This window comes from Acipenser ruthenus, chromosome 57, assembly GCF_902713425.1.
Source record: "Acipenser ruthenus chromosome 57, fAciRut3.2 maternal haplotype, whole genome shotgun sequence".
Lineage (NCBI taxonomy): Eukaryota > Metazoa > Chordata > Actinopteri > Acipenseriformes > Acipenseridae > Acipenser > Acipenser ruthenus.
This window is the reverse complement of record NC_081245.1, coordinates 1,211,324-1,283,412: the sequence shown is the minus strand read 5'-3', so window position 1 is coordinate 1,283,412 and position 72,089 is coordinate 1,211,324. Positions and strand designations below refer to the sequence as shown.

The 72,089-nt window shown below is 41.6% G+C and overlaps 3 protein-coding genes across 3 annotated transcripts; 2 read left to right on the top strand and 1 right to left on the bottom strand.

Annotated features, from left to right (window-relative positions):
- The first annotated feature begins 8,941 nt into the window (after positions 1-8,941).
- LOC131724821 (uncharacterized) lies at positions 8,942-27,265 on the top strand. Its single transcript, XM_059017650.1, has 4 exons — positions 8,942-9,116; positions 18,750-18,947; positions 23,107-23,240; positions 24,235-27,265. Exons 1-4 carry the CDS (start codon positions 8,957-8,959, stop codon positions 24,436-24,438), a joined length of 696 nt encoding a protein of 231 aa, XP_058873633.1. The 5' UTR covers positions 8,942-8,956; the 3' UTR covers positions 24,439-27,265.
- A 9,535-nt stretch (positions 27,266-36,800) lies between these two features.
- Positions 36,801-50,025, bottom strand: LOC117971178 (gastrula zinc finger protein XlCGF28.1-like). The gene is made up of 4 exons (XM_059017631.1): positions 49,698-50,025; positions 42,411-42,608; positions 39,956-40,276; positions 36,801-39,260 (listed from the first exon to the last, which is right to left on the bottom strand). The coding sequence occupies exons 2-4, from the start codon at positions 42,568-42,570 to the stop codon at positions 38,563-38,565; spliced, it is 1,179 nt and encodes a 392-aa protein (XP_058873614.1). The 5' UTR covers positions 42,571-42,608; positions 49,698-50,025; the 3' UTR covers positions 36,801-38,562.
- Positions 50,026-50,039: 14 nt separating this feature from the next.
- Positions 50,040-63,696, top strand: LOC131724805 (zinc finger protein 583-like). Its single transcript, XM_059017626.1, has 3 exons — positions 50,040-50,932; positions 57,828-58,148; positions 59,453-63,696. The coding sequence occupies exons 1-3, from the start codon at positions 50,605-50,607 to the stop codon at positions 60,043-60,045; spliced, it is 1,242 nt and encodes a 413-aa protein (XP_058873609.1). The 5' UTR covers positions 50,040-50,604; the 3' UTR covers positions 60,046-63,696.
- The last annotated feature ends 8,393 nt before the right edge of the window (positions 63,697-72,089 follow it).

The following is a 72,089-nucleotide window of genomic DNA, read 5'->3' as shown; positions in this document are numbered from 1 at the left end:
TGGTCAGGGCTCTGGACTCTTGACCGGAGGGTCGTGTGGTCAGTCCCAGGTGGGGGACACTGCTGCTGATGTGATATCTTGTAACAACTGTAAGTTGCCCTGGATAAGGGTGTCTGCTAAGAAATAAATAATAATATTCCAGATTTGAAGTGTGTCCAAATTATTACAAGTTAATTCTGTGAGCTGAAAATGAAGCTGGGGTCAAACAGCCTCAATGTGTAGCTCTAAAACTGAAAATGTTCAGGGTGTATACTTCATAAGTTGTGAGAAAGGTATCTTCAAAAGTATAAAAGATAACTCTGTTAGTTAATCGTTTAAAATAATAGGCAATCTAGACAAACAAAAATAATTGCAAGGAGTGTTATTTTTTTTTAATTAATTTAATATCGCCACTAGTAGTAGGCGTGCCTGGTTGGAACCATCGCGAATTACTGGCTGCAGAAACACTCTAAGAACATAAGAACATAAGAAAGTTTACAAACGAGAGGAGGCCATTCAGACCATCTTGGTCGTTAGTAGCTTATTGATCCCAGAATCTCATCAAACAGCTTCTTGAAGGACCTGAGTGGGTCAGCTTCAACAACGTTACTCCAAACTCTAAACCCAGCTTGCGGGACTGATTGGCTGGCCTCCCTGACTCGAAACGAGGGCGGTATCGCGCAGTGAAGGGGAAGTTATGAAACTGATACCGTGACCGGCTCCTATAGCGCCATGTTTTACTTTATTATGATTACACTATGGTGGATCCGAAATGGCGCCAGTTTCGAGTCGCTCCGCTCTGTAATGCGCCTTCTCCATAGTTTTGTTATTATTTAAATCCTGCTGCTGTGAGCGGAGTCATTGTATTTTCGTAACGGTTTGGACTGTGTTTTTTTTAAATAAGATTTAAAGTGACATTTTAGATATGAAACAGAATGTTGAGAAACAACAACTTACGCCGAATAAAGAGAGCGATAAAGAGGTAAGAAAAAGAGACATTCACCTAGTAATTGACTGCTGTAAATTCAACACGAGAAAGTGTATATTTCCTTTTTTATTATTATTATTGTTAAACTACAACACAAACAAACAAACTATGAACGATTTTTATTTTAGTATTGACATTTCCACACCAGTTATTCAGTACGTTAACATGAGATAAAGTTTTAAGAAAATTAATGGATTCAGAAAACTGAATCAGAAAATCAGTGTTTCTGTGAAAACGTAGACAGAGTGTGAGTGTATGTGTGTGTGTGTGTATATATATTGTAGCGTTTTCGCGCAGTGCGCAGGATAGACAAACACAACACGCCGTTTTCAAGTTCAACGCTTTATTTATGAACTTCTTTAAGAGCCCACTGCTACAGCCACTTGCTCAGCACCGACCACAATGAGTGTGCAACGCCCCGTTTTATAGCTAAGCCCCGCCCCTTTATGTTAATCGGGTGCCAGAGCGAACAGCTAACCCATTGGTCCCCAGCCGCACACCAGGACCAATGGGCACACACAACAAACAGCCTATGACAGGGGCAGCTCGCACAGCCAGAGACAGAGCGAACCCGCAGCTACAGGTAATACAGACGGGGGAAAGGAACACAATACAGCGGCATTAACAGACAATAGAAACAAGAGGGAATACAGTACACAAACACAATACACGGATCGTTACACTACCCCCACCTTAGCCTTTTTGCCCCCAAAAAGTTCACAAGGCTCCATGCAGCATATGACTGGGCTCGGCAACCTCCACCCCTGAAACACAGACCCCCTCCCCGCATGTCCGGTTTTCCTTCCAGGGCCTTTGGTGGGTGAGCCGACGGGTCGTGCTGTGCGGAAGGCAATCTGTTCTCTGCTGAGCTGCGTGACTCTCGGTACCCCAATCAGGAGCTCGCTCTCATGCCACAGGTGTTCTCCCTCAGGCGCCAGCGGTTCTCTTTGCTCCTGTCCCTTGGTCGCGCCCTTTGCAGGAGCCCTTAAAAGGACTGGCGCTTTCAGTGGTAGCTCTCTTAAGGCAGGTAGCAGTAGTGCTTTCTCACGCGGCGGCGGCCCGGGCTCTCCCTCATGCGGCGGCGGCCCTGGCTCTCCCTCATGCGGCGGCGGCGGCCCTGGCTCTCCCTCACGCTGCGGCGGCGGTCCTGGCTCTCCCTCATGCGGCGGCGGCGGCCCTGGCTCTCCCTCACGCTGCGGCGGCGGTCCTGGCTCTCCCTCACGCGGCGGCGGCGGTCCTGGCTCTCTCTCACGCGGCGGCGGCGGCCCTGGCTCTCCCTCACGCGGCGGCGGCGGTCCTGGCTCTCCCTCACGCGGCGGCGGCGGTCCTGGCTCTCTCTCACGCGGCGGCGGCGGCCCTGGCTCTCCCTCACGCGGCGGCGGCGGCCCTGGCTCTCCCTCATGCGGCGGCGGCGGCCCTGGCTCTCCCTCACGCGGCGGCGGCGGTCCTGGCTCTCCCTCACGCGGCGGCGGCGGTCCTGGCTCTCTCTCACGCGGCGGCGGCGGCCCTGGCTCTCCCTCACGCGGCGGTCCTGGCTCTCTCTCACGCGGCGGCGGCGGTCCTGGCTCTCCCTCACGCGGCGGTCCTGGCTCTCTCTCACGCGGCGGCGGCGGCCCTGGCTCTCCCTCACGCGGCGGCGGCGGCCCTGGCTCTCTCTCACGCGGCGGCGGCGGCGGCCCTGGCTCTCTCTCACGCTGCGGCGGCGGCCCTGGCTCTCTCTCACGCGGCGGCGGCCCTGGCTCTCCCTCACGCGGCGGCGGCCCTGGCTCTCTCTCACGCGGCGGCGGCGGCGGCCCTGGCTCTCCCTCACGCGGCGGTGGCGGCCCTGGCTCTCTCTCACGCGGCGGCGGCGGCCCTGGCTCTCCCTCACGCGGCGGCGGCGGCCCTGGCTCTCTCTCACGCGGCGGCGGCGGCCCTGGCTCTCCCTCACGCTGCGGCGGCGGCCCTGGCTCTCTCTCACGCGGCGGCGGCGGCCCTGGCTCTCTCTCACGCGGCGGCGGCGGCCCTGGCTCTCTCTCACGCGGCGGCGGCGGCCCTGGCTCTCTCACGCGGCGGCGGCGGCCCTGGCTCTCTCTCACGCGGCGGCGGCGGCCCTGGCTCTCTCTCACGCGGCGGCGGCGGCCCTGGCTCTCTCTCACGCGGCGGCGGCGGCCCTGGCTCTCTCTCACGCGGCGGCGGCGGCCCTGGCTCTCCCTCACGCGGCGGCGGCGGCCCTGGCTCTCTCTCTCACGCGGCGGCGGCGGCCCTGGCTCTCTCTCACGCGGCGGCGGCGGCCCTGGCTCTCTCTCACGCGGCGGCGGCGGCCCTGGCTCTCTCTCACGCGGCGGCGGCAGCCCTGGCTCTCTCTCACGCGGCGGCGGCGGCGGCCCTGGCTCTCTCTCACGCGGCGGCGGCGGCGGCGGCCCTGGCTCTCTCTCACGCGGCGGCGGCGGCGGCGGCCCTGGCTCTCTCTCACGCGGCGGCGGCGGCAGCGGTGCTCTCTCGGGCGGCGGCGGCAGCGGTAGGCCCCCCATCTCCCACGCGGGAGATGATCTAGACTCCTTCGCTAGCCTCCTCGAACGACCACCCCTCCTCAGCTTTTGTTTTCGGGCAGGCAGTAGGTCCCCTTCCTCCTGGAAGGGGCAGCACGTCACCTGGTGCCCGAACTCCCCGCAGGCAAGGCACCAGCCTCGCTCCTCCAAGTCACCGAGGAGATCCTCCAGTCCGCCGTCCCACCGGTTCTGTGACGGCTTGGAGTCGTACCACAGCCATTGGTCCATCTTTGTCTTCTCCTGGTCCTGCTCAACGCTGGATTACTCGTTGTATTGATCCCGCTTCTGACACCAGTGTAGCGTTTCCGCGCAGTGCGCAGGATAGACAAACACAACACGCCGTTTTCAAGTTCAACGCTTTATTTATGAACTTCTTTAAGAGCCCACTGCTACAGCCACTTGCTCAGCACCGACCACAATGAGCGTGCAACGCCCCGTTTTATAGCTAAGCCCCGCCCCTTTATGTTAATCGGGTGCCAGAGCGAACAGCTAACCCATTGGTCCCCAGCCGCACACCAGGACCAATGGGCACACACAACAAACAGCCTATGACAGGGGCAGTTCGCACAGCCAGAGACAGAGCGAACCCGCAGCTACAGGTAATACAGACGGGGGGAAAGGAACACAATACAGGGGCTTTAACAGACAATAGAAACAAGAGGGAATACAGTACGCAAACATAATACACGGATCGTTACAATATATATATATATATATATATATATATATATATATATATATATATATATATATATGTGTATGTGTGTGTATATATATATATATATATATATATATATATATATATATATATATATATATAATGTACACACACACACACTAGTTAGCTTCATATTTACTTCCTGAGTAGGAATTGTTTTTTGTCTGACTGCAAGACTTGCGGTGTGTTGGGTATTTCTGGCTGGGTGTTTATGTATTGGACACCCTTAATGGATATAGTTCTTTGCAACACATTTTTAATCTCGCCAGTTCTTTTCAAAAATGATATGAGACAATCTCTTCTCTTTGTTTAAAAAAAATGCATGTTTTAATAATATTACAGTGCTCTTTTAAGATTTTACACAATGGGAATCCACATAGACTAAAGGTGGTGTCCTGGAATGTATAGGGGTTTAATCACCCTGTTAAACAACACAAATGGCCTGCTTAAAAATATTAAACTGATGTGGCATTATTACAAGACACTCACTTGTTAGCATCTGAGATGGAGAAACTCAAGAGGTGCTGGGTAGGCATGTTTTCTATTCAGCGTGTAACTCAAAATCCAAGGGAGTTGCTGTTTTAATAAAAAAATAATAATAAATGAAACTTGTATTGACAAATTACAGGATTTGGAAGGAAGTGTTCTCGCAATTAAAATTAATTTAGATAATCAGTTATTTGTTATATCAAGTATATATGCCCCTAATTATAACCAGCAAGATGTCTACAGATCTGTAATTCAGAAACTAAATTCATGGAGAGATTGCCCATGGATAGTTGGAGGAGACTTTATTGCTACCATGGATGGCATTATTGACCATGTATCTAAATATATACGTGGATTTAAGGGACTGTCGTTGGCTTCGAATAATTATTACTGAATGTGGATGAGTCGTATATATGGTGATTCACACCCCACTGAAAGAGGCTATTCTTTGTTTCACAGCTATAATATATATAATATAATTTTTTGAATGTATTGTTAGGAATATGCTAGATATTTCTATTGGTACTATTCAAGTTTTAGATCATGCTCCTATCTCACTCCTGTTGGATTTCAATATGTCCATCAAAAAAACAAGTACGTGGAGGTTTAATAACTCATTAAATTAGAGATACCAAATTTAAAGACTACAGTCAGCTAATATTTTAATGTAAATTGTAATGTTAAGACAAATCCAAGTGTTGTATGGGATTCCTTATATCAGAGGGAGAATAATCTCTCATCTCATACTTAAGCAAAAAAATTAAAATAACCAAATTCAAATCCTTGAAAAAGGTAGTTCGCACAGTGTATTTTGGATACTTGATAATCAGGATTTTAAAGGGGACAGTACTCGGAGATGGTTCTTCCCAATGCTGCATATGTCATTTAATTGGGATACAATATTTTCAAACAGAGGTCGCTTTTCAGAGTAAGACAGGTTCACGTAGAACATTGTAGTGAGTACGTGATTGTTCTGTGAGTTTGTGACGGATGCGAGTGGTGTATTGAATAAATAAACAGTCCCGAAACAGGATTTCTCCCAAAACGACTGTATTTATTAAAATAAACCTCCCCTTTACCAGCGATGGTATTTGGGGGGAACACAGCTGGCTGACACACAAAACAAAAATACAAAACCCAAACAGAAAATGTCCACAATGAAATCCCGAGTGTCCTGTGCATGAGAGTGCCTTGTAATCCACACAGGGTGTGCTGATGTTGAAGGGAAGGTAGTGCTCTGTGATCTGGAACTGGCTCCGTGGCTGCAGTCCCGCGCTCCTACTCCACCTCTGAAAAACACAACAACCAACACGTAATCCAAACACAGAGCTCCGGCCGGTGGCTCAGTTTCTCAGCGCAAGAGGAGGCACTGACGTAGCTGCTTCCCCTTTGTACCCAGCAAACTCCTCCCTGCAGTCAACGCGTCGCCATGGTTTCTCCAATAGAGGGCTGCCCCGCAGCTGACTGCAATGGAATCGTCCTGAGCACTTGCAGCTACGTGCACCTCCTTATGGTCACCTTCCGGTTTCCACCTACCACCGAGGTGATAGATCTAGGAGGCAGCTTACCTTCCCCCTTACACAGCGCCCTTTCTAATCGGGAGGAAGATTTACAGCATCGATCCTTTCTCTCTCTATCACAGAGTTGCATAAACCATATTGAACTCTTGAAGGAGCTGCTGGAGTCTCCTGTGGTTTCTCAGGCTGCTGTTGCAAAGAAAGTTGGCAATGTCGTAGGTGTCTCGCTTTGTGATAAGATACGATTTAATTATTTTTTTTTATGTAGAAATGTGATTAATTTTGTTTAGAAATAATTAAAAAAATGGACACGTATTTTAAATTATATAGTTTATATGTAATCATAATATGATGTGATTTAATTATTTTCATTTAGAAACAGAAAAGTGACTATGGTCGTCTCAAATGCCTCTCGTTTAACTGGGACAGCCGCTTATTCTGAATATTTTTACTTCTCCCGAGGTGTCTAGAAAAAGCTGGCGCCAACTGTTTTAAAAAAACTGAAACTATCTTCAACAAATTACACTTCTCTTCTTTAATAAAGAATTTAAATGCTTTTACAAGAAACTTTACTCTTCAGATAACCTTCATGATAAAATGCGGATTGATTTATTTTTAAATAAAGCCAGATTTACAGAATTCACAGAAGTCCAAGCAAGTCGTCTTGAAAGTCTGTTTCTTTGTCAGAAGGGTTGACGGCTATTGATAAACTCCTGTGCAATAAAACTCCTAAAGCAGATGGAATTTCAGCATAATATTATAAACTTAACAAGGAAATATTGGCTACCCATTTAGTCAGTGTTTTTCAATATGCTTTTGATAACCAACAATTACCAGAGTTTGAACTTCTCTCGCATCGCATCACTTCAATTCATAAGGAAGGAAAGGACCCCCTATTCTGTTTTAATTATTGTCCAATAGCACTTATCCAAACAGATTGGAAACTATTAGTCTGCATTCTAGCTGATCGTTTGTCCAGTGTAATGGAAGGGATCTTTTATCCAGACCAGACCGCAGTTTCAGATGCTTTTAGAGGTAAAGGGCAGCAAGCTTTAGTAATATACGTGGACGTAGACAAAGATTTTGATAGGGTGGAGTGGTCTTTCTTATCTGTAGTGTTACGTCTCATGGATTTAAAAAACAATTTTATAAATTGCATTTCCACTTTTTCAACAGTCCCACAGCTTCTGTATACACTGGTACTGTTATCAAAAATCCTTTTTTTTTTTCACATGGAATGCGTCAAGGATGTTCACTATCTACAACGGCATTTCCACATTTGTTCTATTTAAAGTGTATAAAGTTTCACTTTTCGTTTGCTTGTTCAACTACAAAAAGGCATAAGTAAACCTCATGTTATTACTTTATGAAAACATGTCTATAGCCACTGTTTACTGTGGAGAAATGGTAATGGCAAGTAGTGGTGTAGGGAAAAAAGTACAAAGAAAATAATGTGGTGTCAACTTTATGTACTGTTTATTTCGGGAATAAACAAAACAACGTTTAACTTGAACTGCTGTTTAGCATCTGTTTGTTTGTAGTTAATTCACTGGGGTAAAGTAAGGCCTACACAACGTATTGTGGTGAACCTCGGTTCCTGCAAGCAGGGGCTTCTCACAGGCAGAGGTTGGGTGTGTGTGGCGTGAATGGGCACCCTGAGCCCGGGTTGCATAATGGAGCATGTGAGAGCGACTGGGAGACTGTGTGTCAGATCGGCTGCTGTAGTGGTAAAAAATGATCTCAACAATGTTATTGCCAACAAAATTAGAAGCACTGATAGGACTACCGAACGCATTCATTTCCATGCATTCTGATTTTTGTTTTTAATTTGTCACAGATACCTTGTCACCAGCGAGTCCTTCACAACCGTAGCGTACAGCTATAGGATGGGTATCTTATGGCATGCACTTTATAGAAGCCACACCTGGACATTTAACAAAAACTTGTAGTCAAAACGGTGTGTTTATTTTAACATACCAATAGTGCTTACTTTCCAATTCTAATATTTTCCCATAATTATTATTTTTTTTTTATTTGGTCATCGCCAATGATTTTCACCCCTGTTTCTGCCCCAATCTGGAATGCCTAATTATTATTTTTATCCCAGATCACCGCTGCAACTCCCACGCCGACTCGGGAAATGGCGGCAGACACAAAAGATGGCTTGGCAGGACATGTTTTGGTGTCCTCCAAAACAAGACGTTCCCCCTTGCCTGTGATATTTGACTCACAAGTCTGAATACAAGAATAGTAGCGAAACGTCAGATGTAAAAAACTGCAGTAAATTAACGCTATGGTGTGAATAGCTCTTTACAGTAATATCCACAGCACAGCGCTGTGGTGCTATAGAAACAGAGGCAGGCAGTGTAGAGTTAGGAGGACTATTTCACCCGGAATATTTAACATAACTCCTCATACATTTTAACCATTTGTCTGATATTAAAGGTTTACCCAATGTAACAAACATTTTCATAGTAGATTACTATGGTGTGAGTTAGGTCAGCCTGTTGCAGTGAATCTATATTACAAAGGTGCAGTAAATATCAGGATAATTAAAAATGATGCTTGATATGTGAAGTTTAATAAAATGGGATTCATACATAATACAATTTTCTAAAGTGTGAGTTCGGCAGCACGTTATCTGCAGTGTGAAGTTACAAACTTTCTGGCTAAAAGTCTTGTCGTCTTTTCTTCAGTCGGAATGGATCGGCCTCACTCAAAGGAAGATTCTGAGATGGAAGCAGCTCACATCAGCCCAGAGCTTCCTATTCGATGGGTTGTTTCTGCAGACAGAACTGTTGAGATCAAGGAGGAAGTGACTGAGCTGGGGTGTGACCAGAACAATGAGCGGATCCTGCAGGAGGAAACACCACCTTCTAGCATCACTGAGAGAGGTGAGTGAAACTGGAATGCTGAAAATATGGGAATACAGTACATTAGAGTAAGTAGCGGGGTTCCGAAAAATATAGCATTATACTACCCCATGTGTTGCTACAACAGTTTAAATAATCTGCCTGTAATTTCTTTTTTCATTGTTAACAACTTTTTACACTTCAATTTTAAAATCTGTTTCAAAGCTATTTGCAAAATGGCCACTCGAGTGCACTGGGGTTTGATATCTGTCCTCTAACTCGCTGGAGGAAGAGTGATTTTAAAGGAAACGTGCTCTGGCTTTTCTGTTCCATACCAAATCATGGATTGTGTTTGCTGTGTTAACTGTTTCATAATGTGGGCAATAATCCTGACACGATCAGTGCACTTTGAAAAGAGCTTTGAAACACACTTTAAAGTAATAAGTGTAAGTCAGGATGTTAACAATGAAAAAAAAAATACAGGTACATTATTTAAGAACATAAGAACATAAGAAAGTTTCCAAACGAGAGGAGGCCATTCAGCCCATCTTGCTCGTTTGGTTGTTAGTAGCTTATTGATCCCAGAATCTCATCAAGCAGCTTCTTGAAGGATCCCAGGGTGTCAGCTTCAACAACAATTCTCTGTGTAAAAAAGTGCCTCCTATCTTCTGTTCTGAATGTCCCTTTATCTAATTTCCATTTATGACCCCTGGTCCTTGTTTCATTTTCAGGTCAAAAAAGTCCCCTGGGTTGACATTGTCTATACCTTTTAGGATTTTGAATGTTTGAATCAGATCGCCGCGTAGTCTTCTTTGTTCAAGACTGAATAGATTCAATTCTTTTAGCCTGTCTGCATACGACATGCCTTTTAAACCCGGGATAATTCTGGTTGCTCTTCTTTGCACTCTTTCTAGAGCAGCAATATCCTTTTTGTAACGAGGTGACCAGAACTGAACACAATATTCTAGGTGAGGTCTTTCAAATGCATTGTAAAGTTTTAACATTACTTCCCTTGATTTAAATTCAACACCTCACAATATATCCGAGCATCCTGTTGGCCTTTTTTATAGCTTCCCCACATTGTCTAGATGAAGACATTTCTGAGTCAACATAAACTCCTGGGTCTTTTTCATAGATTCCTTCTTCAATTTCAGTATTTCCCATATGATATTTATAATGCACATTTTTATTGCCTGCATGCAATACCATGTGTCTGCCCAGTTCTGAATGTTGTCTAGATCATTTTGAATGACCTTTGCTGCTGCAACAGTGTTTGCCACTCCTCCTATTTTTGTGTCATCTGCAAATTTAACAAGTTTGCTTACTATACGAGAATCTAAATCATTAATGTAGATTAGGAATAGCAGAGGACCTAATACTGATCCCTGTGGTACACCACTGGTTACCTCGCTCCATTTTGAGGTTTCTCCTCTAATCAGTACTTTTTCTACATGTTAACCACTCCCTAATCCATGTGCATGCATTTCCTTGAATCCCTACTGCGTCCAGTTTGAGAACACTATGTAACACAATTTTTGTTCCTGGGTAGTAAGTGTTATTTCCTAATTGCTTATGCCTCAAAAGTATAGAAAATGGCTATTATTCCCCACAAACTTTGCTTTTGTGACCAGGACAGTGATATTTTGAAATGTACCTATTTCCAATGAGAAAACGGGTGAATTTGTGTCTTTTCGTTCACATAAAGTCAGAAAAAAACAACATATGAATCCAAATTAACATGTATTTATACTAAAGTAATACAAAAATGACTACAAAAGATTTAGAAGTGAGTAGTCTTTTTGGTTGGGGTAGTATGGGTTTCTCTCCTCAGCTCCACCTCTGAAATTGTCATCTGGATCTACAACGTCTTCCTCACTCTCTGACTTGCTGCTCTCTTCTAAAGACGGCTGCTCTCTCTCCGGAGGAGTGGGTACGGGGAGCTTATGGCAGTGTGGCACCGGGGCGATGGATGAAGGAAGGTCCGGATACGTGATAGCAGGTGAATTCCTGCCAGTCCGACGTTTGGAAGGGTCCATGTGACAAAGACGGCTGCAGGGAGGAACTCAGACCAGAGAGAGAAACACACAGACAGACGGTGATGATGAGAGAAACTGAGTGCGATGGTTGCACTCAGCGTTTAATAACAAATAAATAAAAAGGTTTAACAAACAGAACACAAAACAGGACACGGCACTTGAGCCAAAATAAACAGACAAACAAAACGAACTACACAGACAAACACGGTGAGCTTCTTTTACTATTATTTTACTTTATAATACCCTCCGTCTCCTAACCCGTTCTCCACTCACCGAACACCAACCCCCAGTGAGTGAAAACATGCAGCTTTTATGCAGTTGTACCGAGATTCGATTGCTAGTCAATCATTCAATTGGAATCTCGGTACAACTGCACGTGAATTAATTAAAGTGCAATTCCCCGTGCTCACATATTACTTTTTACTTGCACGTGATGTGATGTGCCATCCCCGTGCCTAAATACAAATATACAATTTACACACACGTGAAACACAGACCGCTTATATCCCGTGTACCAATGCCTATACACCAACATTTACACACAACACGTAACATACATACACAGGGGGGGGCACTTTGCCACATATACCCCCCCTTGTGCAACGCACACATGGCCTCAATGGCCACCTCCCCCCTCAGTCCCAAAGTCCCGGAAGAGGGGGAAGCAAGTTGTTTCTGGGGGTGGCCATGGTGGAATGTCTGGCACCCCCCAATTGTTCGTGGCTGGCAGCTCCCTCTTCCGGGGCTTCAGCCACACTATCTGCTGCCGCGAAAGTGCAGCTGGGGGAGCTGGTCTCCTGACCTCCCCCTCTTTCTTTATGGCCGGCAGCTCCCCTTCATGGAGCTCCGGCCACAGTGTAGCGACCCGAGGCAAAGCAGAGGCCCCGGCGACCCCAGGCGAAGCAGGACCCTCGATGACCTCAGGCGACGGCAGCAGCAGCGGACCCTCGGGAGGTGGAGGCAGAGGCAGCTCCTGCTCCTCTCCCTCGGGTGGTGGTGGTGGTGGAGGCAGAGGCAGCTCCTGCTCCTCTCCCTCGGGTGGTGGAGGCAGAGGCAGCTCCTGCTCCTCTCCCTCGGGTGGTGGTGGTGGAGGCAGAGGCAGCTCCTGCTCCTCTCCCTCGGGTGGTGGTGGAGGCAGAGGCAGCTCCTGCTCCTCTCCCTCGGGTGGTGGTGGTGGAGGCAGAGGCAGCTCCTGCTCCTCTCCCTCGGGTGGTGGTGGTGGAGGCAGAGGCAGCTGCTGCTCCTCTCCCTCAGGTGGTGGAGGCAGAGGCAGCTCCTGCTCCTCTCCCTCGGGTGGTGGAGGCAGAGGCAGCTCCTGCTCCTCTCCCTCGGGTGGTGGAGGCAGAGGCAGCTCCTGCTCCTCTCCCTCGGGTGGTGGTGGAGGCAGAGGCAGCTCCTGCTCCTCTCCCTCAGGTGGTGGAGGCAGAGGCAGCTCCTGCTCCTCTCCCTCGGGTGGTGGTGATGGCGCTGCCGGCTCCTCCGACAGCGGGGGTAGGGCTGGTGGCGCTGCCGGCTCCTCCGACAGCGGGGGTAGAGCTGGTGGCGGGCGTCTCCGCTGGGCTCCCTTCAGCAGCAAAAACAGCGGCTGCTGTGGAGCCTGAGCTTCACGCCCTCGTCCCTCCCAAAAAAAAATAGGGGTTTGGGCCTTCAGCTCCTCCCCTCCGGACACAGGACGCACCGGCTCCTCCCCTCCGGGCCGTGGGCGCACCGACTCCTCCCTCTCGGGCCGTGGACGCACTGACTCCTCCCTCTCGGGCCGTGGACGCACCGACTCCTCCCTCTCGGGCCGTGGACGCACCGACTCCTCCCTCTCGGGCCGTGGACGCACCGACTCCTCCCTCTCGGGCCGTGGACGCTCGGGCTCCTCCCACTCGGGCCGTGGACGCTCGGGCTCCTCCCACTCGGGCTGTGGACGCTCGGGCTCCTCCCACTCGGGCTGTGGACGTTCGGGCTCCTCCCACTCGGGCTGTGGACGTTCGGGCTCCTCCCACTCGGGCTGTGGACGTTCGGGCTCCTCCCACTCGGGCTGTGGACGTTCGGGCTCCTCCCACTCGGGCTGTGGACGTTCGGGCTCCTCCCGCTCAGGCATAGGACGTGGCAGCAAGGGCTCCTCTTCTTCATCCTGCATGGGGCATAGGGCCAACGTGTGCCCATATGCCCCACAGCCAGGGCACCACTCCCCCCATCCCAGTCTTTGGGCCATTGCCTGTAGGGTCCTGTGGACGGAGCAGGGTATGGTGGTGTGGCTAGTTTGGCCACAGTCGAAACACCACAGCCCTGCTTCCACCTTTCTCCCTTTGCCCTCCTGTGCTCTTCTCCAGCCTCTTCTCCCCATTTCTTCTCCTTTTGGTTTTTTTTTTTTTTTCCCCCAAAAAAAAACTGCGGTTCCCGCTCTGGCCTGAGCCCTGGAGGCGCTGTTATCCCACTTCTGACACCACGTGTGACAAAGACGGCTGCAGGGAGGAACTCAGACCAGAGAGAGAAACACACAGACAGACGGTGATGATGAGAGAAACTGAGTGCGATGGTTGCACTCAGCGTTTAATAACAAATAAATAAAAAGGTTTAACAAACAGAACACAAAACAGGACACGGCACTTGAGCCAAAATAAACAGACAAACAAAACGAACTACACAGACAAACACGGTGAGCTTCTTTTACTATTATTTTACTTTATAATACCCTCCGTCTCCTAACCCGTTCTCCACTCACCGAACACCAACCCCCAGTGAGTGAAAACATGCAGCTTTTATGCAGTTGTACCGAGATTCGATTGCTAGTCAATCATTCAATTGGAATCTCGGTACAACTGCACGTGAATTAATTAAAGTGCAATTCCCCGTGCTCACATATTACTTTTTACTTGCACGTGATGTGATGTGCCATCCCCGTGCCTAAATACAAATATACAATTTACACACACGTGAAACACAGACCGCTTATATCCCGTGTACCAATGCCTATACACCAACATTAACACACAACACGTAACATAACATACACAGGGGGGGGCACTTTGCCACAGTCCACCATGCAGAAGTAGCAGTTGCTTGAGTGGTCAGTGGGTTCCCGCCAAATTCTTGGGATAGCGAACTTCATGGCTCTCTTTTCCCCTCTGTGCCATCCTACAAAAATACATTTATTTCACCCATGACTAATGTGTAAGAGATTCTCGCAACATTTTTCATATATGATATATTTTTTCAATAACATTGAAAATTGTAAAACAGTTTAAAATTAAAAACTTTTACAATTTTAAAAATTAACAAATTTTATAACATAAAATTCCGAGCAACAATTGTCCATCTTACCTTCCAGAGTTTTTTTGCAGTGCTCGCAGGTGAAATGAGGTGCCCAGGGTCTGTCTTGATCCCCGACAGGCATGCCGAAATATGCCTTGTAGGCCTCACACATCTTAGCAGATGCTTCCACGGAGTACTTTTTCGCTCTTGTCTTGATAAATTGGCCGCAGACATAGCAAAATGCGTCTGCCGGATGCTTGCAGCCTCTTGATGCCATCTCAGAAAAATGCAGATATGTATCCACTTAGGCAGCTGGAACTAAACTGAACTGGTGGGCTTAAGGCCCCTGTATTTATACTACTATTTATATTACTGGAAAGTTTGAGAAAGTTCTAGAAGTTTACTCAGCACTGAATCTATCTGGAATGTTCTGGAAAATAGGTAAATTTCAAAATATCACTGTCCTGGTCACAAAATCAGTTTGTGGGGAATAATAGCCATTTTTTATACTTTTGAGGCATAAGCAATTAGGAAATAACACTTACTACCCAGGAACCAAAAAAAAAAAAAAGTTACACAGTGGAATTAATCTTTTATGCAGGACTTTGTTAAAAGCGTTCTGGAAATCTAAATAAACCATGTCGTATGCTTTGCAATTATCCATTCACACGATCTCCCTTTCCTAAAACCATGCTATCTCCCAGGATATTGTTACCATATAGGTAATTTTCCATTTTGGATCTTATTATAGTTTCCATAAGTTTACATATAATAGAAGTCAGGCTTATTGGTCTGTAGTTACCTGGTTCGGTTTTGTCTCCCTTTTTGTGGATCGGTATTACGTTTGCAATTTTCCAGTCTGTCGGTACAACCGCTGTGTCAAGAGACTGTTGCATGATCTTGGTTAGCGGTTTGTAAATAACTTCTCATTTCTTTGAGTACTATTGGGAGGATCTCATCCGGCCCAGGGGATTTGTTTATTTTAAGAGCTACTTGTCCCATTAACACTTCTGCCTCTGTTATGCTAAAGTTATTTAAAATTGGATAGGAACAGGTCGACATGTGGGGCAGGTTGTCCGTGACCTCCTTTGTAAAAACCTGTGAAAAGTAATCATTTAATATATTTGCTATTTTTTTTCTTTATCTGTGATTTTGCCATTTGTGTCTCTTAGACATTTAACCTCCTCTTTGAATGTTCTCTTGCTGTTATAATATTGGAAAAACATTTTGGAATTGGTTTTAGCCCCCTTAGCAATATTGATTTCTATCTCTCTCTTGGCCTTTCTAACTTCCTTTTGACTTGTGTTTGCAGTTCCAAGTACTCTTTCTGTGTACTTTGTTTTTGGTCCTTTTTAAATACTTTGTAAAGTGCCTTTTTTCGCTGAATATTTTTTAATTGATCTATTAAACCATTTTGGCCATTTTGTTTCAGATTTAGATTGGTCTACTTTTGGGATGTAATTGTTTTGTGCCTCTAGTACTACATTTTAAAAAAAACAGCCATCCTTTTTCTGTGGATGTTTTCTCTATTTTACTCTAATCTACTTCTATTAGTTTCTGTTTCATACCTTCATAGTTTGCTTTTCTAAAATTGTAAACCGTAGCTTTAGTCATTACTTTTGGGGGTTTAAAAAAACACTTTAAATGAGATCATGTTGTGGTCTGAGTTTGCCAATGGCTCTCTGACCTCTGTTTTAGTTATTCTGTCTTCGTTATTTGAAAAGACTAAATCAAGGCATGCCCCCCCTCTAGTCGGTACCTTGACAAATTGCTTTAGGAAGCAGTCATTTGTCATTTCCATCATTTAAATTTCGTCCATCGTGCTCCCCACCGGGTTCTCCCATTTTATACGGGGGAAGTTGAAATTCCCCATTAGTATGGCTTCTCCTTTTCTACACGCATTTCGAATGTCATTGTATAACAGATTATTTTGCTCAGCGTCTGAATTTGGCAGTCTATAGCATGCTCCTATTATTATGCCCTTTGAATTTTTGTCCATTATTCTGACCCATATTGATTCGGCGTTGTTTTCTTTGTCCAGATTTAACTCCTGGGCTTCAAGACTATTTCTTATGTAAAGCGCTACCCCTCTGCCTCTTCTGTCCTGCCTGTCTTTCCTATATAGTGTGTACCCACTAATATTATACTCGTCTCCATCACTCTCAGACAACCAATTTTCTGTAACACCTATCACATCGTAGTTACTTGTTAGTGCAGTAGCTACATTTTGTTTCTGAGACTTCTAGCATTAAGATAAATACATTTAATAGTGGTCTTACCTGAGTTGTTGTCCTTGTTTTGATGTGGTCTCCCTTCTGTTTTTTTGTTTTCTTAAATGCTTCTGGACCTCCTCAAGGATCCTTTCTCCGAGTAGATTGGTTCCCTTTCTGTTTAAGTGCAGTCCGTCCGTAAAATGCTAAATGAAACTTAATAGTACATTTCATACAGATATTGTGATGATTTTTTTTTACGTTTTTTAATTGCTATGACATTAAATGCAAAGGGTTAGATAATAAAAAATAGTGTGATTTACAAACTCCATGAACTTAAACTCAGATTTCTTTGCTTTGGATTTGACTTAAATTGAAGTAAAAAAAAGTTCATAAGTTAATGGAGGACTTCTGTTATTTACCATTTCTTGATGATTTGCCGTCAGTCGACTAAAATGTTTAATTGGAATTGACAGTCTCCATGTTGTTTTTGGTGAATCTCCCCAGCTTTCTAGCCTGGTGAGTCTGGTGGCTCATTGGTGAGTTTAACAACAGTTTGTTGAGTGTCACCTGTTGATTTTAACAGTTCAGTGACCACAGAGTGTTGCCAGGTGAGCAACTGATTTTGTTTTATACCCCATTTTAACTTCACAAAACACACATGTAGGTTTTCAAACCACCATTGAGCCCGCCAGTGTTTCCATCGCACACAGATGTACTGTACCAGCTGCACAGTGCAAAAATGAGGAGAGGATTGGATTTGTTGCTTCAAGCTGCACCACTAAAGTTAATTTTAGTGTATTTATTTGTAATGAATGTTCTAAACCATAACAATTTTTTAACAGTTTTTTTCTAAGGAGTTTTTAAATAATCTCAGACACTCCACTAGAAATATGTCTAGCTAACTGTGGAAGGGGTGGGTATTCAATGACACGGGAGACAGAAATTATAGTGGAAACACCACACAGGTGCTCAGATTTATTTTCACTCCTGTGAGTTGCACTAATTGACTTGAGACCGTAGAGGGCGCTGTTGTCCATGGTCTGGCTACCAACTATGGTATCCAGAACCAACGGGAATACCACGGCAGGGTAATCCGTACAGTTCAGGGCACTCGCAGGTGCTCAAAAATAATGAAAAAACGAAAAAGGCAAAAAGAAACAGGGAAAATAAAACACAGTAATGAAAACTACAAAATAAATGTGCTGCACTTCGCAGCGTGATTTTCCCCCAGTCGCCGCTATTCGTACGACCCGGGTCTCCATCCTACTCTAGGCCATTCCTCAGCTCACTCTTTAACAGTGTCAGGGGCTGGTCAAGGATTCCCCACTTTCTCTCTCTGGCTTTAAATTATTGTCTTTAATTTTCTGTCCGGAAGGTTTTTTCCCTCCCGTACTTCTTTGATCAAACGAGACCGCTTGCTCGTCGTTCCGGTCTAAAGGGGCAGATCTGAGGAAACAGCAGAGTATTTATTAATTTATAGGATCAGCAATCCCACTAAAGCCAGCCTCCCAGCCACTCGGAGAGGGGGAAAGCGCACACACCCTCTTCCCCACCCCTCAGTGTCACCGCCATGACTGGCAGGCAGATCCCACGGGACTGCCGCCCCCCTTCCTGCAGCATTGTGCATGTGTCAGACGGCCAGTCCAGATCTCTCCCTGTTACACTAACCCTTACAGGTGTCCATGTTTATATTTAAGTAGCCTCAATCCCCTCTCATTAAACAGTGTACCACTACATTCTATACTTGTCATGAAAATCCGCATAGCAGACAGACATTATGTTTTGATTGTTCTTTGGAACTGGTGCCTCAGGTGCTTTGAATTTGTCTGCTAGCTCTTTCAGTAGAGTCAAAATTCCACAACAAAAATTAGATGGGTGGGTTTTGTTATTTTTTTAAAGGTAATTTTGTGTAGCTTAGGTTCAAATGATTGAATGTCAATAAATATCACTGGGGTGTAGAACATAGAAAGTTTACAAACGAGAGGAGGCCATTCAGCCCATCTTGCTCGTTTTGGTTGTTAGTAGCTTATTGATCCCAGAATCTCATCAAGCAGCTTCTTGAAGGATCCCAGGTGTGATTTGAGGACAGCAAAAGTAAATTGAAGAACTCCGGTCTCGTCCCACAATCCTTTTCGCAATCCTCAAAGCACACGTAATGTACACTCCATTGTTCTCTGTTACAGAGCTGACATGTGTTAAAGATGGAGAGGTCCCTCGACTGGAATGTGTTCCTATTAAAGAGGAATTCATAGAACAGGAATGTGTCCCCATCGCAGAGGAAGTTCCTGCTGAAAATAATGTCTGTACACTTGAGGAGAAAAACAAGTTGGGATCCAGCCTGTGTGATGATTGTCCACCTGAATATGAACTGGGATTTAGAGGTAATTATACAAAGCAAGAAACATTGAGCTGACTATTAATCTTTTAGAAACTGGTTAGTAAACTCTAGAAGTTTGCTTAACACTAGAATCGCCAACATTTCTGACTAGTTACAACCTCCGCAGCGGTTCATTTGGCGTCTATTTTAAAACAGCTTCGATATGAAAAACAAACAATCAGATACAACTTAATATTTTTATTTATGAACATCCTATATAACATTTGCACAGCAAAAACACTGTATATACATTGAAAATTAAACTTTTTTTTTTCAAAAAGAGCACATATACATAAATATAAAAAACATTAAAAATGTTACATTACATATAAAATAAACATTACAAAATAAACTACTGTGTAAACAGGTGTAAAACTGTATGCAGATACAAAATTATAACTAACTAGTTATAAAAATAGCGTAAAATAAAAAGTACTGTAAAATAAAAAATAACAAGCGACATGAGTGCGCTTTGAGGGAAACGCAGTTCAAAGGCACACCTATTACAGCTGATTAGTACAATCCACATATAAAACACACTTTTCAGCTTTACCAGTGCATGTACCACAGACTGCCTGTTCACAACGGGCGCAGGCATCCAGTGTTTTGTTTCTGTTGCATTTAGCAACCTGGCCTTGTCTTTTCTTCCATGTGCCAGTGGGTGCAGCTCTGGCTGAAGGTTGAGGGGCGTTTGCATTTCTCTGATCAAAATGTTTCTGTCGTAGCTCCAGGGCTAGCTGCAGAATGAAGTCCATCTGGGAGATTGTGTTCCCGGTGCACTCCTTATACAAAACAAAAGCCAGGTCCAAAACATTATAAAAAAAACAGCCACAGGCCACCTGCGAGTACCACCTTTGACAGAATACTGCCGTGTCATTTGATCCAGTATATCCACACCGTACTTCATTGCGTTGTAAAATGCAACAGTCTCTGGCTTTTGTTTAGCATCAGTCCCAATTGATCTGTGCAGAGAGCTTAGAATAATAATATATGATTGATGTGTAGAATAACTTTCATCAGTGTTTCAAGCACTCAACCGGATTATAATATGTTCTTTCATAATGACTTTGTATTACAAAGGCCAGACTAAATTGTCGGCTATATTTTGATTTCAATGTGCGGTTAAAGCTGCTCTGGTGTTTTATAACATATTCATGTTTATGATTCTGCAGCAAACCATGTGTGTTTAATATTTAGAACACTTAAGAACGGACATGTGCGAGAAATTCACAAACGTAGAGAAATTTTAATTAATTGCTAAAACGCTTCAAAACACTGTCATGGCGGTTCTAGTGTTAAAGGCGCATTAACACTGGGCTGATATTCCGTTTCCCGGTACGGGATGTTTTGAGTTCGGAGCGGTTGCCCTTCAATGTGAACGCTCTAAACATTCCTGGGAATGTTACATCTTAGAACGGTACATCTTTGCAAAAGCACAGGTGTAGCTCCATTTAGACTGGTGGCACGAAAGGAATAGACAGGTATTTTATAGTAAAATAAGTAGAGTAAAATATATGCAGACCACCAGAGAAAGCTACCATGCTGTATAGCCTATTGCAGTGGTTTTCAAACTTTTTAGGCCCCGTACCCCTTTCCAAAAAATCTAGTCTACCACGTACCCCCATCTGAGAGAGGGTCATAATATACTTATGAAAACAGAAAATTATATTTTCTAAATTACTAGGCTTAAGCACTTGTTGATATTAACTGAAAATATATATTTTTTAAATGCTTACCTACCAATATGATGGACGTGCCTGCTTTTTTATCAGATTTCAGTAAAACTACATCCTGATTAGTAAACAATGCAGCCCATACACAAGGGTATGTTATTCTGTATTTTAAAATGAACGAATAGGACTTCAAGTTACAAGAAAATCTAAGAGGATCATCAAAAAATAAAATAAACAAGCTTCGATTTGCTGTCTCCGAAGCAAATCGAAGCTTTTTTTTTATGTAACTCGAGTGTTATCGTTTAACACTTGAGCTGGACATTTGAAATGCTATGTGTGTCTTGTGCAGTATCGAATCCAGCCAGAATAAGCACATTGTTTTGAAGTGAATATTTCCAAAAGCTAAATTTGATGAAAGTAGAAAGGTGACATTTATATCATGCAATCAAAAATGACTTTTAGCAAAATGCTTCCATGTTAGTGTTTAGTGCATGTGAATCAGCTGCCAGACAGCTTGTTGATGGGCACTCGCTGTATGATATGAACACACGCAATAGGTCTGGAGGAGTAGGGAATCCAATTCCAGACACTTCCCAATCCCAGGAGATAGGGATTGATGATTATTTATTTATTTATTTATTTATTTATTTATTTATTTATTTATTTATAAATCCTTTTTAATACGCGTACCCCAGTTTGAAAACCTACAGGGGGATGTTGTGGAGTTCCGAAGAATCGAAGCTCTTAAAATTTGGGCAGATACCCATATACAAATGCTGCTTGACAATACCCATAAAAACACCTAAGTGTTCAAAGTGTTTTCCAGTCGACTGAAAGAACGGGGCTTTAACCACACTGCTGAACAATGCAGAGCAAAATTTTAAAAACCACGCTGTTCCTACATTAAAACCAGGGACATACTGCGAAGGAGTGGGGAGTCACCAGAAATTAGTTCAAAATGTCCTTATTATGACCAACTTGATATTATTACAAAACACCACAGAAGGGCAGCACACAAAATCAGGACTTTCTCCATGGCTGTAGAACTTCCCAGCATTCACTTCAAGGAGATCATGTGATTTTCTTGTGTTCTCAGTGCTATTGCAGATGTGTAATGTGAAAGGCAAGTGTTCTCGGTACACTTGAAAAGATGGAAGTGTACTCGGTACATTTCCAAGTGTACTCCGCACACATCCAGTGTGAAAGAGAAACAATTGGAGGACGTTTCCCCTGAAAAGCGCTAAGTTCAGTTGGTATTTTTGGTAATTCCACCTCAATTTAATCAAGGGAGGCTGCCCAGCCACTGTCAATGGCCTGGAAGTTGCAATGTAACTGTCCTTGCTACTGTGGAATCTACTAGATGTGCACCCACTGTCATGCCTGTTTTGAATGCTGTTAGGTCTTTGCCTTTCCCTGTTTCTGGTAGACTGTTTGCAGTTGTGCTGCTCCCTCAGCTTTATAGTGGTGCTGGGATCACATGTCTCATCAGTGGGTGATGCCAAATCCAGTCGGGTTGCTAAGTGTCACCAGAAGAAACATTTCAATACAGCACTTGCATGTAAACCTGATCTTATACTTTTATGCCTCAAAGTAATATTAAGTGGGGTGGAAATCAGTTAATGATATTAAATCCACATGTTAATAATCAAAGTGCTATACCTGGGCACTTGTCCCTATTATTGACACCCATCATATTCTGAACTGCGGATTTCTATGTTGCGATAATTCATTACAAAAAACTTTTTAAAACATAGTTCTGGTTAAAACGTCCTCTTTAAGCCCTGTGATTGTGTATACACAGTCACACTGAAGTGCCTTTCTGGGCCCGTGGTTGGGTAAACACAATAAAAAAAAAAAAAAATGCTTCATTCTATTGGCTTAATGGGCCATGATACTTTGCTGTACAGGTTGGAAACATATATCATTGGATAGGGGGAGGGGTTGAATTGCATTCCCTGAGGGGGGCATTTAAATTGTAAAGGCCATAGAACATTTTCAGCAGCGCGCAGAGAGAAGACATCAGAGGAACTTGTTAGAAAAGTGGAAAAACACTGTGAATCTGATGTATTTGACTTATAATTTATATAGAACATTGATTCTGTCTTGTGTTGTATTATAGATGTTTTTACAGCATTTATAAATATACGAAATGAGTGGATAAGCAGGTAATGTTTTAATTGATTCATTTATATCATTTATGTTTTTTTATGATTACTAATAATAATGAAGTGAACTATTTTATTTATTTTAAGAAAATAATTGAGAATCGTGTCCTTTATTGCTTATACAGATCCTGAGAATAAACTTTTATTATGGCATTGCAATTTTACTAGGTTTGCTTAGTTAGCATTTTGTAGTTTTATTTAACACTGTTTAATCTGTTCTTACTGTTTGTAAAATACTGCTTTGATAATAGAATATGCTGTGTATGTTTCCTGTTTATGTACTGAAATTGATGTGCACACAATAATGATAGTTTCCACTCTACAGAATTTAATTTCGAGATGGCAAGACGACTAGATGGATTGTTGACAGAAACACTGGAGTCCGATTCTGCTAAATCAGAATTTTCTGACAGTGATTCAGAAAGCACTGCAGAAAGTGAAGAAGAAGAAGTAATAGCGGTAAGATTGCATTTAGTTAATTACTTTTTATTTATTTTTTACTTCTCAAATAAGCAGAACCTAGATCTGGGAGTGGCAAGTGGGTAAAACTTTGTTAGTGTGAGAGGGGAGGGGTGCTTAGGTGTGTGTTTGGAAGAGAGGTCTGTGATCACTGTTGGAACATAAAAACACAAGAAAGTTTACAAACGAGAGGAGGCCATTCGGCCCACCTTGTTCATTTGTTTGTTAGTAGCTTATTGATCCCAGAATCTCATCAAGCAGCTTCTTGAAGGAACCCAGGGTGTCAGCTTCAACAACATTACTGGGGAGTTGGTTCCAGACCCTTACAATTCTCTGTGTAAAAAAGTGCCTCCTATTTTCTGTTCTGAATGCCCCTTTATCTAATCTCCATTTGTGACCCCTGGTCCTTGTTTCTTTTTTTTTTTTTTTTTTAGGTCAAAAAAGTCCCCTGGGTCGACATTGTCAATACCTTTTAGGATTTTGAATGCTTGAATCAGATCGCCGCATAGTCTTCTTTTTTCAAGACTGAATAGATTCAGTTCTTTTAGCCTGTCTGCATACGACATGCCTTTTAAACCCCAGGATAATTCTGGTTGCTCTTCTTTGCACTCTTTCTAGAGCAGCAATATCCTTTTTGTAACGAGGTGACCAGAACTGAACACAATATTCTAGATGAGGTCTTACTAATGCATTGTAAAGTTTTAACATTACTTCCCTTGATTTAAATTCAACACTTCTCACAATATATCCAAGCATCTTTGTTGGCCTTTTTTATAGCTTCCCCACATTGTGTAGATGAAGACATTTCTGAGTCAACATAAACTCCTAGGTCTTTTTCATAGATTCCTTCTTCAATTTCAGTATCTCCCTGTTTGTACTGGGGAGGGGTACTGATGGGCATTGTTGGCTAAGACCCTGCTAGTACTGGGTCATGTCCACACCAAATGTACTTTTATATTTTGTTTAGAACACATTTTGTTTCTATGCATTTCAGCAACCAAGAACACCCCGGACTGCTAGAGTGAACACTTTCCAGTGGAAACGTGGCGACCGAGAGCAACACGACAATCTCTTCAACTTCACTGGAAATCCAGGCCTCAGGGTTCAAATGACTGAAACAAGCCCGCTCTCTTACTTTTCACTTTTTTTCAATGGTTTCCTCATGGATTTGATCTTGAATGACAAACCGGTATGCTGAAAATGCATCCGGCCAGTCGGATGGATTTCAGAGTGTAACACTGAATGAGCTCTGGGTTTTCTTTGCCATGTTTATTATAATGGGACTTGTGCAGAAACCGACATTGAAGGACTACTGGACCACAGAATTTGTGCTTCAAACTCCAGCCTTTGGCCACCTTATGCCTTGTAAGCGATTCTTTGAAATTCTTCGATTCTTGCATTTTGTGGAGAACCGTGATCATGCCCAATATTCACATGGAGAGTTATGGAAGATTCAGTCTGTTTTGGATCACATTCACACTACATTCAAACAGGTTTACATCCCAGAAAAGAATATTAGCATTGGTGAATCACTGATGTTAAATAAAGGTAGACTGGCATCCGAGCAGTACACACCTGCCAAAAGGGTCAGGTTCGGCATAAAATTCTATGCACTCTGTGAATCTGGTGTGAAGAGAAGTGGTTATATCTGGAATTTTCTAGTGTACCAAGGCAAGGGCACCACCAAAGCAACTCACCAAGTGGTGAAGGGTCTTCTTCAAGGCTTGGAAGGCAAAGGTTACTGCCTTTGGATGGATCGGTCTTACTGCAGCCCCAACCTCTTCAGTGAATTAAAGCACCTTCAGTTTGAAATGTGTGGCACAGTTATGCCAAAAATAAAAAATATGCCTCAGGATTTACTGAAGAACAAACTAAAAAAGGGTGAAGTTGAGCCGTGGGTGAGTGATACAGAAAGAAAAATGCAAGTAGTTCGCTGGATGGACAAAAGGGAAATTTTTATGCTAACCACAATGCATAATTCTTCACTAAAGGAAACTGGTAAAAGTCACTGGCAAACTGCAGAGAAGATCAAAAAGCCTGTATGTGTTGTGGAGTACAACAAAAACATATGTGGAGTTCATACATCGGACCAGATGATGAAAACATACCAGCTCATGCGCAAAAGCAGAAAGTGGTACATCAGGTTCTTCTTCCATCTCATGGACATGTGCATTTTCAATGCTTATGTGTTGTATGACAAAATGGAAGAGCAGACCACACATTACCAGTTCAGACTGAATTTGTGCAATGAAATCCTTCAAAAATGGAAAGCAGTCGTTTCATCTAAAGAGAAAACGTCATCAACCAAAAATCCACTAACTAGACTGGAAGCTCAAAATGGTCATTATCTTATTCCAATTCCTCCAACAGAGAAAAAGACAAAGCCGTGCAGATGGTGTCGGGTGTGCAGTGCCAGGGCAAAAGCTGCTTTCCAGAAAAAAGGACAAAAAAGAAAAGAAGGTCAAAGAGGAGGAGCCAGAGACACAAGATACATGTGCGACAGGTGTAAAGTTCCCCTGTGTGTGACACCTTGCCACAAGATTTACCACACTGAACTGAATTATGCTCCGTCACAATCTCCACCAGAAACCAGCAGTGCAGAATCCATGTAGTAAAACATGTTTATCTGTAATTGTGCATGTTTTATCTGTAAAACTGCTGTATATAGTATTAACGTGGGGGGGAGTTTTCCGTCAGATTTTTTTTAGGGAACTATGAAAAATTGAGGGGCATTTCTTGCTGTTATTATATGTATTGGTGTGTGTTAAACCATTTTATTTGTACTTTTGTAATGCACCACTAGGTGGGTGTGTCATGGCAGCGTAACATCTGGTATGTTTGACAATTTTAGTATTTGTAATATACTTTTAATAATTCATTTAATTGACTAGCTTTCTTGCTGATAACTGTATTAGTTCAATACATGTAATGGTTGATAGGAATGGGTGAAAGTGCTATGCAATAGGAGTCATTTCCTTCCTTGTGTGTGGGCATCACTGTGTGTCTGTTCTCTTTTTTACCCCCCCTCTCTCTCTCCATCTGTCTCTTATCTCTCTCAAAATAAGGTAATTGTTTTGGGGAGTTGGTTTTATATACTGGGGCAAAGACCTTGGAACACTAACATCTATTGTCTGTGGATAAAATGAACATGTAGGGGAGGTACTTTTGATTGGCATTTCCTATTTTCAATAATTGTTCCCCAGGACAAAACTACTGCAGTTTAATAGGAGACACTTGGTCCTATCAAGGTAAAGTTGTTTTGGGGACTTGATTTTATAGGGTGGGACACATTTTGATGTTTGATTTTAAAGGATTCATAATATTGAAAATATGAAGACAAGATTTTGTTAGTATAATAAAAATACAAACTTTTATTCTGAGTTCCGCCATTCCGGGTTTTATCCAGCCCCCTTTGTCGCACTAAATTACACTTTTACTATTAGAACCGGGGGTAACCACTTATAATGGTACGATTTGCCATTTAATAATGCAAAGCAAATATTTATCACTGTAATGCTATTAAAACTGCATGCTCGTAATCTTAATTTTATTAAAACTATTCAATGAAAATGGACATCTAAATTCCATCTGTTTCTGAAACATGCCTGCGCAACAAGCGTGCAAGTTCAGTAATGAAAGCACTTTGATCAGTGGCGGTGGCATGGCAAATTTGCCATGACAGTGGCGCCAGACTTGATGAGATGGAAGGGGGGGCAGAACAAAAACTTGAGGGCGTTACACCCTACTTTGTGCGGGCATGCATAAAATACATTCATGTAATTCAGTGTCAGAAGTGGACCAGGGTGAACAGCAAGCATTTAAACAGCAACCTTTGTTGCAGTGTGGAGTAGTGGTTAGGGCTCTGGACTCTTGAGCAGAGGGTTGTGGATTCAATCCCCAGTGGGGGACAATGCTGTTGTACCCTTGAGCAAGGTACTTTACCTAGATTGCTCCAGTAAAAAACCCAACTGTATAAATGGGGACCTTTGAACTGTGCGGATCTGCAACTAGCATATGTAATGAAGGACAACTACTTTCACAAAAACCTGCCCACTTCTTCACGAAAGAAACCAGAATAAAAAAAAATAAAGCGTGGCCCTAGGACTGAATGTATCACTGCTGTGCACGAAGTTCTGTGCAGCTGGATGTCTTTGAGATCGGTGCAGTTTGTATTATTTGATCTCAGACAAAATCCACAGTGGAAATGGCCGTGTGATTTGCCACTAGAAACGCTAGTTTTAGTGGTCTCTTTTTTTTTTTTTATTAACTAAACAAGTAACTTTCTAATATATTAAATTTCCTTTTTAGGGGTTAGTAAATATAACTTGAATATTATTATTATTATTATTATTATTATTATTTATTATTATTATTATATTGAGGATTGTTGTTTTCCGCAGGTGTTTTCTTCCCCTTTTAAGAATTTGATTGATCCCTGCTAGCTATTTAGTAGTAAAATTGGTTTAATGTACGTGTTTTGTATGCAGAACGCAGAAACTGCATGCAAATGAGGCTGCAACATTTTAATAAGCGATTAATTTAAAAAAGAATAAATGCAATATAATCAATATTCGTAATTGCATTAACATTGATACAGACTAGTCATTTATTAAAATGTTGTGCGCTCATTTTAGCGATCTTCATTCTGCGTTTAGTGATAAAGTAAAGACTTGGACAACTTAAAAACCTATTCAGTTGTTTCACATTTAAACCCCATAAATTAAAGTTATTTTCCCCAAAAACGTAATTAAAAACAGCCACATTTTGCAGAAAAACCGCCCAGTTGGCAGCACTGCAGCTGATAGTCGTTCAAATAAAGGTTTTGGCCTGTAGAACGCTGCTTTTGAATAATGTCCATTGAGTTAAGATCTATCAATCCTAGAGAAAATGGAACATCGATAAAATATTAGACTGGATTATTAATTAGTACAGTGTGTAGTAACAGATCAGAAACAAACGCAGACACTTGTTTAAAAGTATAACTACATCAATTCAATTATTGCACAGACGAACAACACAAAATAGAATTCTAAATAGCTGTATGTGAGAAGAAATGAATTTTAAAGAGCTGGTCAAAATAGCTTTATGTGAGAAGAAATTATATTTAACGGTCAATATTGCATCACTCCTCAATTCGCACCATACGTTACAGAAGTCAGAAATGCTTTCATATAGCCTTTTTGAATTCCAAATAACTTGGATTAATATACATTTCAACAAACATTATTTAGATGAGGAATCATATGCTTAATCTGTGCGCCAATTGAAGTAATATGAAAAGTAGAGTTTATATTTAATGTTTATGCAACAAGGTTCCCATGTTGCAGGCAGAAGGGATCCGGTCTCAGTAGGTAGTTGCAGCTGGATGTCTTGAGGTGACATCAGTAGGGGAAGTTCAAACAGACGCACAATCTTGTGAGCAGGAACAGGATACAGTTGATGTGCATTCATTTGCAGATACAAGACCACGAGTACCCAATTCTGATGGATCTGGGAAGATGCACTCCCGCTCTAGGGATCACGTTACACCTGTGTTGGAAGCCTTGCATTGGCTGTTTGTTAGGCTTCGAGTGGATTTTAAAATCCTCCTGACCTACAAGGGTCTCCAAGACTTGGATGGATAAGAGAGAACATTCAAGAAGGAAGAGGTCACGTCTGGATGGAAGAGAGTCCGTGAAGTTGATGTTGTTTTTCATTGAGAGTTCTTGATAGAGATCCTACACTGCAAGCATTTTTATAACATTTGAGAATAGGTGTATCTCGGATTATTGTCATTCAATTGGCTGACTCTGCTAGTCATTCCATTGGTAAACTCTCCAATCAGGTAACGCAAGCAAATGACATCATAACTTCATCAAACAAATACCTCCCCCCTCTTCATTTGAACAAAAGATTGTAAAATCACAGAAAATACATTCAGTTAAAAATACTATTTTGTGAAATAACTTTAAGTTATTCATGTTTACTTAATAATTACATTTCTATTTCCCTTACGTATTTTCACACAGTAAAATACTGTATATCCTACAAGTCACATAATGTTTTAATTAAATTTTAATTAATTTCCAGAAAGATAAACTACTTTTAGTGATTAAGTAAGGATTGTAATACACTATTTTCTAGGTTTCTAAATTTAAGAGTTAACAAGAATATCGTTCTTATAACAGTCAACATAATTCACCATTGAATACAACCATCTCCATCATCCACTAGATGGCAGTATTACTCTATTATTTTTGACGTATGCGGAGACACGATGCTTCATATCTAGGATTTTATTGTCGATACTTAATTATGTTGACAATCTAAATCATCTTAACAAAGTTAAGGCGATTTCGCTTACCAAATGGCATTATTTTTCCTAAACGAGTTTATCCAGATCTCTTGTCAGAGATGTCTTAGAAATAAAGATTCAATAGTTATATATTAATTTAAGCAAATATAAATTGTACTTTCTACATCACAAGAGTAAGTAGTGAGGTTCCAAAAATTATAACGTTGCACGTCCCCACGTGTTGGTGCAACTATTTAAATAATGCACCTGAAGTTTTTATTTTCATTGTTAACATCCTGACAGCATTTCACACGCATAATGTGGTGATGCCCAGGGTCTGATCTTAGGTGTTAGCAGGAAGTACACAGGAACAGAAGCTGTAGATTGCAATCCAAAATGATTTTATTATTAAGCAAATAAATCAGTAAACACAAACAAAAGAAGAACTTCAAACATTATAACTATTTACAAATGAAAAATAAACCTCGTAATGCAGGACTATAGAAACAGTCTTACATAAAGCAACCAAGCTTTTCACTGTCAGGTTTCAATAGCATAACCCTCTCTCCCTCTCTCCATACTCAGTGCTCTGGCTTTTATACCTGCTCAGGTAGCCCCTGCCAAAAACTAATAGATTCAGAAATGTCCATGTTAACTCAAGCAAGCCCAAATATACAAACATTAGCACATTTTCATAAATAACAACATTTTAAATCAATTTCAAAAAGGTAGGCTTGGTGGTCCAGTGGTTAAAGAAAAGGGCTCGATGCCAGGAGGTTCCGGGTTCAAATCCCAGTTCAGCCACTGACACACTGCGTGACCCTGAGCAAGTCATTTAACTTCCTTGTACTCAGTCCTGTTGTAAATGACCACATGATGCATAGTTCACCCGCTAGTCTCTAAGTCGCTTTGGATAAACGCGTCTGCTAAATGACTTTAACTTTAAAGTCTATTTCAAAGCTCTTTTCAAAATATCCGCTCTAGTGCACGGATCACTGGTGTAGCCAGGATTTTGTTTCTCATAATCGCCCTATTAAGAACCGTGATATTTCACCTCACAATCACTTTCATCACTACTCTGCAGTTATCAAACATACAAATGAAATAACATAAAGAATAACCTACCTTGTCTGATGTTTAGATCCCCAAATCATCTCCTGTTTTTCATTGCAAACTTGTCGAGTACTTCTAGGTAAGGCTATGATTTTGGCACGGTTATTTTCAGTAGGCTACAGCACATTTCACGGGCGAGTTGCAGAAAAAAAAATTCACGGAAAGGTCACCAAATAATGTAGTTTTAGCGACATCAACATACACGAGAGCAAATAGCACACAAAAACCAGTAATATAAAGACTATTGACAACTGACACATTTAAATGTTACTTTAGAGTACAAAACTTAGTTAATACTGTACTATGCATGCTTTCACACCGGCCGTGTAGCAAAGCAGAGTGTGTGTGTGAACAACAATATATAAACATCAGCATGTCAAATAATTGTTTTTATTACCGTGTTCAAAATGACATTGTATGTTTTTTTTAAAAAAATGTTCACGTCAGTCTGAAGTATTTTGTTTAGAAATGTTTAGTTTTAGAGAAAGTGAGTTTCTTTTCAACATACTACATTGTATGAAAAAAAAGTATTAATATTTTTTGAAGATGCAAGGCCACTTTTTTACACAAAAATAAAATAAAATAAATTAACAAGCGCTGTATGTATGTGAAGATCAAACTCCTAAAACCACCCACTGGCTACGTCACTGGCACCGATAGTGTAAGGATTATTTATTGCCCACATTGTCAAACAGGTAACACAGCAATAACTATCCATGGTGTGGTACGGAACAGAAAAGCTAGTGCACAGGGTATATATTGAAAAACGGTACTGGTGCGTAAACTGGCACATGCATTAAGTACTTGAAGTACAAACATACCACTTTGACGGCATACAATTTTCTGACCTTACACGGGTCGCGTTTTGGTACGCATTCCACATTCTGACGATGTGCCACGTTCTGGCCCTACACTGATTTTTTCAATACAAAATAAAATACATACGGAATACGGTTGAATCCACTCACTCATTTGCAATGCGTGTTTGTGACTGCTAAATAAGTGACTGGATTCTTCATCCCTAGGATTTTCCACTCAACCTAACCTAGATAAATATAAATACAATATTCTGTGTTTAGACAGAGTCGGGATGCTTTAAATTGCAGTGAACGCAGTAGATAACGACATCGAGAGGAGCAACTTCTCGGACTATAATATCATTAAGGCAGGACTAAATGGCTGCGAAAATTACATTGCTAGATTTCTTTCAGGTGGAGTTAGGTCACAAGCACAGCCATGTGCGTTACATTGTCTGTTCCATAAGACTCTTCTACTCTGGCTATTTCTACTATCAACACATTGACACAATGTTAAGTCTATCTGTTACATGAGTAATAGATAGACAGCAAAGCTCTAAGTTCCTCTGAGTTTAAGTTTTCACCATCCAAGCTGACGACGAGGTAAACAGACAGCCCTTGTTTTATCCCCTGCTGTGTTGGCACTGAACTCTGCTGGAAAAAACGGGACGTGAAGGACTGCTGTGCTGTAAGTAGTTCATCTTGGGTTGTCTGTCAGGACTGTACTATAAAATAACATTTGCTTACTAAGGTGGGTGTACATTAGTTTGTATTACATGCTGGATTGAGGTTGCAGTCTCTTCGGGGGTGTCATGTACATAGACAGAGTTTCTTTTCATTTTTTTATTTATTTTTTGAGCAGGAGTAGAAAAAAATACCTTTACGTTTCTTTATTGAGAGCGGCATTTATTTGAGGGCGGCCTCTATTAAAAAGCTGATATCTGAGTGAGGCATTAATTCAAAGTAATACGGTATGTCCGGGTTTGGTCTGTGGAAAAGGTGGCAACCCGACCCTGAGTACTACTTCCTAAACATGAAAACATTACACTATACTAAATGAACAGATCAAGCTTATTATGATAGTTAGCAAAATCAGATGAAAACTTTCAATATAAGAACATAAGAAAGTTTACAAACGAGAGGAGGGCATTCAGCCCATCTTGCACGTTTGGTTGTTAGTAGCTTATTGATCCCAGAATCTCATCAAGCAGCTTCTTGAAGGATCCCAGGGTGTCAGCTTCAACAACATTACTGGGGAGTTGGTTCCAGACCCTCACAATTCTCTGTGTAAAAAAGTGCCTCCTATTTTCTGTTCTGAATGCCCCTTTATCTAATCTCCATTTGTGACCCCTGGTCCTTGTTTCTTTTTTCAGGTTGAAAAAGTCCCCTGGGTCGACATTTTATTTTCAAAACTAGAATAAATAAATCACACACAGAAACAAAGAAAAAAAGTAAACTAATAATAAATAACATAACTAAATAATAACTACAGCTAAATAATGACTCTCCATCCTTTTGCACACACGCACACAGAAACAAAAAGTAAACAAATAATAATAAAATGAATCTGCAGTGAACTCACCTGAAATGGCGGCGCCTGCGATGAATTATAATATTGCACGCCCCACCCATCCGAGCCCTAAACCAATTATATGGAGACATGGCCCGTAGTCATGGCTATGACCCACGCAAAAAAAAAAAAAAAAGATCGGTGATTGATGGCCGAGATATGACATGAAAGGTCATCGATCACATATGATCGATTTTAAATGAGTTTCTGGATTGCTCATGCAATTTCCAATAAAAAGGACACCTAACACAGCTCAAATAGTTTTTGAGTTTAAGATCGATTTAAAGTTGGAGGGTTCAAAATCAACCAACTTTGACCCCTTGACCTGATCAGGCTGAAAACGTGAATGTGCTTTTTTTGTTTTGCCATGAACCCTGAGCACTGAGTTTGGCGTAAATCAGAGATGGTAGGGTGTTAAAGCCAGTATTTTTTGAGTTATCTGTCATTTATCATGTCAACACTTAATCATAATATTGACATAATTTATTTTATAAATAATTGTATACTGTTGTCTTTGTGTTGGGAATGATTCTACCTCATCTGAGGAAGGTTACACAGAACCCATCCATTGTTCCTTCAAACACAAAGACGCCTCTTGTCCAACTCAATCAACAGCACAAATACAGAACACGAGCAAACAGACGAAATAAAGAGTGGTACAGCAGAATGTAGCAGATGTGAAATGGAAATGAGTTTTAAAATGAGCAATTAAAGTGCTGTAGCCTAACTTATCAATAATGTATTACTGTAGAGCAACAAGACAAACAGAAGCACGCATATGGAACCTGCCAGGCTTCAACATGGACTGGCAAACATTTACACCTGCAGAATCCCCATTACCCATAACTGTATATACACCATTGGGACTGTTTCTATTTGTAACTTATATCAGGGAGAAGTACAGTCGTGGACAAGTACAACGCAGTTAGAAGCAGAAAGGAGGAATTGCATCTTTAAATTAAATCTGGAGTTGCTTTAATCAGAAAACATTGCAGCTTAAAGCCTTACAGCTGCATGTATTTTTCTGATAAGCTGAAACTCGGAGCAGCTTATTCAAATTATGTGTTGTTCTGAGACACGGGGGAGGGGCGGAGCCCGCAGCACAAACACAAACAAACAAAAGACAGGCAGTGTTCCCAGCGACAGCGTGGGAGAAGTACAGTCGTGGACAAGTACAACGCAGTTAGGAGCAGTTGAAAGCAGGTTGACAGCTGTAGAAGCTAAACTAAACTTCCAAAAAAAAAAAAAAGGTCCTTCAAGCCAGTAATCTGTGACAACTGCATGATGTGGGAAATCAGAGAAAACCAAGTTTGTGTAAAGTGCCAAACGATCCAGGACTTGCTTCAGCGATTAAGCCTGCTAGAAAAGGAGCTGGAGGAAATGAGACAGCAACAGGAGCTTGAGGAGCTGACACACCCACAATTCATGGAAGTCTGCACCCCTAGCAGACTGAAAGCCACCAGGGAGATGGAAGAAAGTCGAAACAGCTGGGTTCAGGTAGGCAGAAGCAGGGAAAAAGACAAACGTCGTCAAACACAACCACGAGAAATCCAGACATCTAACAATTTTGAGCCACTTCAACATTTAGATGACCAAAACCAACATCAAGAGAATGAAAAAAACAACATCCAGGACCCTATAAACAGTGCTGGCCAGGCAGCAAAAAGGGAGGTCATGATCGTTGGAGACTCCATATTGAGAAACACAGCAAGTTCAGTTCGCAGTTTGGACCCCCTTACTACAACAGTGTGCTGCCTTCCAGGAGCCTCTGTCAAGCACATCACTGAGAATGTGGACAGGCTCCTAGAACGAACAGGAGATGACCCGGTAGTAGTCGTCCACATCGGTACAAACAACATTGGAAGAGACAGGCCAAGATCCCTGCAAAACAAATTCAGAGAGCTAGGAAGGAAATTAAAAGACAAGACCAAAACTGTGGTATTTTCTGGGATACTGCCGGCACCTTGCAAAGGACCATATGGACAGCTGGAAATACAAAATCAAAATGCATGGCTGAAATCGTGGTGCACACAGGAAGGTTTCACCTTTCTTAAACATTGGAGCACATTCTACAACAAGGACTATCTATATAGGTGGGACGGACTGCACTTAAACAGAAAGGGAACCAATCTACTCGGAGAAAGGATCCTTGAGGAGGTCCAGAAGCATTTAAACTAGAAAGGGGGGAGAAAACAAAAAAACAGAAGGGAGACTACATCAAAACAAGGACAACAATTCAGGTAAGACAACTATTAAATGTATTTATCCTAATGCTAGAAGCCTCAGAAACAAAATGTTAAAACTTGAAGCCACTGCACTAACAAGTAACTACGATGTGATAGTTGTTACAGAAACTTGGTTGCCTGAGAGTGATGGAGACGAATATAATATTAGTGGGTACACACTGTATAGGAAAGACAGGCAGGAGAGAAGAGGCGGAGGGGTAGCGCTATACATAAGAAATAGTCTTGGAGCCCAGGTGTTAAATCAGGACAAAGAAAACAAATATGGGTCAGAATAATGGACACAAATTTAAAGGGCATAATAATAGGAGCATGCTATAGACCGCCAAATTCAGACGCTGAGCAAAATAATCTGTTATACAATGGCATTCATAATGCGTGTAGAAAAGGAGAAACCATACTAATGGGGGATTTCAACTTCCCCCATATAAAATGGGAAAACCCGATGGGGGGCACGACGGACGAAATTGAAATGGTGGAAATGACAAATGACTGTTTTCTAACGCAATTTGTCAAGGCACCGACTAGAGGGGAGGCATGCCTTGACTTAGTCTTTTCAAATAGCGAAGACAGAATAACTAAAACAGAGGTCAGAGAGCCATTGGCAAACTCAGACCACAACATGGTCTCATTTGAAATATTTTTTAAAACCCCAAAAGTAATGACTAAAGCTAAGGTTTACAGTTTTAGAAAAGCAAACTATGAAGGTATGAAACAGAAACTAACAGAAGTAGATTAGAGTAAAATAGAGAAAACATCCACATTAAAAATGTAGTACTAGAGGCGCAAAACAATTACATCAAAAAAGTAGACAAATCTCAATCTAAAACAAAATGGCCAAAATGGTTTAATAGATCAATTAAGAAAAATATTCAGCGAAAAAAGGCACTTTACAGAGCGTTTAAAAGGGACCAAAAACAAAGTACACAGAAAGAGTACTTGGAACTGCAAACACAAGTCAAAAAGGAAGTTAGAAAGGCCAAGAGAGAGATAGAAATCAATATTGCTAAGGGGGCTAAAACCAATTCCAAAATGTTTTTCCAATATTATAACAGCAAGAGAACATTCAAAGAGGAGGTTAAATGTCTAAGAGACACAAATGGCAAAATCATAGATAAAGAAAAAAAATAGCAAATATATTAAATGATTACTTTTCACAGGTTTTTACAAAGGAGGTCACGGACAACATGCCCGACATGTCAACCTGTTCCTATCCAATTTTAAATAACTTTAGCATAACAGAGGCAGAAGTGTTAAAGGGACTAGGAGCTCTTAAAATAAACAAATCCCCTGGGTCGGATAAGATCCTCCCAATAGTATTCAAAGAAATGAAAGAAGTTATTTACAAACCGCTAACCAAGATCATGCAACAGTCTCTTGACATAGGGGTTGTACCGACAGACTGGAAAATAGCAAACGTAATTCCGATCCACAAAAATGGAGACAAAACCGAACCAGGTAACTACAGACCAATAAGCCTGACTTCTATTATATGTAAACTTATGGAAACTATAATAAGACCCAAAATGGAAAATTACCTATATGGTAACAATATCCTGGGAGACAGTCAGCATGGTTTTAGGAAAGGGAGATTGTGTCTAACTAACCTACTTAACTTTTTTGCGGATGCAACATTGAAAATGGATAATTGCAAAGCATACGACATGGTTTATTTAGATTTCCAGAAAGCTTTTGACAAAGTCCCGCATAAAAGATTAATTCTCAAACTGAACGCAGTAGGGATTCAAGGAAATGCATGCACATGGATTAGGGAGTGGTTAACATGTAGAAAACAGAAAGTACTTATTAGAGGAGAATCCTCAAAATGGAGCAAGGTAACCAGTGGTGTACCACAGGGATCAGTATTAGGTCCTCTGCTATTCCTAATCTACATTAATGATTTAGATTCTGGTATAGTAAGCAAACTCCTTAAATTTGCAGACGACACAAAAATAGGAGGAGTGGCAAACACTGTTGCAGCAGCAAAGGTCATTCAAAATGATCTAGACAGCATTCAGAACTGGGCAGACACATGGCAAATAAAATTTAATAGAGAACAATGTAAAGTATTGCATGTAGGCAATAAAAATGTGCATTATAAATATCATATGGGAGATGCTGAAATTGAAGAAGGGAACTATGAAAAAGACCTAGGAGTTTATGTTGACTCAGAAATGTCTTCATCTAGACAATGTGGGGAAGCTATAAAAAAGGCCAACAAGATGCTCGGATATATTGTGAGAAGTGTTGAATTGAAATCAAGGGAAGTAATGTTAAAACTTTACAATGCATTAGTAAGACCTCACCTAAAATATTGTGTTCAGTTCTGGTCACCTCGTTACAAAAAGGATATTGCTGCTCTAGAAAGAGTGCAAAGAAGAGCAACCAGAATTATCCCAGGCTTAAAAGGCATGTCGTATGCAGACAGGCTAAAAGAATTGAATATATTCAGTCTTGAACAAAGAAGATTACACGGTGATCTGATTCAAGCATTCAAATTCCTAAAAGGTATGGACAATGTCAACCTGAAAAAAGAAACAAGGACCAGGGGTCACAAATGGAGATTAGATAAAGGGGCATTCAGAACAGAAAATAGGAGGCACTTTTTTACACAGAGAATTGTGAGGGTCTGGAACCAACTCCCCAGTAATGTTGTTGAAGCTGACACCCTGGGATCCTTCAAGAAGCTGTTTGGTGAGGATCAATAAGCTACTAACAACCAAATTAGCAAAATGGGTCAAATAGCCTCCTCTCGTTTGTAAACGTTCTTATGTTCTTAATGTTCTTGAAGAGACTCAGCAATGCAAGTGAGAAAAGTGGAATCTTGCTCACACAATTACAATGTATTTCATAGACTACTAATGTGTCGTAACAAAAACAGTATGGTCAAGAAGATGATCAATGGTCCAAACAAGATGTAGTCGTTCATATTTTCAATCCGTGAGTGTACATTTTTGATCTGAAGTGATTAGGAATAACCCTATTTATCAAGCAACTTTATTATTTTCTTTTCAGTAAATATCTCTGTATTTTAGTCAGATTTATTCCTGGTTTCAATGTGTCCTCAAGTGTCTAAAATTCTGTGGATTCTCTTGTGTCCTTCAAGACCCAGTAACTGACTGAACTTCTTCCCACATTAAATGCAGGGATAGGGCTCCACTCTTGTGTAAATTTCATGGTGTTTTTTAAGGTTTGGTAAGTGACTGAAACTCTTCAGACATTCACTACATTGATAAGATTTCGCATTTTGGTGAGTCAGCTGGTGTATTTTCAAGGAATTTAAATATGTGAAACTCTTGCCACATTCAGCACAGTGATAAGGTTTCTATCCTGTGTGAATGCGCTGGTGTGATTGAAGACTTGCCAATCGCGTGAAACTCTTGCCACACTCGGTACAGTGATAAGGTTTCTCTCCTGTGTGAATGTGCTGGTGTGATTGAAGACTTGCTAATCTCGTGAAACTCTTCCCACACTCAGTGCAGTGATAAGGTTTCTCTCCTGTGTGAACCCGCTGGTGTCTTTTAAGGTCTGACAAACGAGTGAAACACTTCCCACACTCTGTGCAGTTATAAGGTTTCTCTCCTGTGTGAACACGCCGGTGGATTTTAAGCTGTGATAAATGACTGAAACTCTTCCCACACTTAGTACAGTGATGAGGTTTCTCTCCTGTGTGAATGCGCTGGTGGATTGTAAACTGTGATAAAGAACCTAATCTCTTCCCACACTCAGTGCAGTGTTGATGTTTCTCTCCTGTGTGAATTCGTTGGTGTCTTTTAAGGTCTGATAAACGACTGAATCTCTTCTCACACTCAGTGCAGGGATGTGGTTTATCTCCTGTGTGAACCCGTTGGTGTCTTTTAAGGTCTGAAAAACGACTGAATCTTTTCCCACACTCAATGCAGGGATAAGGTTTTTCTCCTGTGTGAACCCGCTGGTGGATTTTAAGCTGTGATAAATGACTGAAACTCTTCCCACAATCAGCACAGGGAAATGGGGTCCCTCCTGTGAGATTTCCTTTAGCAGCTAGAGGAAAAAAAAAAAAACAGAAGAGACCAAGGTTATTGTACAGCATTCTTACACATTCGCTCTTCTGCAGAGCTTCCCCCTATAACCATGACCAACTCCTAGAGTGAACTCTGATGAGAATCCAGTCAAACCCGCTTAATATCACTCCTGTTCATACCAGCCTCCTTTCTATCATCACATTGAATTTCCCCAGGCAGAATATAATGGGTGTCATATAGGCAGAAATTCCTGAGAATATCACTTTGATTATTAACACACTCCAGTTAATATCACTCACATTTACCAGTCACTGATTTCCACCCCACTTAATATCACTTTGAGGAATAAAAGTATAAGATCAGGTTTATATGCAAGTGCTTTATTGAAATGTTTCTTCTGGTGACACTTAGCAACCCGACTGGATAGGCATCACCCAGTGATGAGACATGTGATCCCAGCAACACTATAAAGCTGTGGGAGCAGCACAACTGCAAACAGTCTACTAGAAACAGGGAAAGACAAAAATCTAACAGCATTCAAAAGTGGTATGTTAGTGTGTACACATCTAGCAGATGCAAGCCATAGGCATAGTGGTCAGGTTAAATTGAGCTGGAATGACCAAAAATGTCAATCTTCAGCACACTTCTACAGTTTAGTAACTCATTTCTGCAAGGTTAACAGGCAGCTCAATGTTTCTTGTTTTGTATAATTACCTCTAAATCCCAGTTCATATTCAGGTGGACAATCATCACACAGGCTGGATCCCAGCTTGTTGTTCTCCTCAAGAGTATAGACATTATTTTCAGTAGGAACTTCCTCTGCGATGGGGACACATTCCTGTTCTATGAATTCCTCTTTAATAGGAACACATTCCAGTCGAGGGACCTCTTCATCTTTAACACATGTCAGCTCTGTAACCTGCTTTAGACTTGCACACCACTCCTGATCAAATGACTCCTGTAGTGTGTAAACTGCTTCTATCCTTGGCCCCTCCTGTGACCCAGATTCAGGGACAGCATGGCTCTCTTTGGCATCTGTGTGAAAGAATTGTACACGTTTTTAACTCTAAGCGTACTAGCCAGGCTCCTCTACAAAGCCTGCCCTTTGTCATTGGGTCATTCTGATGGAACAATTCACAGGGAGATGGCCTGTGTATTTATTTATTTTACATTTTAAATATTGAGTGTGCCCATTTATTTTACCCACATTTTTAGAATTATGCTCCCTCATTGCAGCAATATCCACAACAGTCTACTCCTATTTCAACTACCATGAGGTCAAAGGTGAGCCTTGTAACACCTTTACCAAGGAAAAGTGAACAATGAAAGAGGAGCAGTGAAAATCAGGAAATGCCAAACCACCCATAACTCAGCTGCATCCAGGTCAGGCTTTTAGCAGAGATACTGCGATGTGATGGGCAGGGTAGAATGAAGGGATAAGGGGAGCAGTGAAAATGGCAAGATAAGTAAGAAAATTCATTTAAAAACCTTAGCAACAACATCTTAACAAGGACAATTTCCACTAAGCAATGATAATAGAGAGGTGTGAAATCAATTTTCAATCACATTTTCACTGCTCCCCTCATCATCTGCTGTTGAATGTTGTTAATATGTTTTATTAACAGTGGTTTTAAAATTTATTTTACTACCTCATTAGCTTCTGTAAAATTTCCATTTACACTTCTCTCCGGTTACAGGGATACAGAAGAGATGCCTGTATGTTAGTATTGACTGCAGTATATCCTGAGAATTGCTCATTCGGATGTCTTGAAAATTGGTATGGGCATTCATTAGCACAAGTAAATTCAAAATGTCACAAAGTGTTTATGTTCCAAATGACATCAGTCTACCCCCTACCACTGCCGAGATATTAATGGTTGGAAATTGGAAATTGGAAATTAATGGCTGGAAACTGATTGAGCTGTCTAGCATTGATATCTACCTTTGAAAAATTGTCCTGTGCAAAATTATTTTAAACTATTAAAATAATTACTATTATTTAGTAATTATTATTTTGTATATATATATTGTCCACGGACAAACATAATGGAAGATATATACAATTACATGCGTGTGTGTGTGTTAGACGTATTCACTGCCACGGACATGCATGTCCATGTATGGACAAGTTGCCGACACCTGCAATCAGTCTAAACATACTGTATTCTTTCGAATTTAAGGACGCAGCCCAAATTTACTACCCTCAATTTGAAGAAAAAATAAAACATCAAATAAAATATGCATTTACAAAGCTACAACCTCAGTTATGCTGTTGTATCGTACAAAACGGTGTTGTTTTAGATTAACCATGGAGCTTGTTTATTGTGCTGTGTACTATAGTACTTATGATGGTGTCTCTGTCGTACACCCACCCCTCACTCACTTACAGCATCACGCATCCCGGCAACAGCAAGCACAACACAACACTCCACAACATCAGACAGCATGTAACACAGCAACCACAGCAGCACTGATCGCAAACACAACAGTCAGAACTATACCAACTAACACAACATAACATACGCATATGGAGACCTGTTTTTCTCCCAATTTGTAAACTGTGGTATGGCTTGGCATGTCGAAAAATACAGGGGTCTGATCAGCATGTCCGATCTGTCCAAGTTGCTAGTGTTTGTTAGAAACTCTGAAGTTGTAAACTATTATCTTTGAATTCCTCATGAAGCTAATGACTCTTCTTTGAAAATGGCTACCTGTATGTCATGGACGATTCAAGATCAGGCAGTAATGTTTTGGTTCATCTTTTCTTGTCAGTAAGTCACGTTGCTGCTTGTGTACTCGGGTAGTCACATCTTTTGTTGCCGATTGTAATACATGCATCACTATACTTTACTCGAATTTAAGACGCAGGCTATTTTTGAGAAGCAAAACATGGTTTTATCATGCTGAGATAAGACTTCATTTAAACTGATTAAAATAAGCAAGAGAGTATGTTCGAGGGTGTTTACATTCATTTGGTCATGTAGGCCTAAACATTAAACCCTATATTAATCTGAATGCAAATGTAAACAAACTGGAATGGCAACTGCTTTCTTAAAGTAAAATGCACAGAAGGTTAAACTATAGAGGAATGTAGTTCTTCTATAAAATGAAGCAAAAACAGAAATAATGTACTGGTTTCCTGTATTTCTAGCATTCCAGTTTCACTCACCTCTCTCAGTGATGCTAGAAGGTGGTGTTTCCTCTTGCAGGATCCGCTCATTGTTCTGGTCACACCCCAGCTCAGTCACTTCCTCCTTGATCTCAACAGTCCTGTCTGCAGAAACAACCCATCGAATAGGAAGCTCTGGGCTGATGTGAGCTGCTTCCATCTCAGAAACTTCCTTTGAGCAAGGCTGATCCGTTCTCACTGAAGAAAAGGAGACAAGACTTTGTTTGTATTTCAGACTGCATATTAAGCATTATTATTTAAATTTCCACAGAACTCGCACTTTAGAAAACAATATTATATTTTAATCCAATCATATTTAAAATCAATATAAAGCCTTATTTGAAATGTTCTTGATATCTGCTGCACCTTTGTAATATGAATTCCTCTGTGTGCTGCAACAGACTGAAGAAACTTGCAAAAGACATGCATGTGGGGCTACGATTTTACTAAACTTGTGGGGACACCGGGCCATACTCACTAAAATGAGGCCTGTCCTGGGAAAATTGAGATGGTTGGTAGCATTACCACTACCACTACCACCACTACTACTAATAAAAACTTTTGAATATTTTTGAATATTGTATTTTCTATTGTAATACTGATAAGTCGCCTTGGATGAAGGCATCAGGTAAATTAATAATAATAATAGTAACGTTTTTGTTGCCCGATACTAATATTGTAATGGTTTTGATATACTCTTTGTTTCATGTCAATCATGGGCGAGTTTATTTGGAGGGGCGTAGTCTGCTAGCCTACTTGTGTTGCTACAAGCTTGATGATTCATAATTGCTTTTAGTTTCTCAAAATGTTATTGTTATAACTGTTTTCATATCTGTTACTTAAAATAATTACAATTAAAAGATTATATACATATTCAATGGCAAAAATTGAGTTAAAAGTAACGTTAAGGTTTGATTGCAAAAGTCCAAAAGGAAATTGCATGTTAAGGTAGCCACGCAACCTTAATTCTGCACCCTTATGTGCATGTTTCCCGTTACTTGTTATGACATCAATGACATCGGCAATGACATCACTAAGCACATGACAAATTCTCCCCGAAGACTGGTCATACGGACATAACACTGGGAAATCATAGTTTATAAATAAATCATAATTTATTCTGTGCAATAGAAAGCCTGTTTTCCTTTGTGTGGTTTTTATTTTAATGTTTCAAAAGGCAATCCCAACAGGGCTCCAGACTGCAGCAACGCCACTTAAAAATATTTTCGGCGACAGCATTTTCTATGTTAGGCGCCGCTGGCTCCTAAACCAACATTGACCTTTAAAAAAAAACTTGAAAACACCAACAAGCAGAGCTGTGTGTTTTTCTTTTTTTTCACTCATTACACTCACATGTAACACATAAACACACCAACATCTTTTAAAGTGCCGTGCATGAGTGAGAGACGAGAATTTGTTGATGATGATTCTATTGCCCGGCAGCTTATAGACGATTCAGACGATGAACCGACAGAAAGTGCACCTTCACAGCAGAAAAAGCAAGTGCTTCATGAAATTCCCTGGTTACGTTAAAACATGTATTGTGAGTTTTGCACTAAAGCACGGCCAGTTGTTGCAGGGAAAACTGATTTTATTTCTGGAACTAACCATTTTAAGAGAGTCTGTGAAGAAGCACAGTGAAAGCAGAAAACACAGAAGTGCTTGGGATCCTCCAGTGAGACCCAGCCCCACCGAGCGCCGCTCTTGACTCGAGGACTCTGGGCGACCTCGGCACGCCCTCTCGCTGCGCGCGGCCCTCATGTCCCTACAGGTTGTTAGTTACTATTGTTTCTTCATTACTGCTTACAGTAAAAAATTAAATAGAAAAAGACCCTTACACTCCAGCTTGCTGTTGAGTGTCTGTGTGTGTGTGGCAGTGTGCCCCGCCCGTGTGTGTGTGGTGTGTTAATGTTGGTGTATATTGGTGCCCAGGATATAAATACGTCTGTGTAGCATGAATGATTTAAAAATATACAGTTGTATTTAAGCACGGGGATTGCACAATCCCTTCACATGCAGATAAAGTATGTAATAGTATGTGAGCACGGGGATTACACAAATTGGTTCATGTGCTGGGATTCAAGTGAATAATTAATAAGTAATTGAATCCTAGCATAACTGTATATATAGAAGCATGAAGCACTCCATCTGGTTGTGTGCTCGATGACTGGAGAACGGATGTGGAGAGGGGAGTAATTTAAATTAAAGAGAAAAGTAGAAACACTACTTCTAAAACAAGCCATCCTTCTCGTAGAACACACCTCTCAAAGAGAGAGGTTCTACTTGAGATACTTCTTGGTGCCAAAAGAGGACGACCGCCTTCGCCCCATCCTAGACCTAAGACACCTCAGCAGGTTCTTGAGGGAGAGGAGGTTTCAGATGGTCACACATCTCCACATCCTCCAGTCTGTCCGGCCGGGCGACTGATTTACAACAGTGGACCTGAAGGACGCGTATTTTCATGTTCCTATCCGTCCAGCGCACAGGAAATATCTCCACTTTGCCTTTCAGGGGAGCATCTTCGAGTTTTCTGTGCTGCCATTCGGCCTCTTCTTAGCCCCCCACACATTTTCAAAGTGCATGTATGCCATCCTAGCTTCCTTGCGGCTGCAAGGAATCAGGGTGATGAATTACCTGAATGACTGGTTGATCTGTTCCCAGTCCCAGGAAGGAGCAGTTGCCCACACAGCGATTGTGACACAGCATCTGTCGAGGCTGGGTCTCACCCTCAACGATGCCAAATTGGGTCTCTGGCTAGAATCCCTTACGATGCAAGCCTACCTGTCAGGCGACAGAGTAGCTGCCATTTGCAACTGTCTGGCCCTGTTTCAACAAGGGTCCACAGTACAGTTGGTGTTGTGCCAAAAACTACTGGGTCTGATGGGTCTGATGGGGTTACTTCACATGCGCCCACTCCAAGCATGGCTCAATGCCTTTCGGCTACACCCCGAGCGTGACAGACAACGTTGTCTGACCATGTCTCGCCAATGCTGGGAAGCACTACGCTGGTGGAGGCAAGCCTCTCACCTGAGCGTGACAACAGACGCATTCAACTTCGGTTGGGGGGTGGTCTGGGAAGGCAGAGTCCGTGGACCCTGGTCGGGTCACTGGACATCCCTGCACATGAATGCGCGAGAGCTGAAAGGGGTTCACCTCACGCTGCAACATTTCCTCCCTTTGCTCCAGGACAAACATGTCCTTGTCTACATGGACAACATGTCGGTAGTTGCGTACGTGAACCACCAGGGAAGGCTTCGCATAGTCTCTCGGCTGTTGATCTGGGCACAGAAGCACTTCCTGTCCCTCCGGGCTGTCCATCTCTCGAGAGTGGTGAACTGGGCAGCTGACCTCCTCTCGAGGGAGGTGGCCCCTAGATGGCCCAGGAGAATCAGGTTCTCAAACCTCTGACAGCTGCTGTAGGGCCAACCCTGGGAGATCCCGCTACGCATGGATCTCCTCAGTCAGACGAAAGGCACCCTCTGGCACCCAGAGCCGGCCAGACTCCAGCTGTGGGTATAGCCTCTGAACAGGATTGTCTGTCTGCCTTAGGGCTCTCAGACGCTGTCGTCAGTACATTGTAGAACGCTGGGGCTTCTTCCACAAGAGTGTTGTATGCCTACAAGTGGATGTATTTTCTAAATTGGTGCATGACCAATTTAGAATGAGGTCATGATCCCATCTATTGCCTTATAGCAATTATTTTACACTTTCTGCAAGATCTGTTAGAGGCGGGTAAATCCCCCTCTACGTTGAAAGTGTACCTAGCAGCCATATCAGCATGCCATATCCCCATTGACTCAGTATCCCCGGGTGCTCATATACTACCGACCCATTTTCTAAAGGGTGCTCTGCGGTTACGTCCCTCTAGGAAGGACGCCCTCCCAGAATGGAGTCTAGACGTGGTATTGGAGGCTCTCACTAAGGCCCCGTTTGAGCCTATACATTCCATAGAGCTGAAATATCTCTCTGTGAAGACAGCCTTTCTATTAGCAATCACCTCCGCTAAGCCGGTCAATGAGCTACAGGCATTGTGAATGCACAGTTCCTATATGCGTATTTCGGACAATAGAAACAGATTATCGTTGCGCACAAACTCTGCTTTCTTCCCTAACGCGATTACAGCTTTTCACTTGAATCAGTCAGTGGAACTACAGGCTTTCCACCCCCCTCCCTTTGCTGAGGAGACGGATCAGAGATTGAATTCCCTCTGCCCGGTTCGGGCATTGAGATGCTATATGGATAGAACGAGAGCGCTGCGTCAGTCTGACCAGCTCTTCGTCTGTCATGGAGAAAGGACCAGAGGTCAAGCCCTCTCTAAGCAGTGACTTTTCCCATTGGATTGTGGACACGGTTTCGACTACGTATACTAATGCCGGCCTACCCCAACCAGAGGTGTGGCTACGTCATGGACCCTCTTCAGAGGTGCCTTGTTGACCGATATATGTACTGCGGCTAGCTGGGCTACTCCACATACATTCACCAGATTCTACCAACTTAATGTGGTAGATCCCTCTATGCCTTCATTAGGCACAAGGGTCCTTGAGGTTGCACGCTCACACCACCAACACTAGATGGTGGTAGTGAGACGTCCCTCATGTGCTGTCCGCTCATTCTCCCTCGCAACGGCTTTGGTATATACTTTCCCAAAAGTATTGTTTTGGTGGTCATCTTCGAATTAAAAGGGAATGATAGGTTACGGATGTAACCACAGTTCCCTGAAAGAGAAGATGACCGCCATCTTGCGAAGTCGCATCACTCGCATTCGTGGGTTCAATGCAAAAGAGACCGAAGTCTCCGTGCAGTGACTATTTATTACCCCAGGAGGCGGGACCAAGGACGTCACTCCACGGAGGGGCCTATCAGCAGCTTTGATATAAAATGCTCAGTAAATACCTGACAAGCAGGCATATCCCAAAAGTATTGTTTTGGTGGTCATCTTTCAGGGAACCGTGGTTACATTCGTAACCTATCGTTTTTAGTGGCTGAGGAATTGGGTGAAAATGTAAATCAGTTTATGAATATACAAAAGAAAACAAATGTTCTGAAGTATACAAGAAGCAAAAATAGCAGAAGTGGGTCAGATGAGGCTGAGGACACAAAACACTGCTTCAGTGAGGTGCATGTTCGCGCTGACAATGAAAGAACATACTGAAATATAAGCAACACATTAAACTAAAACATGAAAGTGAACTGAGAGACAAGCAATCCATTTCTGCTGCTTTTACACTCGCTTTAATAAAAGAGAGCGCAGAATGACTGTTAATGAGTTAGAGTGCTGTGCTTTGCTGGACAGCCACTGTTTATTGCAGAGAGGTATATTGGTGTCTTCGAGCGACAGTACTGTCCATCCGCTAAAACACTACCTAACGGTGACAATCTTAATTGTAAATATTTGACAGAAAATGGTGATGCTTTAGTTGGTAAACTTATCGAACGAATTGACAAAATGTCTAGTGTGATTTTTGACGTGTCTCCCGATGGCTGCCACCGTCCAGTTCCTTTTCTTTTTATGATTTCAAAGCGAATAAACCTGGCTTGTTTTGTGCTGATGTCATGTTCATACCTTCTGCAGGTACTAGTTCTGTCAGCACAGCGATTGCCTAAATGTTCACAAAGTACCAACTTGGGACAATGTGGCTTCAATTTGCACAGATTTTGCTTCATCATACATGCCAGGTAGAGGGACATTAAACTTAAATCAGAAACCAGAACTGCTACGCATCATATTCCACATGTAAAGTGTGTATACTGAGATTTTTGTCCCCAATTTGTACTGATGTTTCAATTAAAAACAATTATTTTAATTATTGTATCCCTATTTTAATATATGTAAAATAAACTGACAAATTCCTGGGAAATGTTTTTAAAGATAAAAACTTAATGTGGAACACTAAGTATACTGCTGTGGTTTTCAACCCTGGTGTAGTGTAAGAACGTGGTACATCGGAAGAATGTGTTACGCATACCAAAACTCGACCCATGTAATGTCAGAAAGCAATAAGTTGTCACATTGAAAGTGATACGCTGTCAGATTTTGGTACAGGTGCAATCAATTGCGATCTGATGGGTGTTTTCCTATTGTCAAACAGTGGTACATTTACTTACACTGCAAACAGACAATCAATTTCTATAAAAAGAAAAAAATATTCACGATGAGCAAGACAAAATGAGAAGTCCATCGCAAAGTTGCACAACTAAAAAAATGTACAAGATCCAATGTATTTTACATGATAAATATTTACATACTGTTTTCTTAATGGTGGAAAAATATGATAAATTACATTATTATAGGAGGCTGTGTGGTCCAGTGGTTAAAGAACAGGGCTTGTAACCAGGAGGTACCCGGTTCAAATCCCACCTCAGCCACTGACTCATTGTGTGACCCTGAGCAAGTCACTTCACCTCCTTGTGCTCCGTCTTTCGGGTGAGACGTAGTTGTAAGTGACTCTGCAGCTGATGCATAGTTCAAGTCACCTTGGATAAAGGCGTCTGCTAAATAAACTAATAATAATAATAGCAGCAGTGTGGAGTAGTGGTTAGGGCTCTGGACTCTTGATCGGAGGGTTGTGGGTTCAATCCCTGGTAGGGGACACTGCTGCTGTACCCTTGAGCAAGGTACTTTACCTAGATTGCTCCAGTAAAAACCTAACTGTATAAAAGGGTAACTATGTAAAAATAATGTGATATCTTGTAACAATTGTAAGTCGCCCTGGACAAGGGCGTCTGCTAATAAATAATAATAAATAATAATAATAATTAACAATGATGCAAAAGACTGGAAAATATGATACATAATTCAATTTAAAAAGATGTTAAAGACAGAAAACAGCAAAACGTACCCGATTTGAATGGGCACTCCCCTGCTTTCTTAGCGGAAGTTATTTAGCCACGTTTTACCAGGTACCTGAAAATAACCCTACACCGGTCCTGGGGACCCCCTGTGTCTGCTGGTTTGCATTCCAACTGAGCTCTCAATTACTAAACTAGACCCTTAATTGAAATGATAATGTGCTTAATTGGACCTTTCTACTTGTTTTCAGCTCTTGAACAGTTACAGATTTCAAGTTAGCTGTAACATTTTATAAGTATCTTGAACTATGCAACTGTTAAGAGCTGAAAACAATTAAAACGGTCTGATTAAGCTAATTATCATTTCAATTAAGGTTCTAGTTAAGTAACTGAGAGCTCAGTTGAAATGAAAACCAGCAGACACAGGGGGTCCCCAGGACCGGGGTTGGGAAGCACTGGTACACGGTGTTGTAGCATGACTGAAAAAGTGTTGCTTACCTCTCTCGCTGTATATCGCTCTGCATCGGTGTAGTTGCTGTTGCCTCTTTTGTTCAGTCTATCTCAAGACTTCCGTTTCACATACAAACCGTCACTTTGTAAAACATTCCGATTTTAAAAAAGAAAACAAAGTCCAATGTGTTAATAAGTCAGATACAATACAATAACCCCCACACCCGCAGCAGCTTTGGAATACAAAGCACATTGAACAAGCGCAGTACAACAAAGCAGAGTGACGAAACTGGCGCCGTTGTGAATCGACACAGGATATTGTATAATAAAACACACCGTAGTAAGAGCCACCATGGCGACCTCTAGTATCCTGCTTCATTACCTCCTCACCGCGATCCCGCCCGTGCTTCGACAGGGAGGTCAGCCAATCAGACTCGCAAGCTGGGTTTTGGGTTTATTCTGTAGCCAATAATACGCGACGGTCACGCACGCTGCTAGTGACGCTTTCATTTGGTGCAGGAAATTGAAACGTTTGCGTTGTTTATATGTTGTTGGGGAGAGAGAGGTGGCTGCAGCTTCTGGTGTTTAAAGTATTCGGTTGGGTTTAAATGTTTTCTACTGATTTATTATTATTTTTTTGTTAATGTATAATCTTTACGGTGTTCCGAGACGGTCATTTTCTGTTTTATTTAAGAACTCAGACAGAGAGGAGCGTGTGAGCCATATTTACAGAGATGTTTGATACCTGGTCAATATGACTTTTTACTGAGAAAACAAACGCGTTAAGTTCAAGCAGCTGCTGGGTTCGTAAAGACGAAAGTTACTCCTTATTTATCACACCAGAATAATTCATGATTTTATATGAATGTTAATTCTCTAGTAAAAAAGTAAATACAAATACAATAAAGTCAAAGAGGATTCTGCTACTCGAGTCTCAAGCTAACAGTCAGTGAAGATGGACGTCAGCGTCTCCGTGTCGTTCTTTCAAGACGAGCTCGCCTCTACCATCGAGCACGCAGTGAAAGCGGCTGTAGACACCGTCTTGTGCCAAATCACAAAAGTTGTCGGCGGCAAATTCACTGAATTCCGAATGGAAATGGCTGGAAAGGAGAAAGAGAATGAAAGTCTGAAGCTGAGATTGGAAATATCAGAGAGCGAGTTGAAAGCAGTGCGGGAATGCATGAACGCTGCAGATGCAGACATTAAACAACCTCTCAGAAACATGAACCCCGACTGCAATGAACAAGACTTTCAGAGGAACGAGAACCAGGGATTATTTCAAGGTAAGATTATTATTATTTTTTTTATGGTATTGCTTGATAATTCCAACTCTTTAAATAACTTTTAGTCGGCATTGGTGAGGTCTTAGTTAGAATTTCCCTTAAGACACTTTTAAAGTGCTTATTATGAGTGCTGTTAATAACTCGATTCACTGTCCTAATATTACACCAGTGTAATTAATTTTCCAGACTATAAGAAATTACCAGTTATGTTTGTAAATCTCACCTAGAAGTTCTTGTCCTGCATCATCAGGTCAATGGGGGATTATGGGAATTAATTGTGCTGCATTTTAAAGAAACCCGTAGTAGTAGAAGTTTAGGAAAATAAAAACTGCCCGAGCTATACACTGTTGCATACAGCATTCTCAAGATCCAATTTTCCAAACCAAAAAGAAGACGGATTGAAAGTGAATCTGAGAGCTCCCTGTGGCAGGGTGCCCCACCCCAGTGTGTAATTTGTGTTGTATGTGGCGTGTTAATGTTGTCTGTTATGTGGATTATGGAGCACAGGTAATGTAAAGTGTATATTTGTTTTTAGACATTGGGATTGCACAATCACTCCACGTGCAGATTAAAGTAGGTATTAGGATGTTAGCACAGGGAGCACAATTAGTTCAGGTGCAGATGTACCGAGATTCCAATTGAATGATTGATTAGCAATCGAGACAGCTGCGTAAAAAGGATCAGTTTCACTCACTCAGGGTTGTGTGGTCAGGAGAGGAGGGTAAAAAGTAATTAAAATAACAATTGCTACATATGCTGGTTTTGCCACCAGCATATTACTTGTTTTTGTTTGTTGTGGCCACCGCGCCGTTTTGTTTTACAAAGTGTTTTTGTCTTGTTAAATCTGTTTATTTTACAATAAACCGACGCATCAGCACGATTTCATCACTCGCCAGTCCTGTCTGTGTGCTGTGTTCTTCCGGGTCTGACATCACCACGAAAGACATCCTGTGACACTCCCATGTTAAAAACATCCCATTAAAAACAATACATAAATCAAGCCCCACTAGCAAGGAACGCATCTTAAGCATGCAGGATTTCCAAGCAGGTAGCATTCGTGTTTTTATCTATGCCAGAAACAAACATGTTTAACATCGGATCAATGCAAATAAAATACTCCAGAAGGGGGCAGTCAGCAGCTAAAATAAACAGCAAGGTTTTGTCGTTGTTGTATTTAGCCTGGGCAAAAAAATATTGTGATCTTTTCCATTAATCTGTAACAACCCTCAAGACACATTTTACTCTAGAATCACTGTAGAGCTCTGAATATTTACCGAAGCATGATTACTGTTAGCAGACACCGTTTCCTGCTTTCAAGAGAGAACATTAAAGCTTACATATTTATCTACAAAAATGTCACATGCATGTTTTATCTAAGAAAGGAAAAATAGCTTCATAAGCTTCTGGTTTACTAAAAGCTTTACATAAATGACTTTTTTTTTTAAATGATAATATGTGAAGCCCTACCTGTAGAGTGCTGTTCCTTCGTGAGGTTCTCCACAGAGGAACTATTCAAGGCAGGGAAACCCTAAAACGCTGTGTATTTGTTCATAAAACAAAAAAATGTTTTTTGGCTGTTCCCGCTCCATTTGTTGCTGTCTTTAATTTGTCTGTAGTCAACCCACAGTTTTGTTTGTCCCGGAACTGTTGTGGTGTTCGTATGAATCCGTTATCTGCAAGGACTTTTGCTATTTTTTCATGGACTCAAATGTTCCGCACAGCGCCCATTAATTATTTTTGATTTCCGAGTCAGCCCATACAGATTACAAAAATGTTGTCTCCTCATTTTCCCACATGCCACCACATGTTCTGTTCTATAAGTTTCTGGTTCATACAAGGACACGCCTTCCTGCAACATGATGACATAGTTCCTTTGTCATCAGCCTGGCCACATCAGGTACGATAAAGCAAAGTGTGCCAGGAAAACCTGCCGAGGCCGGCCAGGGCTATTGCGGCCAGCAGTGGAAACACTGTTTTAACAGCCATGGCTGGCCGCGAGTGGACTCAGAAATACAAAATCAATTAATGGGCGCTGTGCGGAATATTCGAGTCTATGAAAAAGTAAATAAAGCCTTTGCAGATAAACGGATTCACATGAACACACAACTCTGCTGGGACAAAAAAAAAACTGTGGGTTGACCACAGAAAAATTAAAGATGGCAACAATCCGAGCGGGAACAGCCAAAAACAAATGCACAGTGTTTTAGGGTGCCGGCCCATGAATGAACTGCAGGGTCTTTTGACTAGTTCCTGTGTGGAGAACCTCACGAAGGAACAGCACTCTACAGGTAGAGTTTCACATTACTTTTTTTTTTTTAAATGATAATGTACGGCTTTTATAGAAGCTGTTTCTCTTTCTTGTAGATAAAACATGCAAGAGCTCCCGAGTGGCGCATCCAGTAAAGGCGCTCCGCATGGAGTGCAGGATGTGCCCTATAGTCTGGACGTCGCGAGTTCAAGTCCAGGCTATTCCTTTGCCGACCGAGGACAGGAGTTTCCAGGGGGCGGCGCTCAATTGGCCGAGCACCGCTCGCGGGAAGGGAGGGTTAGGTCAGCCAGGGTGTCCTCAGCTCATCGCGCACCAGCGACCCCTGTAGCCTGCCCGGCGCCTGCGGGCTTGCCTGTAAGCTGCCCGAGATCTGCATTGTCCTCTGACACTGTAGCTCTTGGGTGGCTGCATGGTGAGTCCGTAGTGTGAAAAAAAAGTGGTCGGCTGACGGCACACGCTTCGGAGCACCGCATGTGTTCGTCTTCGCCCTCCCAAGTCGGCGCTGGAGTGGTAGCGGTGAGCTGAGCCTAAAAATAATTGGCCATTCCAAATTGGGGAGGAAATAATAAAAAAAACTAATAATTGGCAACGACTAAATTTAGAAAAATGTTTTTGTAGATAAATACATACAAGCTTTACTGTTCTCTCTTGAAAGCAGGATACTGTGTCTGCTAACAGTAATCATGCTTCAGTAAACATACACAGCACTACAGTGATTCTAGGGTCAAATGTGTCTTAGGGGTTGTTACAGGTTAACGGGAGAGATCACAATCCTTTTTTGCCCAGGCTAAACGCAACAAAGACAAAACCGTGCTGTTTGTTTTGCCTGCTGTCTGCCCCATTTTTGGAATATTTTACTTGCGTTGAGCTGATGTTTAGACTGTTTATTTTTGTGTGGTGGGGTACCCTCCGCCCCTGTGTGTATTTTGTATTGTTTGGGTTACATAGTACGGGTGATTTAAAGAGTATATTTGTAGTTGGGCACGGGTGTGTCACAAAGTAGTTCACGTGCAGACTGTGCCGGGGGCACAACTGCATAAGAGTCATCGTTCTCGCACTTGGGGTGGGGTGTGTTTAGAGTGGAGAACTGGAGAAAGAGAAGGAGAAATAAATAAAGATAATAATTGCTACTCGTGCTGGAAGGACCTGCACAGTACTTGTTTGTGGTTGGTGTTTTGTGTTCATTTATTGTTTATCTGTTTTGTTTTGGCCAACGTGTCGTTTTGTTTGTGTGTAGTGTTTCTTGTTTTGTTCAAACCTTATATTTTAATTATTAAACCCGCGCATCCCCCACAGGCCATCCATACCACATTCTGGCATAGATAAAACATAAATGTTACCTGCTTGGAAATCGAGTGACAGCCCATAGATAGATAGATAGATAGATATATATAATGGGCTGTCACTCGATTAAAATATTTGATTGGTTAATTTATGGGCATTAGTTGATTAATCAGTGCACATTTTAAAATAAAGGTAACAGTCTTAAAGCGGGTCCTGCACAGTAATACTAAAAAAAAAAAAAAAAAAATAAAACACTAGACATGATAGAATATAAGTAGAACACAGACGTTACATTCAATTGTCATTCTCTGAGTAACAAATCTCTACTTCTCAGCGAACTTATAACTGATACCAGTCTTGATCTTCTCTGTCTTGCTGAAACCTGGCACTCTGTAAACGACATGCACTCGGTACATCTAGCCACCCCAAAGGGCTATTCCCTCTTTGACAAACCTCGCCTCACTGGCCGAGGCGGGGGCACTGCTGTTATTGATAATTATGTGCTCGCTTCCTCAGTTCTATCTTTGCCTGCCTTTTCTTCATTTGAGCATCAAGCTCCCCTCTCCCATGTCCCTCACCCTTGCTGTTGTCTACCGTCCACCTAAGAATAACTGCCTTTTATTGAAGTGTTTTCAGAATTCCTCTTCCTCCTCTGCACTTTTACTGACAAAATCCTACTCCTAGGTGACGTCAACATCCATGTTGACTTGCCTTCCTCCCCCCTAGTGACCGACTTCAACAGTCTTCTGGACTGTCTTGGGCTCTCTCAATCTGTCAACGTCCCCACTCACACCCGAGGACACACCTTGGGTATGCTCATCACCAAGGGCCTTGACTCCTCAAATCTCTCTCTGACCATTTCTTAATCACTGCTAATATTAATCTCCCTGCTCCTTCCTCCGCTACTGATACTGTTCTCTCCTTCCGTCCCAAAGAATCTGCTGAATCCTCTGAAATTCTCAGAATGTGTCTCTGCATTCCCTCTAACTGGTACTCTCCCGTCCTCAGTTGACGATGCGGTGACCCTCTACAATGCACCCTTACTCAGATCATCGACACTGTTGCCCCGCTTACAACCAAAACAGTCAAGAAAGATTGAAACTGCCCATGGTACACCCTCGAACTTCGATTGCTTAAGTCTGCCTGCCACAAGCTTGAGCGCAAGTGGAGGGTGTCTGTACTAACAGTTCACAGAGATCTGGACCGACCATCTCGCGAGCTACAGGCATGCGCTTGCCGCGCCCAGGGTGAAGTACTTCTCTGAAATCATAACTATGGGACGCGGTAACCCAATGTTCTCTTTTTCAGATCATTAACCAAATCCTACATCCAGCCACCAACAGATCCATCTCCCGTTCATCCTCCTGTCTTATCTGTTATGATTTCTACTCTTTCAGAACAAAATTGACAGCATCTATTCTACGCTCGCCCACCTCAAACCCAGTTTACTACTTGACTACCTTGACTCTCCTTTGGTTGCCCCTCCTGCCCTCTCCTCTTTTTCTCTCCTCTCTCCATTGCTGATGTCTTCGGCTTACTATTGAAATCAACTACTGCCACATGCCCCCTGGACCCCTGGCCAACTAACCTTGACAGTTTCTGTGCTTCTGATCTTCTGATCTTGCTCCCTCCATTATGCACACTCTCAACCTGTTCCTGGACTCAGGCTTGGTCCCTGCTGCCCTTAAGCTTGCCCGAGTTACGCTGGCATCTTGCAGGTATGCTGGCATCTCGAACCTGTCTCTGCTGGATGTCCTCTTGCCTATCCGGATGCATGCAGTCTGTTTTCTATGCTGGATGCAGTGGTGTCGCAAACCCAGTCACTTGTGGTGTCCTACTTCTTGCCCTATCTTCCTTCTACCATCTTCGAAACATATCCAAAGTCCGTCCCTACCTTTCCCTCACGGATGTGGAGATACTTTGTCATGCATTTAGTTCAGAGTACTGCTGCCAGGATCCTTGACAGATGCAAAAAATGTGAACACATCACCCCCCATCTTGCCCAGCTGCACTGGCTACCTGTAAAGTTCAGGATTACTTTGAAAACTGGTCATACTCCCCCGCAATGCCCTTCATCACACAAGTCCGGAGTACCTCCTCAACCTGCTGACCCCTCTATGTCCCTGCCCGCAAGCTGAGGTCCTCCGACTCTGGCCCCCAAGCAAAAGTGCACCACACTTGGAGAACGCTCATTTAGGTTCATGGCTCTGACTCTTTGGAGCTCTCTCTCAGCTTTGGTGCGTGATGCTCCCACCGTCGCTCACTTTAAATCAGCTCTCAAGACCCACCTGTTCTCTCTTGCTTTCCATGCTCTTTAAGCCTGATATCTGCTATTAGCTGCTGTGTTGATGCTACTATTTCATGTATTATGCTACTAGCATGCATAAATTCCACTGTATTTAATGTATTATGCATTGTTTTTACTGTATAGCATGTATTATGCATTTCTCTATTTCAAAGTATTATGGATTTTCTTGTTACTGCATCTTTTAAAGCGCTTTGTGATGGTGGTCCATTATGAAAGGTTTGAACAAAATTAAAAAATAAACAAATAGACATAAACTAAATGAATTATAAACTAAATAAATATTTCTTTCTTTAATGTATTTTTCTATGTAATGTATTTAGATTTATTTATTTCATTTTTTATTTATGGATGTATTTATTTAGTTTGTCTATTTTGTTTATTTTTGAATTTTGTCACAAATTATTCTCCATATAATACATGCACAGTGTGAGAAACTAAAGCACCGATTTATAAATTGTCAGATGCCAAAATCTAAGCCAAACAACTGGACAAAACTCAGTAAAAATAGTACAATATATTCAGTCTTTTCTCAAGTGAATTCCTACAGTTGGAGAACAGTGCAGTGCTGCGAAACTGAATACTGCACTATTCTCCTACTGCACGTCATTCAACAAATGTATTAATTAAATTAGTGAAGTACTCCCCCTTTTCCCCTGCTTTCTTCCACAGCAATAGGCAAGAATCTAAAACATGGTATTAAAAATGAATCAATACTTCAATAGCTGCTATCTTTAAAGATACCTTGCAGGATGTTGTAAACATCTGGTTCACAGAACATATAAACGAGCCGAGTGCACTTGCAAACTACATTGTGAACACAAACGAACTCAGTCCATAGTGTGCCCAATGTAACTGGGCACACTATATACTGTACATTTAAAAAAATAAAATACAATAAAAAAACACCTCATAGATTGTTCCACCAGAATGACCCAGTGACGTCTCTCAGTAGAATTCTGACAAGGGGCTGGCTTTGTAGAGGAACCTGGCTAGTAAGTAAGAGTTATAATTTTGTGCAATTTTCTTTCACACAGATCCCAAAGAGAGCCATGCTAGATCTAAACCTGAAGCACAGGAGGGGCCAAGGATAGAAGCAGTTCACACACAAGAGGAGTCCTTTGACCAGGAGTGGTGTGCAAGTCTAAAGCAGGTTGCAAAGCTGACATGTGTTAAAGATGAAGAGGTCCCTCGACTGGAATGTGTTCCTATTAAAGAGGAATTCATAGAACATGAATGTGTCTCCATTGCAGAGGAAGTTCCTACTGAAAATAATGTCTGTACACTTGAGGAGAACAACCAGCTGGGATCCAGCCTGTGTGATGATTGTCCACATGAATGTGAACTGGGATTTAGAGGTAAACATACAAAACAAGAAACATTGAGCTGCCTGTTAACCGTGCAGAAATGAGTTACTAAGCTGAATGTCAATGGCTTGCAAGTTGCAACATAACTTTCCTTGCTACTGTGGCATCTGCTAGATGTGCACCCATTATCATGTCTGTTTTGAATGCTGTTAGATCTTTGCCTTTCCCTGTTTCTGGTAGAGTGTTTGCAGTTGTGCTGCTCCCACAGCTTTATAGTGGTGCTGGGATCACATGTCTCATCACTGGGTGTTGCCAAATCCAGTCGGGTTCCTAAGTGTCACCAGAAGAAACATTTCAATACAGCACTTGCATATAAACCTGATCTTATACTTTTATGCCTCAAAGCTATATTAAGTGGGGTGGAAATCAGTGACTGGTACATGTGAGTGATATTTACTGGAGTGTGTTAATGATCAAAGTGATATTCTCAAGCATTAGTCCTTAATGACACCCACTATATTCAGCCTGGCATCTGGTATTAACAGGAGTGATATTAACCCTTTGCGGTCTATTGTCGGACCTGGTCCGACATTGCAATTATTCCTATCCGGTCCATTGTCAGACTCTGTCCGACATCATTATAGAAACGCAAAAAACGGGTTTCTAGTCGTTTTTTCTCCGTAAAAAGCCGAGAGAACCATTCAATGGCCTAGTGGGAACGACAGGAGCCGAGACAAGCCGGAAAAAAATAAAAAAAAATAAAGGCGTATCTCATGAATAGTCATACATGGCCCTGGTATCAGATAACGGGGCAGTCATAAGTAAACAAGCTGGCTGATAGTGCGTCAGCGCACAGTGAACACGGACATTTGCAGAGCTTTTTTGAGATGTTAGTTATAAAATAATGACTTGGATCGCATTATTGAGGAGTTTGGTGGTAAAACAAGTGATCAGGAGATGATTGATTGATCGGTATGTACGACTTATTATTATTATTATTTATTTCTTACATAGGTGAAAGCTATAGCGAACGAAAGGGTGGGGCGGGGCTGGAGATGCCTAGTGAGTGCTTTGTTGATATGCAGGGCCTTTTAAACCCGTTTGACTGTGGAAAAAACACTTTTAAACAGCGCGTATAAAATTAACTGTGCGTATGAAAATAAAATGGACCTGACGTGTCTGACATGCACTTAATAAATGGACTGCAAAGGGTTAAACAGGTTTGACTGTATTCTCATCACAGTTCACTCTAGGAGTTGGTCATGGTTATGAGGGAAGCCCTGCAGAAGAGTGAATGTGTAAGAATGCTGTACAGTAACCTTTGCCTATTCTCTTTTTTCCTCTTATTCTCATAGGAGAGACTCCATTTCCCTATGCTGATTGTCATTCATCACACCTTAAAATCGACCAGCGCGCTGACAAAGGAGAGAAACCTTATCGCTGCACTGAGTGTGGGAAGAGTTTCACAAAGTTACAAAATCTTAAAAGACACCAGCATGTTCACACAGGAGAGAAACCTTATCACTGCATTGAGTGTGGGACGAGATTCAGTCGTTTATCAAACCTTAAAAGACATGTGCGCAGTCACACAGGAGAGAAACCTTATTACTGCACTCAGTGTGGGAAGAGTTTCACGCGATTAGGGAGTCTTCAGTCACATCAGCGCACTCACACAGGAGAGAAACCTTATCACTGCAGTGAGTGTGGGAAGAGTTTCACACGATTTGGGAGTCTTCAATCACATCAGTGCATTCTCACAGGAGAGAAACCTTATGACTGCAGTGAGTGTGGGAAGAGTTTCACACGATTTGGGAGTCTTCAATCACATCAGTGCATTCTCACAGGAGAGAAACCTTATGACTGCAGTGAGTGTGGGAAGAGTTTCACACGATTTGGGAGTCTTCAATCACATCAGTGCATTCTCACGGGAGAGAAACCTTATGACTGATCTCAATGTGGGAAGAGTTTCACATATTTAAGTTCTTTGAAAATCAACCAGCAGTCTCACAAAAATTAGTCTTATCAATGTAATGAATGTCTGAAGAGGTTGTCATTTATCAGACCTTAAAGACACTGTACAATTCACACGAGAGTGAAGCCCTATCCCTCCACTGAATGAGGGAAGAATTTCAGCCAGTTACTGGGTCTTGAAGGACACAAGAGAGTTCACCAGCATTTCAGCCACTTGAGGACCTAAACACCAGGTCGAAATTTGACTAATACAGAAATATTGATTGAAAACAAAAGAATAAACATGTTTGATAAATGATGTTACTCCTAATCACTTGAGGTCAAAAACTCAAAGATGGAAAATATGAACTACTACATCTTGTTTGGAACATTCATCATCTTGTAGACCATTCTGATTTTGTTACGTCCCATTAGTAATCTATGGAATAGATTGCAATTGTGTCTGCAAGATGCTGAGTTTCCTAGTTTGAACATTGGGATTATTTTATGTAACTCCCTACTTGTGACCAAGTCTCCAGCTCTTTCAAGTCAGTGCTAAGCTTTGGTCAATTCTGAACTTCACACCTCAAACAGTTTTGTTGTTGACAGACCCTGACTGCAATATAACCCCCCCCCCCCCCCCCCCATATACATTTTCTTAATGGAAATCAAAAAACATCTAGGGGACACAGAAAGGGACACCATCTTAAATTGTTGTGTACAGTCTGCGCCACCCAATCGGGATACTGATAGTCAGGATTGCTGCTTAAATTGGATCCCAATGCTATTTCTGTCATTTAATTGGGATACAGTATTTTCAAATGATGAATGGAGATCGCTTTTCAGAGCAAGACAGGTCGCATAGCACAGTGCAGTGAGTACGTGATTACGCTGTGATTTGTGTAAATTGCGTTAACCACATTGAACTCTTGAAGAAGGAGGAGTCTCCTGTGGTTTCTCAGGCTGCTGTTGCAAAGAAAGTTGCGTGTCAACATCACAGGTGCTATTTAATTTTGTTCAAGAATAAAAAAAAAACAGCGACTTGTATTTCAAATTATGTATTTAACATTTCATCACAATGTGATGCGATTTCATTCTTTTTCTTTTCAATAAGAATCAAGAAAGTGTGACTAAGGTCGTCTCAACTGCCTCTCGTTTAACTAGGACAGCCAATTAATACCTTTATGATACGTTAGGCTACAGCAGTGTTGTAATCGAGTCATAAAAATTGGGAGTCGAGTCACGGGGTAGAGTCGAGTCTTTGACATGCCAAGCTTGAATCGAGTCAGAGAGTTTGCTCGAGTCGAGTCACCTATCTGGCTCAAATCAATTCAAGTCATTAGTTCTGACAGTTCAAGACAGTTTGATTTAATCAGATTCATTTTACAGGAGATCAGCAATCTACAAGTAAAAAGAAAAGAACATTTCAATTAAAAATACAAAATTGAGATGCACAATAATGTGGTCATACTTGCCTGACTGATGTTCACTGTTAAAGGTCCTTGTGTTTTGTCTCAATTTCAGTGAATTCACGATTCCTTGGCCTATTTATAAGCAGATTTTGTTAGTGACGGTACAGAGGCCCTGTTACCTCTGCTTAATTGGGTTGAATGTACAGTAATGGATACCACAAAACAAAAGAATGCATTTAACCCTTTATTTACAATTTTACAATTTTTCACTTTCTCAATAGTGAAACTCCCTGATAGTTTTTTTTTTTTTTTCAGACACCTTTACCATGTGAAAGGAAATTGTGTCATTAAATTTTCAAATTCATATAGAGATCTTCCTTCTTGGCCTTAAAACACATCAGTTACAAAGGAAAACAGTCCAAGTAATGCAACTGAGGTCAAATCAGAGTTTAAAATCATTGCATCCTCGCACATCTATGCTCCAGTTCAAAATCAATAAACTCAACCTAATTTGATTAATATGACAGAAAGAAATATATTTTGAAAGGCTAAGAGTTTAGCATTGTAATGTGTGTTAGAAAATAAGTATTTTTCATTATTTTCAGATAAAGGGTTTTTCACAAATACATTAAAAAAAAAAAAAAAAAAATAGCTAAAATATTTCACACAAAACACATCGCACCATAAGCCCTTTAACCACCTATACTTAGCACAATAAAATCCCAGTTGTTTGTCCAAATAATATCATCAACGTACAATTTGCTAACGTAAAAGACTGGTATTGTAGCTGCTGTTTCATAAACACATGCAACATAACCCAGCAGCACAAACTAACACATTACTGATGTAATAATTGATCTGTTCACCCACTATGTCAAAATCCACAGACCACTTCTTAAAAAGAAATCTTTGAAAACAATGCAGTTCCGTCCTCAACCTCCATTTGTCTGGCAATGTTTATTGTGCCTATTCCCAAAATCATGCTGCTGTGGTTTGGTCTGCCCGTTTTTGTTTTTGTGAATTTATTCTTTAAAAAAAGCAAAATGTTTTTAACCAAACTAACTCTAAACCATCTGTCCTGAATCCTTAAATTAATCAAACATGTCTAGAGCTGATTAACTCAATTTGGGAATTCTGGAAAACAAAGATGATTGTGCACAGCTTCATGATCATCTGTACATGTGCTGCCATGCTAGTGGTTGTAGAAGGATACGGAATGTAAAAAATAAATACAATTATTAAAGCTCCAGATGGTTGTGTTCATTTCTTGTACAGTGCATTATTATGTAAAATTTTGTGTGTAAAGCATTTAAGTTTATAAGCTTGTACATGAGTTTGGATTCACAAATTGTTTTTGTTTTCAATTATTTATTTTTAAAAACATAGTATATCTATAGATCAATATACATTAAACCAGACAGCAAACAGTAACCCCCTTTTCTATGGCATTGAAGTTTTAAGCTTATGTAAATAAAAATCTGTTGATTGACCCAACAAATAATTATTGATTGATAAGAAATACCAAATAATTATTGATTGGCATTTCTCAGTGCTGGCAGGATGCAGACTGCTTATTTCTTTCCCTGTCTACTCCATAGTTCTGCTGACGTTTTCTCTCTGTCTACTCCATAGAAAAACGTCCCGTGTGAAATGCTTTTCTGGGTTTGCATTCGCTCAGTTTATTTTACTCGCGTAAACCGGGCTTTTCACCCGATGTCATACAAATCAATGGGAAAGGTGGGGGTTGATATGTAAATTAACCATGCGTAAAGAACTCGTGCTGTTTTTGAAGATTACTAGTGACATTTTGTGAAAATGTGGTTTCCATGTGCAGAGAACTGGTACACGAGTGAATCTAAGCTGCTGTAATGAAGCAAAATACCCTGTGCCTGCTTGGTTAATAATGTGCTTTATTTTATTATTATTAGTTTATTTAGCAGACGCCTTTATCCAAGGTGATTTACAGAGACTAGGGTGTGTGAACTATGCATCAGCTGCAGAGTCACTTACAACTACGTCTCACCCGAAAGACGGAGCACAAGGAGGTTAAGTGACTTGCTCAGAGTCACACAATGAGTCAGTGTCTGAGGTGGGATTTGATCCGGGGACCTCATGGTTACAAGCTCTTTTCTGTAACCACTGGACCACACAGCCTCCTTTACTGCTCTTAACCAAATTGTTTTTCAAATTGAGGAGGCTCGTGCTGTCAGAGATGCTCTTTCTTTTAAGTTGTTTTGGATTTACTGCTTTGTTAAATATTAATGATGCAAACAAATAAAACACAATCAATACATTTATTTGCAATTTTATTTGGTCAGTTCTGAGAGGACAACTTGTATGTTGCGCTGTTTTGGGCGATCGAGCTGGCTTATAAGATCCAGTTCACAAACTAGATTTATTAATGTGTAGGGCAGACACACGTTGTCTTTGGACATAGCTGGGATCAAAAAAGGACGGGAATTAATTCAGTTATGCAGCTCACTTGCTCTTCGTGTTTAACTTTACCGTAGTTTTTACAGCAAGGGTATTCTCAAACAGCTGCTTTAATACTATAACAAATGCATAACGCAGTTCGTGGTAAGTGGTTTTATACAGAACTGTAAACCCACAAGATATATACATAACAGACCAGACACAGCAAAAAACAATAATAAAAAAAGACCGCCACATTCATTAAGGTGAACGACACCCCTGCTAACCATAAAATCACCCATCAGCCACTACTTTCTGCCGTCTTGGAATCCACAGTAACAACTGACCTGCTCCCTTGGAGTATTTAAGGATAAACACGATCATAAACATTTACACGTGAAATTAGGGTTTCCATGTGAAACTGGGCGTGGTTTTCCCGTGTGTTTCGTCACTTACACGAGTAAATGAGATTTACCCTATCCCTCTCTTTTTTCAGCCAAAAACCTGATTTACCTGAGTAATTCTCCCAAACGTGCACGCGCATCTCCATTTCACGTGTAAATTGACCCGCATGGAAACCCCATGTATGACTCGAGTTGAGTCGAGTCTTTTCAGCCGGGACTTAAGTCAAGTCTTTTCTTGCAGGGACTCAAGTCATTACTACTCTGGGCTACAGCACTTTAATTGCTCATTTAAAAACCCCTTTCCATTTCTTGCCTGCTGCATTCTACTGTACCACCCTTGCCTTTTTCAGTTTGAAGGAACACTGGATGGGTTCTGTGTAACCTTCCTCAGATGAGGTAGAATTATTCATAACACTATCATTATGTAAATATTACGATTACGTGTTGACATGGTAAATAGGTCATTCCATGACAAATCAACCTGAAAAATATTTGCATCAACACCCTATCATTTACAATTCACACCAAACTCAGCTTAGGGTTCATGACAAATTAAAATTGGCTGATCTAACAAGTAACTACGATGTGATAGGTGTTACAGAAACTTGGTTGTCTGAGAGTGATGATATATAATATTAGTGGGTACACACTGTATAGGAAAGACAGGCAGGGCAGAAGAGGCGGAGGGGTAGCGCTATACATAAGAAATTGTCTTGAAGCCCAGGTGTTAAATCAGGACAAAGAAAACAATGCAGAATCAATATGGGTCAGAATAATGGACACAAATTCAAAGGGCATAATAATAGGAGCATGCTATAGACCGCCAAATTCAGACCCTGTGTAAAATAATCTGTTTTACAATGACAATAGAAATGCGTGTAGAAAAGGAGAAGCCATACTAATGGGGGATTTCAACTTCCCCCATATAAAATGGGAGAACCTGGTGGGGGGCACGACGGACGAAATTGAAATGGTGGAAATGACAAATGACTGCTTCCTAACGCAATTTGTCAAGGCACCGACTAGAGGGGAGGCATGCCTTGACTTAGTCTTTTCAAATAATGAAGACAGAATAACTAAAACAGAGGTCAGAGAGCCATTGGCAAACTCAGACCACAACATGGTCTCATTTGAAGTGATTTTTAAAACCCCCAAAGTAATGACTAAAGCTAAGGTTTACAATTTTAGAAAAGCAAACTATGAAGGTATGAAACAGAGACTAACAGAAGTAGCTTGGAGTAAAATGGAGAAAACATCTGCAGAAAAAGGATGGCTGTTTTTTAAAAATGTAGTACTAGAGGCGCAAAACAATTACATCCCAAAAGTAGACAAATCTAAATCTAAAACAAAATGGCCAAAATGGTTTAATAGATCAACTCACTGGTCACTTACAAGGGCTTGATTAGTGCAGAATAAGGGGGGTTTAAATTTGAGGAACGGGGGTGCTTGTGTAACACAGAATTAGAGACATAAAGCTGGATAGCTTGAGGTGAGAAGAGCTGGACAAGACAACGACATATAACCCTCTGAACTCTCACGTCTCACCGGGTCAGGCAGCACCCTCTGGCTGCTGGCCAGCTATTGAGAATGAGAGACAGAACAAAATAAGGACAAAGCTCTCAGTCCAGGTCGGAACCAGGCGGAGTCTCTTAGCTGCTGGACGAACAAGGAGAATGAGAGGACAAACATAAAAGACACTCTCGATGAGAGACATAAAAGACAAAGGGATAGATCCGTCACTACTCAGTGCAGCATCCCCAGGCAGCGTGGCTGGCAGCTGGGCGGCGTGGAGAGTTAGGATAAAGAGTCTCGGGTCCGCGTTGGAGAGACCAAAATAGAGAACACCCCTCCCTCCCTTGGCAGGGCCAGGCTCGGCAGGTGGGGACTCGGCCAACCAGAAGGGGCAGAAAGGTGCTCGGACCTGAAAAGAAACGAGGTAGTTGGGATAGCAAGGTTGTGGCCTTGATGAGACTAGCGCATGAGCTGCGACAGAATAGTTGTGGCCGGGGGTCCCCTCTAGCCGACGAGGAACCGCAGGGACGGCAGTGACGGCAGGAGGCCGACCCGGTCGGTCGGGGCAGTGAAAATCACGTCCCCCCCAGAGGGATCCCTGTGCGGACGGAGCGGAATTAATAATATGAGAAAGTGGAGGAGGAGGGAGGAGGAGGACAAAAAACAAACACAGACAAAGGGTGGAAGCAGTGCTGGGTGTATAAATAAGAAAAGAAAGAGAGATTGACATGCAAGCTACCTAATGGGATTGCCCATACTGCTCTGGTCACGCCCTTTCTATTTACCTGACCAATTAGAGCGGTGCGAGCTATTGGCAGAGAGACTGGGACTTGATTGAAACTGAACTGCACCCCCCCTCACCTGGAAGTAATTTGTGTGGCTAATCCCGCCCCCACTGAGAGCTGCCAGGGAAGCTAGAGAAGCCAAATACAAACATAATACTTGGAAGCTCAGCAAGAGAGCGCCTTCTACAGCGTCCACCGAATTACACCTAAAGGTTAACATTTTAAAAAAATATTCAGCGAAAAAAGGCACTTTACAGAGCGTTTAAAAGGGACCAAAAACAAAGCACACAGAAAGAGTACTTGGAACTGCAAACACAAGTCAAAAGGGACGTTAAAAAGGCCAAGAGAGAGAGATAGAAATCAATATTGCTAAGGGGGCTAAAACCAATTCCAAAATGTTTTTCCAATATTATAACAGCAAGAGAACATTCAAAGAGGAGGTTAAATGTCAAAGAGACACAAATGGAAAAATCATAGATGAAGAAAAAAAAAAGGAAATATATTAAATGATTACTTTTCACAGGTTTTTACAAAGAAAGACGCGGACAACATGCCCCACATGTCGACCTGTTCCTACCCAGTTTTAAATAACTTTAGCATAACAGAGGCAGAAGTGTTAAAGGGACTAGGAGCTCTTAAAATAAACAAATCCCCTGGGCCGGATGAGATCCTCCCAATAGTACTCAATGAATTGAAAGATGTTATTTACAGACCGCTAACCAAGATCATGCAACAGTCTCTTGACACAGGGGTTGTACCGGCAGACTGGAAAATTGCAAATGTAATACTGTGGAAGGGTGAGGGTATTCACTGACACGGGAGACAGAAGACCGCAAACACCGCACAGGTGCCCAGATTTATTTATTTCACTTATTTATTCTTTTATTTAGTTTAGCCCGCAGAGGGCGCTGTTGTCCGTGGTCTGGATACTGCCGACAGTAAACCAGGACCACGGGGTTACCAACACTGGTATCCCAATCCGTGCACCTTCAAGTGATCAAAAATAATAATGAAAACAGAAGGCGAAAGAAAAAGGGAAAATAAAACACAGTAATAAAACTACAAACAAAATTGCTGCTTATGCAGTGCCCCCACTGCCGCTAAGCCGGTCAGCACGGGTCTCCGTCCTACACTCAGTTGTTCCTATACACTGGGGTTGGCCAGGGTTCCCCGTACCTCTACACACGTCCCCTCGGGTATGTATTTATTTATATCACTCTGTGAAAATTAGTTTTGGTTTTTTGTTTTGTTTTTTATGAAAGGCTGCCCCCTCAGCCGGGCTCGCCTGCTCCTTGTTTCACTCTGGCCTCTTTTGCCAGCGACACTGTATTTCCCCCAACACGGCCACCCGAGCGCACAACCAAGCCAGTTCTTATGGGCCAAGCAGTCTCCCAAGGCCCGCTCCCCCAGCCACTCAGAGAGAGGGAAAGCACACACACCCTCTTCCCCACCTCTCCGTGTCATCGCCATGGCCAACAGGCGGATCCCATGAGACTGCTGCCCTCTACCTGCAGTAATACGAATGTGCCAGACAGTCAGTCCAGATCTCTCCTGTTACAAATACCGATCCACAAAAAGGGAGACAAAACCGAACCAGGTAATTACAGACCAATAAGCCTGACTTTAATTATATGTAAACCAATGGAAAGTATAATAAGATCCAAAATGGAAAATTATCTATATGGGAACAATATCCTGGGAGACAGTCAGCGTGGTTTTAGGAAAGGGAGATCGTGTCTAACTAACCTGCTTAATTTTTTCGAGGATGCAACATCGACAATGGATAATTGCAAAGCATACGACATGGTTTATTTAGATTTCCAGAAAGCTTTTGACAAAGTCCCGCATAAAAGATAAATTCTCAAACTGAACGCAGTAGGGATTCAAGGAAATGCATGCACATGGATTAGGGAGTGGTTAACATGTAGAAAACAGAAAGTACTGATTAGAGGAGAAACCTCGAAATGGAGCGAGGTAACCAGTGGTGTACCACAGGGATCAGTATTAGGTCCTCTGCTATTCCTGATCTACATTAATGATTTAGATTCTGGCACAGTAAGCAAACTTGTTAAATTTGCAGATGACACAAAAATAGGACGACTGGCAAACACTGTTGCAGCAGCAAAGGTCATTCAAAATGATCTAGACAACATTCACAACTGGGCAGACACATAGCAAATGACATTTAATAGAGAAAAGTGTAAGGTACTGCACGCAGGCAATAAAAATGTGCATTATAAATATCATATGGGAGATACTGAAATTGAAGAAGGAATCTATGAAAAAGACCTAGGAGTTTATGTTGACTCAGAAATGTCTTCACCTAGACAATGTGGGGAAGCTATAAGAAAGGCCAACAAGATGCTCAGATATATGGTGAGAAGTGTTGAATTTAAATCAAGGGAAGTAATGTTAAAACTTTACAATGCATTAGTAAGACCTCACCTAGAATATTGTGTTCAGTTCTGGTCACCTCATTACAAAAAGGATATTGCTGCTCTAGAAAGAGTGCAAAGAAGAGCCACCAGAATTATCCCAGGTTTAAAAGGCATGTCGTATGCAGACAGGCTAAAATAATTGAAGCTATTCAGTCTTGAACAAAGAAGACTACGCGGCGATCTGATTCAAACATTCAAAATCCTAAAAGGTATAGACAATGTCGACCCAGGGGACTTCTTTGACCTGAAAAAAGAAAAAGGACCAGAGGTCACAAATGGAGATTAGATAAAGGGACATTCAGAACAGAAAATAGGAGGCATTTTTTACACAGAGAATTGTGAGCTGATTGATGAGATTCTTGGATTAATAAGATACTAACAACCAAATGAGCAAGATGGGCTGAATGGCCTCCTCTCATTTGTAAAATTTCTTATGTTCTTATGTTCTTAAAGGTTATATGGTCAAAACTTGGTTGATTTTGGACTCCTCAACCATTAATCGATCTTTAACCTTTCAAGACCGGCCCGAATATTTCAGTGCTGTCTGGTTTGTTTTTCAATTGCACAATTTCGACTGAAGGCAATGCTCGATGAACTTTGAACCTGGATGTATTTGTAGTTAGGAGTAAAAACAGAGAGAGCTAATTTTGTAAAATGGAATTCGGCAAACGATCTTGCTTAGTTTTAGTTTTGGAGAATGGGAGTGATTGTGATTACTCCAGCTGGGCGAGGATCCTGATTTAGAGGATGAAGAGCTTTTGGATCCTGTTTTTGCTGCAGACACGGAAGGTAAGATGATTCATGATTTTATTTTGTATGTGTTCTTTTATCCATGTTCTTGCTCACATATCCCTTACGCCATGACATATTACATTAGTAATATATTTAGGATGCGCTATCATGTTTGCCAGTTTCCGTGCAAGTTGGTTTATTTACTGTGTTTCTATACAGTGGTTTGCAGAAGTATTCACCCCCTACCAATAATATCACATTTTGTTGAATTACAAATAATTTATGCACAGTTTTTCAAACAAAACTTTTTTATTCAAAGCTGTAGTGGTTAAACTGAACACTGTCATATGAGGAGGAGGTTAAATGTCAGCAAAACTTGTAAAGAAAATGTACAAAATGAAATTTACTGGTTGCATAAGTATTCAGCCCCTTAAGTCAGTACTTGGTAGAAGCACCTTTTGCAGCAATTACTGCTATGAGTCGATAGGTCTCTACTAGCTTTGTACAGTAGGATGGTGACATGTTTGCCCATTTTTCATGGGAAAATTGCTCCAGTTCTGATAAGTTTGTTAGGGATCGTCGATGGACTGCAATCTTCAAGTCTCGCCATAAATTTTCGATTGGATTCAAGTGAGGACTTTGACAAGAACATTAATTCTCATTAATTCTCATCTTGTTCAACCACTCCACTGTGGCTTTGGCTTTGTGCTTCAGGTCATTGTCCTGCTGAAATGTGAATTTCCTCCCCAGTTTCAGTGTCTTGGCTGACTCAAACAGGTTTTCCTCAAGGATTCGCCTGTACTTTACACCATCCATTCTCCCCTCTATCCTGACAAGCTTCCCAGTCCCTGCTGAAGAGAAGCATCCCCATAACATGATGCTGCCACCACCATGCTTGACAGCTGGGATGGTGTTGACTGGGTGATGCAGGGTTGGGATTGCGCCAGACGTAACGCTTGGAATTTAGACCGAAAAGTTCAATTTTTGTCTCGTCTGACCACAAAACCTTTTTCCACATGTCTGCAGTATCATCTACATGCTTTTTCGCAAACTCCATACATGCTTTAAGATGAAGCTTTTTTAGTAATGGCTTTTTTCTTGCCACCCATCCATACAGGCCAGCTTTGTGTAGGGACCAGCTTATTGTTGATGTGTGAACACTGACTCCCATCTCAGACACAGAACTTTGCAGATCTCTCACGGTCATTGTTGGCTTCAGAGTGACATCCCGAACCAGTTTCCTGCTTGCCCGACTGCTCAGTTTGGGAGGGCGGCCTGATCTGGGTTGTGTCTGGGTGGTATGATGCATCTTACACTTCTTAATTGATGGACTGTGCTGAGAGGGATAATCAGCGCCTTCGAAATTTTCTTGTACCCTTCTCCTGCTTTGTGCCTCTCTACCACTTTATATCTGACTTATATTGAAAGCTCCTTGGTGTTCATGGTTGCTTTGTTGGATCACTATGTGAGTTGCAGCTTGAAAGTCTTTATATTCTTGAGGGAAATTATCTGCAAGTTAAACCACTTTGAGTACACACAGGTTGAAACCATTTCACTAATTTTGTGACCTTTCAAACAAATCATTTGCACCTGAGCTGATTTAGGGCTGCAGTAGGGTTTGAATACTTATGCAACTGAGATTAATCTGCTTTTCCCTGTAAATCTTACTTGTATTATATATGAAATTTTGTAATTTATCAATATGGAGTAGCTTGTGTAGATTCTACATGATTCTACTGGAGTAGTGGTTAGGGCTCTGGACTCTTGACCAAGGGGTCGTGGGTTCAATCCCAGGTGGGGGACACTGCTGCTGTACCCTTGAGCAAGGTACTTTACCTAGATTGCTCCAGTAAAAACTCAACTGTATAAATGGGTATTTGTATGTAAAAATAATGTGATATCTTGTAACAATTGTAAGTTGCCCTGGATAAGGGCGTCTGCTAATAAATAAATAATAATAATATAATAATTTGAAAACATTGTGGAGTACGCTCAGGTGTTTATAGTCAAGTTAAAATGTTTGAGCAAGAGACATTTTATTTGCAGCTTATTTGTAGTATGTTTTGTTTTACAAAGAAGCAAATAACGTTACCCTTATAGAAGCTGATCTTGATCAGTGGTTCTCAATCTGTGGTCCGCGGATCACTAGTATTCCACCGACTCCCTTCAAGTGGTCCGTGGAAAGGTTACATAATTAGGGAAAGGAAGTGCAACATAGTTTATAGATCCCATTGCAAACCCAAAATTTGAGACCTTAAAAACTCAGCACATGAGCAGAAAGAAAATGCATACATGGAGAATATCTCCAAGTTAAAAAAAACTGTCATATATTTGGAGTGTCTACAAT

Coding starts and splice junctions, on each gene's coding strand:
- LOC117971178 (XM_059017631.1), bottom strand. CDS start 42,570: ATGGAAGCAGCTCACATCAGCCCAGAGCTTCCTATTCGATGGGTTGTT. Junction 40,277..42,410: donor TTCTAGCATCACTGAGAGAG/GTGAGTGAAACT, acceptor TCTTTCACACAG/ATGCCAAAGAGAGCCATGCT. Junction 39,261..39,955: donor ATATGAACTGGGATTTAGAG/GTAATTATACAA, acceptor TTTTTCCTCTAG/CTGCTAAAGGAAATCTCACA.
- LOC131724805 (XM_059017626.1), top strand. CDS start 50,605: ATGGACGTCAGCGTCTCCGTGTCGTTCTTTCAAGACGAGCTCGCCTCT. Junction 50,933..57,827: donor GAACCAGGGATTATTTCAAG/GTAAGATTATTA, acceptor TCTTTCACACAG/ATCCCAAAGAGAGCCATGCT. Junction 58,149..59,452: donor ATGTGAACTGGGATTTAGAG/GTAAACATACAA, acceptor TTATTCTCATAG/GAGAGACTCCATTTCCCTAT.
- LOC131724821 (XM_059017650.1), top strand. CDS start 8,957: ATGGAAGCAGCTCACATCAGCCCAGAGCTTCCTATTCGATGGGTTGTT. Junction 9,117..18,749: donor TTCTAGCATCACTGAGAGAG/GTGAGTGAAACT, acceptor TCTCTGTTACAG/AGCTGACATGTGTTAAAGAT. Junction 23,241..24,234: donor AAGAAGAAGAAGTAATAGCG/GTAAGATTGCAT, acceptor TATGCATTTCAG/CAACCAAGAACACCCCGGAC.